The sequence below is a fragment of the Triturus cristatus genome, chromosome 3_1 (assembly GCF_964204655.1).
Source record: "Triturus cristatus chromosome 3_1, aTriCri1.1, whole genome shotgun sequence".
NCBI classification, from domain to species: Eukaryota; Metazoa; Chordata; class Amphibia; order Caudata; family Salamandridae; genus Triturus; species Triturus cristatus.
In genome coordinates, this window is record NC_140583.1 from 196,928,374 (window position 1) to 197,000,462 (window position 72,089).

The window sequence follows — 72,089 nt, forward strand, 5'->3', positions numbered from 1 at the left end:
AGCGTGAGGAATTGGAAGGCTAGAGGTGATCGATGTCGTTGGTAAAATACCTTTATTGGATTTGATGAGGAGAAAACGTGATTGGCAGGCGAGACTCATTGCAATATGCGAGTGGAGGTAACGTGCCAATCTCAAAATGGCGGCACGTTTTAGACGTGGTTGCAGGGTGGCTCACGGTGCGCTTATGCACCAAAATGTCCAAAGGAAAGCAAAAGGCAGACCTACGTCACAACAAGTCTCGAGGAGCTGCGCAAGATAGAGGCGGGTGGCTCAAGGAAACACCGTGTTCCCAAGCATGACCAAGTTGCAAGTAGAGGCACACGTCATAGGGGATGAGGAGAGCGCGCCAAACACAGGCAAGGCTGCACGCGCTGAGTAGATCGGCTTGGTAGATGGCTCGTGGCAATTCAAAAATGAACAGAAGCAGATTAACTGCCATCACGGGACCACATCTCGTGCACATTTTGACGAATTGCATTTACCTTGTTACATGTGGTACTACCACATCTAGTGCGCATTTTCATAAATTGCTTTTGCCTTGTTTCATGTGGTACTACCACATCTCGTGCACATTTTGACGAATTGCATTTACCTTGTTACATGTGGTACTACCACATCTAGTGCGCATTTTCATAAATTGCTTTTGCCTTGTTTCATGTGGTACTACCGCATTTCGTGCACATTTTTAGAGATTGCAGTTACCTTACTTAACATGTTCTACTGTTTTATGTGGTGCGTCCCCACATCTATTTTATGTGGTGTGTCCCCATATCTATTTAATGTGGTACATCCACATCTTATGCACATGTTCTACTGTTTTATGTGGTGTGTCCCCATATCTATTTAATGTGGTACATCCACATCTTATGCACTTGTTCTACTGTTTATGTGGTGCGTTCCCACATCTATTTTATGTGGTGTTTCCCCATATCTATTTTATGTGGTACATCCACATCTTGTGCACACGTTATACTGTTTTATGTGGTGTGTCCCCACATCTTTTTATTGTGGTCATTCCACATCTGTACTCGCAAATTGTTTTTGCGTCACGTTGTGCGTTTTGCTTTCCTTGTTTTCTTCTTCATGTTCTTGATTGTACTCTTGTACTTCCTTCTTGTCGGCCCGGCCAGCTTTCATGATCTTTGTACTTGAGTCACTTATTGTTTTGTTGTGGGTGTGTATCGGTTGTTTCCATGGGAGAAAGGGAGATGGGCGATTGAGTCGTCTTTCGTGCCTCCTGTGATCCTTATTGTTTCTTCCCACTTACTATTTTCTCTTGGCGTTTTCTGCGTTTTCTTTCAATTTTCATATCTTGCCATGTTTTCGCTTAAGTCTTTTACTGTGACTTTTTGTTATACCTTTTTAGAGTTTCTCCCTTTTCATTGTTAAGAAGGGAGATGTTGTAATATGCTGCTCAGCCAGGATGTGTGTGTATGTTGGAATGTTGGAGTTAGAATGTTGGAATGGTTTGAGTCAGTTGGTCTATGGGCGGAGCAGCGTACAGGCTGCTCCTGGTGGGGCTCGCTATTTACATACTTTAATACCTGTAACTTCAATCTTCAATAAATATACTTGAAATTACCAACAACGCATTGGACCCTCTATTTGTTCATTACACCCGTCTACTTATAGGCGGACTGTACAGTAGCCGGACACATTACTTGAACCGCGACGGACATTATAACGTTACTCAGGCTTTGGTTGTGAATGCAGCAGATGAAGCCACTTACCGCGTGCTCTGACACCGCCATTAGTCGGGGATCCTCGAAGTCTCACAATTCAAATTGTGCCACAGCAGTGGCATTCGACATCACCACATGGATTTTAGAAACCCCATTGAATATCCATGACAACAGTAGAATTGGAACATGTTACCTTATGTTTGAAACATTACCTAGGTCCAACATACTGTAGACACGTCTGTGTTGTACATGAGTGTTCATGAACACACGCATCTGGTGGTAAAAGCTACCCTCGAGGAGGTGGTGCCAATATGTCCAGTGCAGAATCCTCATGATGACGGTGCCCTCCAAATAGATGAGCATACATGATAGTCATTCTGAGGTCACTGATGCATATGCTGTGCAGATTGTGACAGATGTGTTGTAACAGTCGCCGTCTCCCCCTCATTTTTCCTGTTTTTCTGCGCCTTTTTCATTTTTCTAGGCCTCCTCGCCTTCGGAGCCTTTTTCCCGCCGCCGCTTTTTTGCCGCTTTTTTCCCCTACCCGCCCTCCTCCCGCCTCCCAGCTGACCCCGCCTCCCCGGCTACCCCTTAAATGGCGGCCGCTGCGAGGCAGTGGTAGCGACCCTTGACCCCAGGGTAGGTCGCTCCCCTGTCCTCACAGCGCCACCAGATCCCCTGTTCTGACTTCTCCTTTTGCCTGCATCGCTGCCTGTGCCCCGAGTGCCTGTGTTGCCGCTTGTCTGCGTTCGCGCTCCCCTTTTTTTCCTTCTGTATCCCCGAGTGCCTGTGCTGTGTGATCGCGCTCCCCTGGTTTCCTTCTGTATCCCTGAGTGCCTGTGTTGTGTGATCGCGCTCCCCTGGTTTCCTTCTGTATCCCCGAGTGCCTGCATCTCCTGAGTGCCGTCCCCCTTGCCCTCCCGCCGTCTCCCCCTCGTTTTTCCTGTTTTTCTGCGCCTTTTTCATTTTTCTAGGCCTCCTCGCCTTCGGAGCCTTTTTCCCGCCGCCGCTTTTTTGCCGCTTTTTCCCCTACCCGCCCTCCTCCTGCCTCCCAGCTGACCCCACCTCCCCGGCTACCCCTTAAATGGCGGCCGCTGCGAGGCAGTGGTAGCGACCCTTGACCCCAGGGTAGGTCGCTCCCCTGTCCTCACAGCGCCACCAGATCCCCTGTTCTGACTTCTCCTTTTGCCTGCATCGCTGCCTGTGCCCCGAGTGCCTGTGTTGCCGCTTGTCTGCGTTCGCGCTCCCCTTTTTTTCCTTCTGTATCCCCGAGTGCCTGTGCTGTGTGATCGCGCTCCCCTGGTTTCCTTCTGTATCCCCGAATGCCTGTGTTGTGTGATCGCGCTCCCCTGGTTTCCTTCTGTATCCCAGAGTGCCTGCATCTCCTGAGTGCCGTCCCCCTTGCCCTCCCGCCGTCTCCCCCTCGTTTTTCCTGTTTTTCTGCGCCTTTTTCATTTTTCTAGGCCTCCTCGCCTTCGCCGCTTTTTTGCCGCTTTTTTGCCGCTTTTTTCCCCTACCCGCCCTCCTCCCGCCTCCCAGCTGACCCCGCCTCCCCGGCTACCCCTTAAATGGCGGCCGCTGCGAGGCCGCGCAGTGGGCGCGCCGCTGGAGCGCCGAAGGCGTGCCTAAGGCAAGCCCGTCTGCGCCTGGCCCGTGCTCAGCGCCCGAACCCCTGGCCCCCGCGCCCCCCGCCTGACCTACGACTCCGCCACCCTCGTCAACCTCAACCCCGGCCGCACTCCGGGCTGCTACCGCGCCCACCCTAAACGGACACACGGACCCTTCACCTGCAACAACTGTCACTTCACCTGTCCACGGACCAACACCGCTCCCGTCAAGAACAACTCCCCCGGAAGCAATCTCCACTGCATCCTGGTCAACACCCGATCCACCCACAGGCACGCCATCGAACTGTGGAACCTCATCAACTCTACGAACCCGGACATCGCCTTCCTCACCGAGACCTGGATGAATCCCTCCTCGGCACCCGACATTGCCATAGCCATCCCCGACGGCTACAAAATCATCCGGAAAGACCGCACCAACCGCATCGGAGGAGGCATCGCCATCGCACACAAAAACTCCATCCGCATCTCAACCGACACCGACAACTCACTCCCCGACGCAGAACATCTCCACTTCACGATCCACAGCGACCCCAAGACCACCCTCAGCGGCACCCTCATGTACAGACCACCAGGACCCCGCACCAAGTTCAGCGAAGACATCGCAGACTTCGTCACCCCTCACGCACTCTCGTCCACCGACTACATCCTCCTAGGAGACCTCAACTTTCACCTGGAGAACCTCACCGACAACAACACCACCGCCTTACTGGACAACCTCACCAACCTGGGACTGAATCAGCTAGTCAACACACCCACCCACTACGCCGGACACACGCTCGACCCCATCTTCTCCTCCAGCAAACACATCACCTTCAGCCGCACCACCGAACTCACCTGGTCGGACCACAGCTGCGTTCACTTCATCTTCAAGAAGACCACTGTGCACCACCACACCCAGCAACCACCAAGAAGACACTGGACTCGTATCACCACGGATCAGCTCGCATCAACCCTCTCCCAGAACTGACCCACCAGCACCACCGACCCAAACGAAGCCGCCAACAACCTCACCAACTGGATCTCCAACTGGGCCGACCTCCTGGCCCCCCTGAAAACTCAAGCCAGCACCAACAACCACAATAAAAACTCCTGGTTCACCCCCGACCTCAAGGACTCCAAGAAAGAATGCCTCACCCGCGAGAAGACGTGGCGCCTCAACCAGACCGAAGAGAACATGTCAGCTCTCAAGGACGCCACCCGCCAACACCACCAACACCTCCGCGCCGCACGAAAAACAGCCTACCGGAACAGACTTGACAAAAACGCCCACAACAGCAAGGAACTATTTGGCATCGTCAAAGAGCTCTCCAACCCGGACGCAGAAAACAACTCCATCCCCCCATCACAGGACCTCTGCGACTCCCTCGCGACCTTCTTCCACCACAAGATCACCGACATATACAACAGCTTCCCGACCACCGACACGAACCCTCCCCCGGAACCCGCTACCGACATCTCCACCATCCTCACCTGGAGCCCAACCACCACCGAGGAGACCACCCGCGTCATGAACTCGATCCACTCCGGATCCCCATCGGACCCCTGCCCGCACCACATCTATAACAAAGCCGACGACATCATCGCACCGCACCTCCGAGATGTCATCAACGCCTCCCTCACCACCGCCACCTTCCCGGAGAGCTGCAAACACGCAGAGCTCAACGCCCTCTTAAAGAAACCCACAGCAGACCCCACCGAACTCAAAAACTTCCGGCCCATCTCTCTCCTGCCGTTCCCCGCCAAAGTGATTGAGAAAATTGGCAACACTCAACTCTCCAACGCCCTGGAAACCAACGACTCCCTCGACCCCACACAGTTCGGTTTCAGGACCAACCACAGCACCGAAACCGCCCTCATCGCAGCCACGGACGACATCAGAGCCCTGACCGACAAGGGTGAGACCGTGGCCCTCATACTCCTGGACCTCTCCGCAGCCTTCGACACGGTCTGCCACCGCACCCTGATACGACGCCACAGCAACGCCGGCATCAGAGGCAAGGCCCTCGAATGGATCATCTCCTTCCTCTCCGGAAGGACTCAGAGAGTCCGCCTGCCCCCCTTCAGATCCACAGCCACGGAGATCATCTGCGGCGTACCTCAAGGATCCTCCCTCAGCCCCACTCTCTTCAACATCTACATGACCCCCCTGGCGAACATCGCACGCAAACACGGACTGGACCTTATATCAAACGCCGACGACACCCAGCTCATCTTATCACTCACAAACAACCCCACCTCAGCTAGGACCAGACTTCATGAAGGAATGAAGGAAGTGGCGAACTGGATGACAGACAGCCGCCTGAAACTGAACGCCGACAAGACGGAGGTCCTCATCCTCGGCCCCACCCCCACCGCATGGGACGACTCCTGGTGGCCCCCCGCCCTAGGCAGCACTCCCCAACCCACCGACCACGCACGCAACCTCGGCTTCATCCTGGACTCATCCCTCACCATGACCAGACAGGTGAACTCGGTGACCTCAGCATGCTTCAACACCCTCCGCATGCTCCGCAAGATCTTCCGCTGGATCCCCACCGACACCAGAAAGACCGTCACCCACGCCCTCGTCACCAGTCGCTTGGACTACGGGAACACCTTGTACGCGGGCATCACCACCAAGCTGCTGAGGAAACTCCAATGGATCCAGAACGCTGCCGCAAGACTCATCCTGGACATCCCTCGCCACCACCACATCTCAGGACACCTGAAAAAACTCCATTGGCTCCCCGTCAACAAGAGGATCACCTTCCGACTCCTCACCCACGCACACAAAGCCCTTCACAACCTCGGACCCAAACTCATCAACAACCGCGTCTCCTTCTACACTCCTCCGCGCACTCTACGATCCGCCGGACAGGCCCTGGCAGCTGTACCCCACATCCGCAAAGCCACCGCCGGAGGAAGATCCTTCTCTTTCCTGGCAGCGAAGACCTGGAACTCTCTGCCCAGCCACCTTCGCGCCATACCTGAACACCTCTCCTTCAGAAGGCAGCTCAAGACCTGGCTCTTCGAGCACTGACCCCCCCCCCCCCTCCCCAGCGCCTTGAGACCCTTTATGGGTGAGTAGCGCGCTTTATAAATGCGAATGATTGATTGATTGATTGAACAGTCATGATGGCAGTGCATCCCATCCATCGCTATGTCAGACACATGTCATTGGACGGATGCCGGATGCTGTCTCTCGGCTGTGATGGGCACTAAGAACAGTTCTCAATGTGTGTTACCTGTCATCTGCACAATGGTAGATGACTTCCCCATGCCCCCCACAGTAGAGCTAGCAATGACAGTTCACAGTCGTACAGACAAGGTGTCCATCCTTCAAATTAGCACTACTGTTGTATCACATTACTAATGGCTGTTTTCTGAGATTATTTAGCGTGGATTGTGTGAACACCATCAATGGTTGTTTCCATTTCACACATAGAGACCCTGGCTTAGTGATGAGAAGATGTGCTCTAGTCTTCTGGCCTTTTCCAGACCTGATGAAATGGAAGAAACAGTCATCATTCAGAAGTTTTGTCTCAATATGGGATGTATCAAGGATCTCTGTGGCCTGATGGAGCCCCACTTGCGTCTTCATCGGACATATCCCACAGCTCTGACACCAACAGTAAAAGTGATGACCACACTGCACTTCCTGGCCACTGGTTCTTTTCAGTACACGGGGGCTATGTCAGGAGAGATGTCCCAACTAATGTTCAGCTTGGTGCTACATGATGTGGTAACAGCACTGCTGAGACACATGGATAGCTCCATTCAGTTCCCCAGGCATGTCGATTTGGCCACTGTCAAGGAAGACTTTTATGACCTAGGTCGCATCCCAAATGTTGTTGGAGCTATTGATTGAACAGATATTGGCCTTGTACCAACCACAAGGCTCTGAGCAGGTGTATAGGACCCAGGAGAACATCAATTGCATCAATGTTCAAGTAGATTTATACATCTCACACGTCTGTGCCAAATTCCAAGACTCAGCCCATGACTTCTACATCATACGGAACAGTTCTACCCCACTTGATGTCACATCAACAAGCAAAGAGGGCCTGGCTTGTTGGCGAGTGGGTTGTGCACAACCTTTGTGTGCGTAATGCCTGGTGCATCTTCTGCCAGTTTCTGATTTATGGCTGCACCTTTGCATGTCTCAAAATGAAGGTGACTCGGCTTATCCATGGTTGTCTGCCCCGCTGAGGAATCCAACAACGCCAGATGAAGTCTGATTCAATGAGGCACATGTTAGGACATGGCGTCCGGTAGAGTGGGCTTTCAGGCTCCTGAAGGTCAGGTTCTGATGTTTGTACAAGACCGGAGGAGCTCTTCTCTACTCACCAAGGAAGGTGTGTATCAGATAATTGTTGCCTGTTGTATGCTCCACAACCTTGCATTGTGCAGGAACATCTCTCTGATTGAAGAAAAAGGAGACCAGCAAGCCCCCCTGGGTTTTGTCCCTCAAATGAGCAGTGATGAAGATAGTGGCGAAGATGAAGGAGTTGACAAGCGTCACCAAGCTAAGCAATAACTTCTTTACTGAAGTGTACATATGCAAAGAAATGTTTTGAGTGTGAAACTTACAGTTACTGTGTTTGTGCAGCTGTGAGGAAGTAGTTTATGTTTGATTGTATGATGTGTACAGTTGTGGGTAACTCAGTGCTATTCTGTCAGTGGAGAAGGTATCAACAAATTCCCACTTGGGAGATCTTCATATTTGTACTCTAATTTAAAAACCGGACATGTGCTGCTGATTTTGTCTGTCATCAATGTCACATTTAGGGATGGACTGCCTGTTATCTGATGTTTTTGTCTGTTGTAGGTAGCTTTGCCCTTTCATCATCATTTGAATATTACAAGAGAGGGGCTTCATCTAGTGTGAGATTCTATTCTGCATTGCACATTGGACATGGTATGTACCTGGGAATGTTTGGCACATACTTTTGGTGTACGCCACTGGTAGCAAAACACCTTGCACAGCGATTGTATGATAAGTTTCTGCAGCACCATGGGGTGTCTGCCCTGTTGTGTGGTAATGCTTTGCGAATATGCGTGGTATCAAGTCCAACTACACAGTGTGGACATTTGACATGAACATGTTAATCTCTCTTCACATTGGCTTGGTCGGCTGTATGTCAGCTGGATGTAGGTTTTCCTGTGTGTCAACAGCATATGGCACTAAGCTTGGTGTACACCTCTGTCAAATGTTTGTGGCATTTTCTCAGATGGTGCTACCTTTAAAAGGACTGTGCCTGTAATTCTTTTGATCCCCTGTTGTGCCTCCTTGTGATTTCAGATGTGTGATTTGCATTTGGGACAGTCCATGTGGCTCACAATGATTACCTGGAACATTTGTTACCTGCCCACTGATTTAGACATTGTCTGATGACTCCTCACAACACATGCTAATTAAGGCATGGATGGACATGACATTTGTGGTTACCAACACTGTACATGTTGCTGATGATTAACCAGACTCTCGTACAACATTAAAACCTTCTAAGGTTTGACCACCTGAATAAACATGGGTTTCAATGCTACACTTCAAAGAGTGTCTGATATACTTTTTTATATACTTAAGTAGATAAAAGGAGCTTAAGACAAGTCATCCTTTTTGGGATGTCCCCTCTTACATTTGAGGGGGGATCCATTGCTACAAGCTCAGCGGTGTCTGAGGACTCTTCCTCTGGCAAGGCCTCCATTCCTCTGGCAGCTGCAGATGTTGATGGCCCATATGTTGTTTTGACACAGGCGTAAGTAGATGAAGGGTTGAGAACCATGTAGAGGGTGGTGTTCATGTCCCTCAGCACTCTAATGAGCTGGCCCATAGTGTCATTGAGTGTCTAAAAATGCTGATGTATGACAGCTGCAGTTGTTTCATTTCCCGGAGTTCTTTCAAAACCTGGCCCATCTGTCCTTGATTTTCCTGGTTTTCACCCAGTCCTCTGAAAATGTTGCCTGTGCTTGCGTGAGAGCAGTGGTATGACACTATCAGGGTATACTAGGAACACAGATTGGAATATGACACTCCCAAGGTATACAAGTCACATTGTTCTTGTACAATGATCACACATCAAACACCCAAAGGAGAATTCTCTATACACTACTGTTCATCAGTGAAACACAGAGCAAAGTCTCAAGTACTTGCACAAGATAGCTCAAAGGCCAAGGTTCCAGGAAGGGTCTCGAGCAATAACAATCAAGGTGAACTGGAGCGAAGTCACTAAGAAGTAACTTGAAGACAAGTCAGTAGTCTTGAGGACGCCAATACTCTGGCCTGCTTATTACTATAAAAGGATAGTGTGCACTAATCTGATAGCAAAAACTTATACAAGCATTTAATCTTGTCATAAGTTTGAAGAAGAGCTTGAGGTCTTGGCTCAGATAGTCGCCAAGGAACTGGAGTAGCTGAGCAGGAGACAGAGATGTAGGAAGCGTCAAGGGAGCTGGAGCTAAGGGAATCACTGGAGCAACTTGAAATACAGCCAGGAAGAGAGCTGCCTTTTTCTGCTCAATTCTTCAGGTGAGTGGGTAGGCTGCAAGCTTGTTCCGCTGGGAGCGTAGACCAAGCAAGGGGCTCAGGTTTGGGCGTGGTTTATATACAGTCTTGGAGTCACTTAACAGGAAATTAAAGTTTAATTTTGTATAAACGTGCACAAGGAAAGACACTCCAAAACCCCAGCAACAATGGGAGCAAGGCAAGCCATAGGTTCATGTGTTCCAGGAATGCTTGCAAGCTTGGGCGTAATGGAATCAGGGTGAGAGGATAAACACAGGCATGGAATCATAGCGTGCCATACAGCGCCACAGGGATAATAACACACAGAGTCAAGAACTGTAGACACTCATGTTTTGGGGAATGTAACTACACTGAATCAAGGTTAATGGAATCAGTGGTCCAGGGGAAACTCTGTAATGTTATCTTAGCATGCCATAAGGTGCCACAGGGGTAACACGACATGAGCCCTGTGTGCTAGGCTAACTAGTCAGTGGGCACAAGAGGGTGTTGTGACATTAAGATGGGCCAGGCTCAGCTTTCAATTTTTGCTGCAAATGTTAGGTGACTTTCCCCTCCGTGAATGCATAATTTTTTTATTTGCAGAAAAAATACTTTTCCTGTGAAGAAAGCTCAAAATATGGGGTGATATTCCAAAGACGCACCAAAGGCAAGCCTGTCCATGTCCGTCCACCCTTGAACCACGCTGAGCGCCAGAAACCATTGTGCCTGCACCACCCACAGCTACTCCTCCACAGAACTCCATGGCCTTAACCACGGGTGTAGAATTGACTATTGATTCCACAACTCACTCAATACCACAGTAGGACCTTTCTCATAATTATACTGCCACTACTCGCCTGATCCAGCTGTGGCATTCAGGTAGACGCTGCATATTACTCTGCATCGGGCTCACTTTAATTAAATCTCCTGACCATTTTTAGCCTCCGACTCAATTTTAAATTTTTATATATTTTAATTCCCAGCACAGCTTGCTATACTTACCCTTGCACCTTTTGGCTGTCTCCGCCTCGCGCTCACTCCCTGTTCCTCCGTGGATTTTCTGTTTGTGTGGAGGGAGCTGGCGAGAGTGGGTGAAGTGACTTCAGGGTTGGAGGTTACGGGAGGGTACACTCCCTCACCATTACATAAGCCAAAGGTGCACCAAAGGCAAGCTCATCTGCACCTGTCTGCGCCTGTCCACTTCCATCTGGGGCCAGGGGCCCTGGGCCATAATCCCTTCCCCTTTTACTGAAAGTAACATTTAATACTCCTCCTGTCTACAGAGTCCACGTAAAGACAAATGCCTTCACTCTATCTGCTTAACGAATTACAGCTTTATTTGCACTGATTGCTCATTTAGTCTTTGCTCCATCCCAAGGACTCGGCCAGTACCTCAGACCCTCCATACGTACAAAATGTTTTCACTGATTTGCAGATCTCTACCCAAACATGCCTCTGAACTTCACATATTTTTAGAAGGGGAACAACCCAATCCTTTATTTTTAACCCAAACTTGGCTACACAAGGAATCTGATATAGTGCAAACCCTCCCCCCAGTTACTATATCCAGAGGAAAGACTATGAAAAGAGGAAAGGTGCAGGCAATGCCATCATTCTCAAGGATGCCTTTAACTGTCGCATTGAGTTGGATCTTATACCAGACTGCAAAAACCTCTTTTTCGTAATATCATTCTCTGCTACCCATACCATCTCAGGAATCCTAATTTACTGTCCCCCGGGTGCCTGTGGTAAATTCCTTAAAGCTCTCACTGAAATTGCTGCAACCCTAGCAAGCTCCTACCCTAACTTCACCCTCCTAGGGGATTTCAATATGCAATTAGATGACCCTACAAAATCCGGGGCCTCCGAACTTATCCAAGATCCATTAGCTATTCAGCTAATTCAAAAAGTCAATGACCTACTCACAGTAAAGGCCACATTTTAGACCCTGTAGTCTCTAACAATGATAAGCTTCTAGTGGGTGACCCTATCCATGTGCCCTGGTCAGCTCACTTCCAGATCCCTATTCTTTGGAACAGATCGACACAATCCACCGCTGTTAAACCTATCTGTAACTGGGAACATCCATCGTCAAAATTACCTCTAGAACCCTGGATCTTTGCCCTTATAAATACCAGCCCTAGGTTAGACTCCAACCCTATCTCTGCCACAGAAAAATTCACTCAGTGGAAATAGTCTTCCTTGGATGCAGTTATCCTTATTAAACCTTGTTTCAAAAGGGCAAGAGAGAAAGTGTCACCTTAGTACTCACCTAAGCTTCGGGAACCTAAACAAACATGCAAAAGACTGGAAAGGAAATGGTGGAAAGACTACAATTAATTAAGTAAGCAGAAATACAGAGAGTCTATAAAAAAAGCACAAGCACTTTACTATGAAGAAAAAATTAATTCAGCAGCCAACGCCTCTCGGGAAATCTTTTGCTTCGCAGCAAATCTCCTGGAGTTTCCCCCCCCCAAGGGACATTACCTGATGCCACCCCAGACCACTGTAATGAACTTGCAGAATTTTTTCCCCCAAAAAAATTTTTTTATATAATATATTTCCCCGCTCTCCCTGCCCCAGTGACCTTCCTTCAAGAGATAACTCCCCTCCTAGCATCAAACACCTACTAGAGGAACTTTCAACCATACATTTTGTCACTCTATCAGAATTTTTCCACCAAGTAAAATCTGGCTCTCCCCTCAATCCTGCACCCCCTATTTTCTATGCAAGGCCAAGGAAGTAGTATTCCCAGTCATGATGCAAGTGATAAACCTGTCTATTTCCCGCTCCAAGTCCCACCGTCTTGGAAACATGCCATGGTGAGAGCACTGCTTAAAAAGCCAAGCTTAAATCCAGAGTCTCTGGGTAACCATCGTCCCATCTTGCTTCTTCCTGGGATAAGTAAGATATTAGAAAAATATGTCAATAGGATTCCTTCTGAGTTCTTAGAAGCCCATAACCTACTGCACATCTCCCAAACTGGATTATGGCCACAACATGGTATGGAACCTGCCCTTCTTCCTGTAGTCGAAGAATCTAAGAAAATTCTCCACCGTTGAGGAGCAGCTGCTATAATCCTCCTCAACCTGAGCTCCGCTTTCGACACTGTCAATTATGATATCCTTCTTAACAGACCTCAGATGGTGTCATCACCTGGCTTCAGACTTTCTTAGATGGCAATTGTTCCATGTTTTTTAAGGAGGTAAAACCTCCATGAGCCTGTCGCTCAGCTGCAGAGTGCTCCAAGACTCCTCACTGAGCCCTGCATTGTTTAATATATATATGAGACCTCTCAAAGAGATTGTCCTGCCATTTGAGTTCAACATTGTCACATGTGTTGACGATACGCAACTAGTGGTTGCCCTTAATCACTCCCAGAACCTTCCATCTGACCTGGAATCCTGTCTAGAGAAAGTGGCAAAATGGAAGGAATACACTTGTCTTAAGCTCAATTGAGATAAAACAGAGCTAATTGAAGTACTGGGTATTTTAGTCCTAGCGGTGCAGGGGCACACACCCTATGACTTCTGGGTTCTCCCTGTTCCAGACCTACAGAAACACAGAGTCTTCTGGGTGAAGTCAAAGATTAATTTATTGGCTGCAGGCCAATTACAGGTATCCTAGAAGTACAACAGCGTGTATGTTCTCAGGAGACTGCTAAAAATCATAGAAACGGACTTCTTCTTAAATACACTTTTTCCTGCTTCAGGCATACATTCCTAGGTTTATGATACGGCAATATACAAGTGTACATTTCAAACGAAAGAGCAGAGTCATGATGACCATCCCACATTCCAGTTAAGCCAGCCCACAATTATTTACACAGCAAGGTTCAGATCCCACATCAGATATCGATAGGCCCCAATAAAACACGGGCAGCTCCTGTTGATAGAAACAAGTCATAAAGCAGGAACAGTCAGGTGTGAAAGTGATTAGCCAGAGGCTTGTGTGGGATGAAAGGACTTTATGGCGTGTCAAGCCCTGATGCTAATCACAGGTGGCCGGAGGAAGGGGAGCTCGTGAGACCAGTTTGACCTGGGGCAGCAGAGCCAAGCTGCCCAGCTCACAGAAGAGTCATGGAAAGGCAAATGTGCTGTGAGGCCCGTATTTGCCTCATTATAGCCTATGTGAGGGCAATCACAAGATGGCCACCGCTTCCAAAATGGAACCCGCGTAGTGATGCAGAATAACGTGTACACAGTGCATTCATAGCTAGAACGGTATACAAAGCACTTGTACATACCGCATTAACCATTTGCGGTTCTCTAATACCAGGATAGACAGGGGTGGGGCCCTGTCCCCTACGCGGTCACAGAGATTAAAGTACGACAGACCCTCCTTTTGCCCTTACATAGGCAATCACTATACTCATCTTAATCCGAGTCTAGGTCAATGTTCACAAAGTCATGGAGATGTTGCTGTAGCATCATCCCATTACTTAGCTCGTCCCTCGATACAGGTTTTCTTACACATAAGGTAGCACAAAGGCCACATATCGCAGGAGCACACTGTATGCACAGACAGAACAGGAAAAGAATGGCTAAGATCATTCCAATGACCATCAGAACATCCAACCCCAGGCAGATATCAGTTCCCAGAACCACCCCACCAGTGACCAATCTCCTTTATCCACGTGTATGGACTCAGATATTTTATGGAGTCTGGAGATGGCTTGATAGACTGTTGGAGTGTTATCTGGTATGAAAATGCAACAACTGGATTGGATAACCTTACATACCCCACCGCGGTCTGCAAGAATAACGTCTAGAACCATGCGGTTCTGCAAAGTCATGAGGCGATCCGCTTGGAGCTCAGCTGTCAAATTACCGAGGGCACCAGCCGTTACATTGACAGTGGATTCAACCACACGAGTCAGTTGTCTCAGGTTCCTACTATTTACCATAGGTCCCCAAAACGGCAGGAAACCCTAGAAGAAGTCTCCCGCTTCCTGACCGGCAGTATCCTCCTTACTAATTACGTCCCTCACAACTCTAGTCTTGTGATAGTCAGAGGCAGCAGTAAATGTTGGCGGTAGCAAGTTTGCAATATAACATGTGCCCGAGAAATCAGGGGGCAACCATGTATATGCTCGGTCATTGCAGATGAAATATGTGCCCTTGGCAGCCAAAAACGCAGGAGAAAACTGTGATGGGAAAGTGTACGTTTCAGTACAGTCACTTCTCCCCAGTTGAGCTCTAGGATTCTGACCATTACCCTGTAAGCAGAACCGACCTATGTGGGGTACGACCCAAATTGGGGATGAGATTTTTCGCTGTCTTTCACCCAGACTAATACTATACCCCGTTGCGTTCCATCCTACATAAGGTCTCAATTCTTCCTTGGGTATGGACGAGTATGCATCGATATCTCTGCTCATATCGGCAACTCCTTTCATCAAAGCCTTATTATTGGTGATAGGTCTGATGGAACGCGGTTGTCGCGGGGAGTACGTTTCTAGAGCATAGAGAAACATGGTCTGGAATGCCCATGATGAACCATTGTAACTAAATGGCAGCACCAAATAGGGAATACCCTTATTAATGGTATGTGGCATTAACCCACACACCCAGCAATTGGTTGTATTCATTACTAGTTGGTGTTGGTGCAAGAGCTGAATAAACGAGTTATTTACAAACTCTGATCGTCTGGTTTGTTCATGTTCAGGCAGAGGGTGAAAAGAGTGTGAGGAGGCAGTAGAAAGAGGTATAGGCTGTACAGTGGGTGCAATGGGCTTTTGAGAGGAGAAAAATACAAATCCAACGATGAACATTATTATACTACATAGTATAAATAGGCACAAAAATACAAAACATTTACTCTTTATAGTTTTACACATCCTTGCTTTAAAGTTCATTTCCTCAACGGGTCTCTCCATCTTAAAAAACTCCATCCTCTAATCGGGCCGCTCGCGGCGGATGAGTTTCTTCTGCTAAGGAGTACGCCTGTCAGTCCAGGGAAACGCCCTAGACCAACCAGAACCGTTGACCTAACGTCTTCGGCCTGTACCCCAAAGTCTTGGCACCGCGACCCTGCGGCTGAACCCGGATGGTGGTTCGAAAAACAAAAATCAAGAAAGTCCTTCAGATGGGAGAGCTTATAATGTCAAAAAGAAAAGATAGTAAGGAAATCTTTATTTGTCCATAGGCCTTGGTCTCAAATTATAGCGGAGACGGCCAGGTGCTGTTTGATCCTGGAACAAAAGTTCAGGCTCTGTGGTGTCCAATCGACTTGATGGTGGCACAGCTTCTTGCAAAATATCGTCACTCTCTTGGTCTGAAACTGTGCCTTTTATGCGTGCATCACTGAATGGTACAAAACGAGGTACAGTGTCTGTTTCAGAGTCGGCGATACCCTCCTGGACCCACTGGTCATATGGCAGGGGCAAGGGGACTACCTTGCAGTGGGTGCCATGGACCCAATTCTTTCTCCCTTTCACCCGAACCGCTGATCTCGTTGACAGAAGTACAAGGTGGGGGCCGATCCAACGAGGCTGGTCGTTGCTCTTGCGCTGGAAATTTCTAATCAGCACCCATGTGCCAGGGTCGATAGGGTGTCCAGGAGTTTCAGAAGCTTGGGGAAGAGTATCATGCACCTGTTGATGTAAAACACGTAGTTTAACAGTCAAATCATACAAGTAATCGAGTAGTACTGGATGCTCGATCTCACTGAATTTCGTAGGCCTTGGTACACCCCATACGTTGGCCGGGCGGCCAAAAACCACTTCGTAAGGACTAAGTCCCACTCGTGAGTGTACGGTCATTCTGGTGGACAGGAGTGCTAAAGGCAGAGCGTCAGGCCATTTAAGACCGGTGCTCGCCTGGATTTTGGCCAGTTTGAGTTTTAGGGCGCCATTGTAGCGCTCTACTAATCCAGCTGATTGGGGGTGATTTGCAGCGTGACACTTCTGCTTAATACCTAGCCCCTCACACACATTCTTCATCACTTTACCCACAAACTCACTTCCATTATCACACCACATCATTCTTGGCATTCCAAACCTAGGGAAGAATTCTTTCACAAGGGCTTTGGCTGAGGATAGGGCAGTGTTATCCTTTAGAGGATAGGCCTCTACCCATTTTGAAAAAGCGCAGACAACCACCAATACATATTTCAGGTTGTTGCACCTTTCCATGTGGATAAAGTACAGCTGCAAAACTTCAAATGGATATGATGGGGGTGCAAAATGACCAGCTGGAGTTGGGGTTCCCCTACCAGGGTTATATTTCAAGCATACCATGCAATTCTTGACCACATTCTCTGCACACTTGGGAATCCCAGCATTCTGCCATACTGGAGCCAACAACTTACAAATTCCTTTCGTACTGATGTGTGCCATTCCATGTGCCATCGTAACTACTGGAAGCACATATGCATCAGGCAACAACCATCGCCTATGTTCTGTCAGATCAATCCAACAACCGTTCTCATCCAACTTACCCACACTTTCTCTCCACTTGCTTAATTCTTTCTCTGTGGCTTCAGCTTGAAGGGACTTCACACTCTCTATCGTGTTTTCACACATTCCAACATCATCAACCCATCTTGCGGGGCCTGCAACATACATTCTAGTCTTTACATTCTGTGCTGTTTCTTTCGCGATCTCATCAGCAAACGCATTCCCACGTCCGACATCATCGGTGACTTTCCTGTGCGCACTGCATTTCATGATCGCAACTTGCAACGGTAGGGTCAGTGACTCAAGGAGATCATTCACCAACTTGCCATTCTGAATTTTAGCTCCATGCGACGTCAGGAACCCACGTTCTTTCCACAATCGCCCAAAACTATGAGCCACGCCAAAGGCGTACTGGCTATCGGTGTATATATTCACTCTCATTCCTTCAGACAACACGCATGCTCTTGTGAGGGCGATTAATTCTGCTGCTTGGGCCGAATTATGTGGCACACGTGCAGTTTCCACAACCGTGTGTAAAGTCGTGATAGCATACGCAGCAGTCATGTCACCATTAGGGAGCTTGAAACACGAACCATCCACCCATAAAGTACCATCACACTCAGTCAGGGGAGTATCTTTTAGATCTACTCTCCCTTTCGTCTCTTCCTCTGTTCTGAACAGACAGTCATGTTGCTCAATCTCATCTAGGTCTGCTGGAATTGGCAATAACTTAGCTGGATTCAGCGTGTTGCATCTCTTTATGTGTATGTGATTTGCTAACAGTGTGAGCTCATAGCCTGATAATCGCGCAGTAGTCAAGTGTTGTGTCTTGGTTCTGTTTAATAATGTGTCTACAGCATGTGGAACCATAACGATCAATGTGTTGTCCATTACCAAACCAGCAGATTGTCGGATAGACATAGCTGCAGCAGCTGTCGCTCTCAGACAGCTTGGCAATGCCCTCGCTACAGGGTCCAAGGTTGATGAAAACTATGCGCATGGGCGCGGTCTGTCGCCAAAAGGCTGTGTTAACACTGATAACGCACAACCATCTTTCTCGTGAACATACAATGTAAAAGGCTTGCTGTAGTCAGGGGTACCCAACACAGGAGCTGAACATAATGCATTGCGCAATTCCACAAAACTTTTCTGGCACTCTTCAGACCATGGGATAGGATTCGGTGTGTCTTTGCATGTTAATGCTAACAAAGGTTTTGCCAACAAGGAAAAATTTGGGATCCAGTGCCTACAGTATGAGGTAATGCCCAAGAAAGCACGTACTTCTCTCTGTGTTCTTGGCACACTCAACTGTGCAATGGCTTGAATTCTTTCTGGGTCAGCTTCCTTCCCTCCTTCGACAAGAGATGACCTAAGTAGGTCACTTCTTGTCGACAATATTGCAGCTTTGAGAGTGACACTTTGTGATGGAAAGCAGATAAATGACGCAACAATGATAATGTGGCTTCTTTGCAGATCTTCTCAGTATCCGCGGCAATTAGTAAATCGTCAACGTACTGAATCAGGATAGCGCCACTAGGTAAAACAAGTGCATCAAGCTGCGCTTTCAAAGCTTGGCTGTATATTGATGGACTTTCACAGTAGCCCTGGGGAGCGCGTTTGAAGCGGAAGCTTCGGCCTCCCAGACTGAAGCCAAAAATGTCCCTGCTCTCCTCTGCAATTGGGATGCTAAAGAAAGCATTCTTTAAATCGATCACTGAAAACCATGCAGCAGAGGCTGGAATCATCGTTAACAAGGCAGTTATATCAGGGACAACTGGAAACTGTGGCACAACAATCTTATTAACCTCTCTAAGATCAATCACAAATCTGTAAACAGGTGGCTGTGAAGGGTCCGTTCGTTTTAAGACAGGCAAAATCGGACTATTGCAAACATTGCCTCTTGTCTCTTCAATTACACCCTTATTAATCTAGTCGCTGACAATGTCTAACAATGCTTTCTGGCCTTCATTAGAGATCTTGAACTGGGGAATACGTGGCAGTCTGACATTAGCTTTTAAAGTTACCACGTATGGCGGTATCTCCAAGAGGCCCACATCATTGGGACCAGTAGCCCAAAGGACATCCGGAAGGGATGACAATTCAGGCGGCATTGTATTTTTAGACAGGTACATCGGGAAATAACTTTCCTGCCTAATGTAAGTTGTACTCCTGACGGTGAACAATACAGTGTAGCATGCAATCTTTTTAACAAATCTAACCCTAGCAAATTTTCACCACAACCTGTTGTTAGGATCAGGGGTGCTTTCAGCTCGCAAGGTCCAATAGAAAGTGACATGGGACTAGAAATCGGGTTCCTAACTGGGGCGCCAGAAAAACCTACTGAAACATTTATATCACCAGACAAAGGTGCGCCAGGGAGTTTTGAATGCATGATTGAACTCTTTGCAGCACCAGTGTCTAACAGAAAGGGCTCCGTTACATTTGCTGCAGTCACCTCAACATACGGTCCGCTCTGATCCACTGGCACTGAAACAACTCCCTCTCTCTGTCTACGGTTGTCCTAGTAATCATTATTTTCTGCATCGCCGTCCTCTGCATAATAATCATTATTGTAGTACTGAGCTGTATTACTAATCGCGTTGGCTTGCTGATCAAAGCTATTGATGGTATTTTGAGGCGGAAGAGGACGCGCGTTCTGGGGAACATTCTCACGCCCTCTGCCTCTAGGAGCTTGCTGACCACCCCTCCCTCTTGCGCCATACATATTGCCGTTACGCTGCATCAATTTAGGGCAACTATATTTAAAATGACCTTCCTCTTTGCAGTATGAACATTGGTTGGGACCTACAGGGACACGTGGTTGATAATACCCATTCATTTGCTGATTGTTCTGAAATTGTGGGGGTTGGTGATAGACACCTTGGGGTTGCCTATAATTATTCTGACCTCCACGTGGCGGATAGGCCTGCTGTAAAAGGACCTTTGTTTTTAGTTCTTTCGTTTTCTTTTCTGTTCTATCTTTCTCGTCTTTATCTCTGTTTTCATAATACTGTGCAGTAGCCAGTATTTGCGCTGAAGAGGAAACAGCCGAAGAACTTTCTGAATCTTTTAACTTTTTACACAGGTCAGGAAGTAAATTCTGCACAAATTTATCCACAAATAACCGTTGGCCACCCTCAGTACTCATATCTTGCCCACTGTGGTCAATAAACGTTTCTTCAAACCTGGTAAAGAAGTCTGACACTGTCTCATCTTTCTTCTGCTTGCATGCAGCTAGCTTATCCCAATTTACGCGCATCGCGGGCATTATTGTCTTCATGTACGTGATGATTCTACCAGGGAGTTCTGCTATTAAAGGCTCTGGTTTTGCGCCACCAATCTGTCTAGTGTCAGCAGCGATGATGTAAGCCCATGTGTCCCCTAGTTCTGCAGCATGATCCATATTACGAATGGATCCCCACAAAGGCTGTGGAACCACATTCCCAAACAGCATATCTATATCAGCCAGATTCATTACACAGGATTCTGCAGTTTGTGACAACTCCTTATAATAACCGGTAGGGTTTTTACGGGGATCAGGCAATGTCTGCTTAAGTGCTAACACCTCAGATCTTTTCCATGGAACATGTACCCAAATACGCTGAAAATGTGCTAAGACAGGTGGATTAGCATTTGGTTCAGCAGGTCTCCAAACTGGGGGAACCTCACGCATCGGATATTGGTGTGCTTTTACCCTTTTTCCCACAGGGACATCAGGTTCAAACCATGACTGTTGACAATCATCATTCCTGAAGGATAATACAACCGCAACTGCTTTATCTACATCGCGATCCACAATGGTACCAGTTCCAAAATCAAATCTCACTCGACACAACTCCTGCGGGCTTGGGTCTTTACCACTATCATCCAATTCCTCACAGAGAATTTCACACATTTTCTCAAAGACATACCTCTGTTTTGGGGCATCCCATTGATGGAAAACGTTGACAACTGATTCCACATCATATAGTGAAGGGAAAACAATCCATCTACGCGCCATGCGATCTATTACCTTTTTCTCATCGGGGTTAGGCAATTGACTGCGCAATTGCTTACGCTGTAAGCCAGGAGTCGCACCGGATGACTCAAAGAGAGGCGACATTAACGTAGTAACCACATTAGCTAAACGCTGTCGCGCTGAAGGAGAAGTTGAGGCGAAAACAGGGGGATAAACAGAGGGGAGAAAAGAGGATGTAGAAACAGGTACTGGAGTGGTGCAAGGAAGAGTGTCAGGGGAGGCAGCTGCTGAATTAGACAAAGTCGCAGGAAGCGCGGGGGCAGTTGGAAACACAACTGGCGGCCCTTGAGAGGGCTGCGCTATAGGGATAGGAGCCGGCTGCGAAGCAGCTGGCGGTAGCGGGAAGGCTTGCAGTATATTAACTGGAGGTGGCATATTCACAAGCTGGGGAGGCGCCGTGGCATTTTGAGCATACGGGGGTGGCGAACTCAACAAATGCGACATCAGGGGATCTTTCTCCTTGTCTTCTAACTCATTCTGTTTAGAGTGCGGTAAAGCTGGGTAACATTTGTCGATCCCTAACTTACGCTGTCTGTGCAATTGCTCATTCATCTGTTCCTCCTCATTGTCCTTGAATTGTACAGCTGCTTGCATTACCGTCATACCTTTCTCTCTCTTATTCTTTTTCGCTAGCTTAATTTCCTTCTGTTTGGCTTCCTTCCGCTATAAGCGGAAAGAATCAAACATCGCCGGCCGGGCTTTCTTTTTAAACAATTTAATTTCCAAATCATCTAAAATATCGGTATCGAAACTACCATTTTGGGGCCATTTTAAAACACCGTCTTTTCTGGTGTAGTGGATCCATACTTCGTTATATGCAATGGGGCCTACGCCATGTTTTACATAGAGCTCATAAGTTGGAGTTCCAACCGGAGGAACCGGACATGATTCCTCCAGCTGGAAATCTCTTCCACAACCCAAACAAAACAATCTACCAAATATTCTAGAACCAGGCATCTTCGCTCACTAGTCTAGATCCAAACGTCAAAGGATTATCGATTACGATAGTCTCGTGAATACACGAGTCCTCTGGCTTTGGCGTTTGCAAACTCCAAATTTCCAAATCAAAACGATCCCGAGGGATACCAAACAAATGGGAGACGCTCCACTTATACTTAACTGAATATTGATGATCGATGGCGTCACCAGAAGACTCTCTCGATTGTTTCGCTCTATCAAAACTCGTCAAGGGTCCAAAACAGGTCGATTAATCAGGGCAGCAGTCCTTCGTAGCCGTCGGGACGCGGAGAACCTCGCAGAAAAGACTTTCGGACCACGTCGACATGCAGGGGTCGATGAAGTGGCGGCCTTCCTCCGGAATTTCCACACGAAGCTCCTCACGAACCTCTGGCTTGGACTGGTACCGCTGAAATCGTCCCGAGTTGGGCGCCAAACTGAAGTACTGGGTATTTTAGTCCTAGCGGTGCAGGGGCACACACCCTATGACTTCTGGGTTCTCCCTGTTCCAGACCTACAGAAACACAGAGTCTTCTGGGTGAAGTCAAAGATTCATTTATTGGCTGCAGACCAATTACAGGTATCCTAGAAGTACAACAGCGTGTATGTTCTCAGGAGACTGCTAAAAATCATAGAAACGGACTTCTTCTTAAATACACTTTTTCCTGCTTCAGGCATACATTCCTAGGTTTCTGATACGGCAATATACAAGTGTACATTTCAAACGAAAGAGCAGAGTCATGATGACCATCCCACATTCCAGTTAAGCCAGCCCACAATTATTTACACAGCAAGGTTCAGATCCCACATCAGATATCGATAGGCCCCAATAAAACACGGGCAGCTCCTGTTGATAGAAACAAGTCATAAAGCAGGAACAGTCAGGTGTGAAAGTGATTAGCCAGAGGCTTGTGTGGGATGAAAGGACTTTATGGCGTGTCAAGCCCTGATGCTAATCACAGGTGGCCGGAGGAAGGGGAGCTCGTGAGACCAGTTTGACCTGGGGCAGCAGAGCCAAGCTGCCCAGGTCACAGAAGAGTCATGGAAAGGCAAATGTGCTGTGAGGCCCGTATTTGCTTCATTATAGCCTATGTGAGGGCAATCACAAGATGGCCACCGCTTCCAAAATGGAACCCGCGTAGTGATGCAGAATAACATGTACACAGTGCATTCATAGCTAGAACGGTATACAAAGCACTTGTACATACCGCATTAACCATTTGCGGTTCGCTAATACCAGGATAGACAGGGGTGGGGCCCTGTCCCCTACGCGGTCACAGAGATTAAAGTACGACATAATGATAATGAGCAATCGCTTTATCTCTGATTTCGGACTGTCCTGGCCAAACTGTCTCGGACGTCCTCTGGCCCCTAATACTAAGATTAAAAGTTTAGGTGTTTGGCTGGATAAGTCCTTCAAATTTGGCCACCGAGCAATGAAACTGGCAGCATCCTGCTATGGCATCCTTAGACTGCGCCGGAAAGTTTTACCACTCCTACCCATGACGGCAAGGAGAGTCATGGTGCATCCCAAGGACTGCTCTTGTCCCGCCTGGACTACGGTAAATCTCTCTATCTCGGAGTCCCGAAGTCAACAATAAGAAAACTGCAAGTCATGCAGAACTGTGCAGCTCTGCTACTGCTTAATATTACAAAAACTCAGTCTGCCAAGTCGGCCTTGAGGACACTACACTGGCTGCTAATTAATTAAAGAATGAAGTTTCAATCCCTGGGTGTAGCCCACAAGACCCTTTGTGGGAAAAGGGCCCCCTATTAATCGCTCTCTCATCACCTTCTATCGCCCCAAGAAATGCCTACAATCTGCCAACTTATTCCTAGCGTCAGTCCCTAAAATAAAAAGGGCAAGGTGCAGAGGCCGCTCCTTCTCATATAACACTGCCAGATTTGGGAACATCATTCCTCCACACCTTTGCTCAGTGTCCCACTATCTTTCTTTCCTGAAGTCCCTTAAAACCTGGCTGTTTCAGAATGTGGCCCTATAACCACCTAGCCTGCTCTGCCTGTTGCTGCTAGTGCTGGGTTACCTCCAGGTAGCCACGTGCTTAACAAATGCTGAATAATAATATTAATCCACATCCCACCCACCCTCAAGCACCCAGCTCCACTTCTGACATCACACCTACTCACCCAACATTTACCACCAACCACCAACATACTACTCAATACCCGCTCCCTCCACAGACATGCCACAGAGTTATGTGAACTTATCCACACACACACATGACCTCACCTTCCTCAAAGAAACAAGGCTCAACCCATCATCTGCCCCAGACATCGCAAACACCATCCCAGCTGGCTACAAGATCCTGCACCAAGACAGAACTTCAAAACCCAGAGGAGGCATTCCAATAATCCACAAAGACAACATAAAGCGTGCCATCACCAAAGACCCAGTGGCCACCTTCATCGAGCACCTCCATTTCAAGGTCCAAATGGACATCAAATCAACAACCAAGGAATCCTCATCTACTGACCACTGGGCCCACAACAGTAATTCAGCAACCTCATCACTGACCTCAACTGCAAGAAGTTTCTTCTCCTCTGTGGCCTCAACTTCCATTTGTACGATTCCACCAAACCCAGCATCACCGACCTTCTGGATAGCCTCCTCAACATCAGCCTCACACAGATCATGACTGGCCACATGCACACAGCACTCCACAATTTAGGCACCATTTTCTCCACTTCCAACACAGACAAAATCAACCATAACCTCCCGCTCACCAGGACAGACCACTTTATCATCTATTTCAAAATCCTCAACCTTATGATAATGCTAACAATGCTAACAATGACACCCCCACTCTCGGAACCTCAACTGGAAAAACATCACCCAACAAGCATGAATCAATACCCTAAACCTACACCAACCCAGTCTCTCTGACGACACTGTCAGAAGCACCTAGTGTCTCAATGATTAGCTCTCCACCTGTGCCAACAGACTTGCTCCCCTCAAAAACAACAGATCCGAGAAAACATGAAAACAGGCAAACTGGTACACAGACACCCTCAAGAACTCCAAGATACACTGCAGACAGCTGGAAAGGAAGTGGTGATCATCTCAAAGACCCTCGGGCAGAAGCAACTACAAGGACGTGCTCAGATCCTACCACCAAGAGCTGATAGACACCAAGAAGAGGGCCTTGACCCAGAGATTTGAAGCCAGCAACGACAAACCTAAAGACTCTTCACGATCGTCAAAGAATTTACCGACTCCAAAGACACATACAACTCCATCACCCCATAGCGGGACATCTGCAATCAACTGTCAGACTTCTTCCATGACAAAATCTCAAACATAAAAGAACATCGACCCTTCACCTCTACCCATGACCCTCCAGCTTGCACCTCAAGCCCACCCATCAGCACCAAATCTCTACAACTGGACCCCACTGACCACTGAAGAAACCACAATGTTCATGGGATCCACCCACTCACGTGCTCCCACGTATCGGTGCCCACAGCGCCTCGTCAACCTCAGCAGCATTCCAATAAGCCCAGTATTACAGTTCATCATCAATACATTCATTGCTACAGCCACTTCCACGGATACCTGGAAACACAAAGAGGTCACCCCTCCCCTCAAGAAGCCCTCCGCAGACCCGCCAGTCCTCAGCAACTATTGACCTATCTCTCTGCTTCCCTGCACCAGATAAATCCTGAAAAAAGCCAACAACAGCCAGCTTTACTGCTTCATCAAACAGTATAAACTCCTTGACAACTCACACGCATGATTTTGCAGCAACCACAGCACCAAAACAGCCCTCATTGCTGTAATGGACAATATTCAGAAATTCATGGACCAAGGATACTCAACTTCCCTAATGTTGCTCGACATCTCTACCGCATTCGACACAGTCTCCCACTACACAGTCATCAACAGACTCCACTACGCAGAAATTCAAAAAGAACCAGCCCTCCAATGTTTGCACTCCTTTCTATCTGTAGGAACGCAATATATCAGGCTGCCGCCTTTCGCCTCTGAATCCAAAGACATCACCTGCAGAGACTGACAAGGGTCATCCGTCAGCCCCACCCTCTTCCACATCTACCTTGCGCCCCTTGCAAAGATCACCCGCTCCCACAGACTTAGCATTATCTTGTACGCCAATGATGCACAACTTGTCCTCTTACTCTCAGAAAACCCCATCAACACCAAAAACAACTTCAAACGCTGCATGGCGGAAATCACCTGTATGCGCACCAACTGCCTGAAACTCAATGCCAAGAAAACTGAAGTATTGATTTTGGATCCAACAGCTCCCTCTAAGACACCACCTGGTGGCCCACCAGACTGGGTACCACCCGAACTTCCCTGACCGGGCTTGTACCCTGGGCATTATCCTGGAAACCAAACTTTCCATGAGACCCCAAATCAATGCGACCACATTCGCCTGCTTCAGCATGATCTGCATGCTCAGGACAATCTTCAAATTGCTCCCCCTGCACACTAGACAACCATCACCCAGGCATTGATCATGAGCAGGGTAGACTACGGCATGCCCTCTACTAAGGATTACCCGCTCACCTCATGCACAAGCTCCAAGTCATCCAAAACACCACTACAAGACTCATTCTCAATCTATCCCAACACACCAACATCTCCCATCACCTCAGGGAACTGCACTGTCCCCCATCAAGAAAATCTGCTACTTCAAGATGCTTATTCTCGCCTACAAAGCACTACTCAGAATGTACCCTTCTACCTCAACCCCCATCTGCACTTCCAGCAGCCAACTCACAACTTCCGATTGGCTTCATTGTCACTTGTACACAGTCCTAGAATCCACAGACGCAGGGCAGGAGGCCGCTCATGCATCTATCTACCTAGCAGCAAAGTCCTGTAACACCCTCCCCAAGGACATCCGAACAGCCAACACACTCACAACATTCTGCAAGAAACTGAAGACATGGCTCTTTGTCTGATGTTCCTGACCTTCTGCACCTACTCAGCGTCTAGAAACCCTCACAGGTTATTAGTTTTCACTCTACAAGTCCTTTTACATTGCATTACATAAGCTCCCTGGGCTGGAATATTTCTGTTAACACTTCTTGGGCGGAAAGGGGTTGGACCAGAGTTTGGAGATTTCCACAAACGTCCATGATTGTAGTTGGTCCCAAATTCCAGCACAAACTATTTCTCGGACTGCCCTCTATCCACCACTTCAGTTGGATTTCTTAGTTTGGGGTACTGTATTTGTAAAACTGTTTATGCCCACCAGGAATCCCTATGTGAATAGGACCTGTAGCATCTACGGCTTTCTGATTCTCGTAACTCTTCTCCAGCTCCCTCTTTCATGACCATCACAACAGCCCTGGCAGCCTATTCCCTTGACAGCAGGTGCCATGCAGAAGAGGAGATGATCTTATACCATCAACCTTCACTCTGGTAATCATTCCTATGAAATAACAACCACCAAAAACAAAAAACAACAGCAAAATAAGGCATAAATAACTTAAAACCAGAAATTTCTTTATCACATCTCTGCTACATTTTGAGAAGCCAGTTTGCATTTGTTGATCAAAGAATGTGTTATGACTCTCTTTGTTAAAAGTGCATTTGATTCAGAAGGTAATTACTGCCAGGTGAATGGTTCACTAAATTCTTATACGTATTTTTCACTGTCATATGAACATTTCTGAAGTGTCTGTAGTGATGTTTGCTATTGATATGGCCCTTACACAGTGGGACACTGAAGGAACTTTCATAGAGTGGGGACCATGAGCTTATATTGAGTGTAGTCGGGTATTTCTTTGAAGACATTCACTTGTTGGTATGACATTCACCACAATGGGGATCATGTTTTTATGAAGATCTTCAGGCTACAGAGTAAACAACCGCTTCTTAAAATGAATTCCTCTATGACGATAACATTTTGCTTAATAATGGGAAGCATGCCCTACAATATATGGGTCAAATCTTCAGGGTACATAACTGTTTCAAGGAAGTTGTTCACATATAGTGATGGAAATAGTTGTTGCTGCAGCCTCTAGAACACTAGTTAACGTCATCTACCTACAGGGACTTTAACCTCCTTGTTGACTGTGGTACAAACCCAGAAAGGATGCATTTATCAACCTACCAGCAGAAATCAACATCACATATATCACAGCACAGCCACTGCATAGTAAAGTAATGTCTATAAACTAGGATCACTTTCTTTATGACACTCACAGCCCATTCACATTCTGCTCCATGAAAGCCAAACAAATTGAACCATGATAGTGTGTATAATAATCAATTGTATGAGTACCGTTAGAAAATAAAATGGAAATACATACAGCTCCCAGATGATCTCTGCTCCTTGACCCACTCTGCTCAACAAGCTGGTGGTCATCGCAGATGCCCAGACACTCTCTACTGAGAGGATCATCAATGCAACTGTTAACAGCAAGGCATTCTTGAAGACCCTGAAGAACTGTATTAGTCCAGAGCGGCAACCAGACTTGTCCACTGAACAGAGAAGTAGGTAATTATCAACATTTTCTTCAAGGACAAGCTACATATGGTAGCTCACCCCATGCAACCTCATAGTCAGTCTGTGGTACTCCAAAAGCTTCATCCTTTCAATCCCTCACCAATTTAAACATAGATCTCATGAGATTTTTAATAGCCAACAATTCACCAATGCAAGTATGATGCCAACATCTAGCCGAAGGTCAGATATGACTCTACATTTATGTGAATGAAGTCATAACTCACCACCATCTTTGCTCCTTGCAAGCTTAAATAATCAAGTGAAGTACATTCCTATCACGGAAGCCAGCTATGAACTTCAAACTCAATCATGGTTTATGAATTGAAATGTGAAAGTTTCAAGCATAACCGATTGAGAGCACCAAGTCAGTGACAACATTGGCTTCAAGGCACATATTGTGCAAAAGAAGAAGCCACCTGGCATTAGCATTGCAAACAATGTCAGCATACTATATTTGATTTAAAAGGTCTATAAATATAAAGGCCTACTGACATCAGCAGTGTCGGAAGATTAAAGATCAGTAAATGCAGAAAGGAGAACATTAGATAAATTCAATGGCATGTAAGATTTCCTGCTAAACTGTCTCACAAAATATTTCTAGTTATTTGTAAAAAAAAAAGAACCTACTTATAAAGACGTGGAAGTCAGTCATTTAATGGACACCATTTTTATTAATGGAGTGTAGAGCAGAAGAGATCAAACCGGCAAGAGGTGAAAGAAACACCAAAATAAAGAAAAGATAAATCAACACTCGATTAGACTTACAATAAAAATAATGCATGTCCCCAAATAGTAAAACCTAAACCACTTTCATAAATAAAAAATACTTAAGAAATCGATTCCTCTCAACTACTAAAGAGACCACACAGCACAATGAGCTTTCTGAGCCAAATATAAACCCACATCAACACTAGCTTCTTAGAAAAAAAATGTATAGAAGCATACTTTCTCTAAATGTGTTTACACATAAAAACAAAATTGTACCCCAAACTTTCTTCCAAAGAAAAAAAATCTAGACAACACAAATGCATAAAGAAATCGGAAGTGGAAGGACTTCTAATAATCTTCGTGTCTTTATTAAGGGTTATGTGAAGCTGTAGGAACGCTATAGGAATGCGGTCCTCATGCTCTAAAAACCTGCAGCACTATCACTCCATTTACAGGTGGGATGACCACCAAGCTCCCACAGGCAGAGCTTCCGGTGTTGACCCTTCACCCAGTGGTTCATCTGCCACACAACTGCTAAGTTATAGTGGCAACTGCCCCTCCCTATTGAGAGGCGACTGTCAATGATTGTTCATGCCTATGTCCACAATGCACAGTATGAAAGACCTGAGCAGGCACAATGTAAAATGATCACCAATTGCAAGAAATCTTCCTGTGTGTTGGAGATATTTTTTTTTGGCTTGTTTCTTCTTGCACCTGGGGGGGGGGACATTGTGCGACTTTACTATCTGGATCTGCCATGTCTCTCATAGCAGTGCTGGATAAAGAAACTAGGGGCCTCATTTATGAGGAATTGGCATAGGGCAGGGCTGCAAGTCTTCTTGCTGCGTTGCCTTACGACAATGTAAAAGGGCAGGAGTGCACTGTATTTATGAAATATGGTTAATTTCTGTCCTTTTCCCCTGCACTGGCATAAAATTTGCTGCCTAGCGCCATCTTAGGCACCCTTGCACCATGTGCCTCTGTTGCGGGCAGAATTCTTTTTGTGCAGGAAGGGGCACCATCCTGCACAAAAACAATCTAGAAAGGGGTTTCCCTCTTGCTATGTGTTCTGCAGAATACAGCACACATGGAAAGAGGACAAAATGAGGAGAAGTTCAAATATTTCTTCTAGTTACGCCTGCTCAGGGGAGGCATAATATATATGAAATGCAGCGCATGCATGAAATTTGGTACATTCCTGTCCTTTCCCCCTGAGCTGGCTCAAGATTTGCTGGATAGTGCCAACACAGGCATCCTTGCGTCATGGTGGAAGGGTGTCTGCATTGCATACAGAATTGTTTTTGGGTAGGAAGGGGCACCTTCCTGCACAAAAACAGCCATTTTCCTCTTTATATATTTATTTATTTTGAAGGTTTTGTATAGCGCGAACAAGATCCTTGCGGGTATTAGAGGACTTTACAGGGTAGATGTAAGCAACCAAAAACAAGTGTGGAAAAATATAGGTGATAATATAACAAAGCAGCATCTGATACAAACATCTGATACACAATAGCAGCAAAATTACAAGAGATAAACATAGTTCATATGAATTTGGCCATGAGGATAAATGTCACTTCTTTTTTGAAGGAGGCAGTAGAGGGGTTCTGTCTAGTATCTGGGGGCAGAGCATTCCAAATCCTCGGAGCCAACCCTGAGAAGGACCGGTTGTATGTCTTTTTCTTGGCAAAACCTTGTGGCTTCAGTACAAGGTTGCTTGAACTCCTGGAGGATCTATTACCGCAAGAGAGCACCAGTTTCTGAGCTAGGTAACTCGGGGTGTTGTGGTGTGTGGCCTTGTGCGTCATACATGCAATTTTTGGATGAATTCTGGCCTCGAAAGGTAGCCAGTTGAGGGCTCTAAGGTCAGGGGAGATGTGACAATTCCTTTTGGAGCCTGTTATGAATCTCGCAGCTGCATTTGATTGAGGCTCGTAGAGGGGCCGTCGTCGATCTGGGGAGGCCATAGAGAGAGACACTTCCATATTCCACTCTTGGGATTAGAAGTACTTGGACTGCCCGTTTGAAGTCATTTGCAGGGAGGAATGGTTTACATTTTCTCAAGGTGTTCATTTGAAAACGTGCTCCTTTTGTAGAGGCGCTGATGTGTTTCTGCATGTTTAGATTTCTGTCCAACGTTAGTCCCAGCGATTTTGCTGAGTCGATAATAAGAGGTTGACCATTGTGTGCTGTTAGGTGGTTCATCCATTCAAGAATGTTGGTAGATTGCTTAGGTGGAGCGATAAGGAGAATTCCGTTTTGAGGGTGTTTAGTTTCAAATGATTTTTCGCCAGCCAGGTCTGTGTTTTTTTAAGTGTTGCCTTAAGAGATTTGATGTCATCTAGTGAGTGGATCTTTATATAAAGTTGTTTGTCATCTACGTACATGTGGTAATGTACATTAGATGAGCTGAGAAGTTCGGTGAGTGGTTCCATTGAATAGGTTGAAGAGCGTCGGCGAGAGGGACAAACCCTGTGGGACTCCTAAGGTGACTGGTACGGGCTTGGATAAGGACTGAAAAGCTTTGAATCTTTGTGATCAGTTTTGAAGGAAGGAGGTAAACCAGTTTAGAACAGGTCCCGATAATCCCATTCTGTGTTTCAGGAGATCTAGCAGGCTGTCATGTTTGACGGTTTCAAGGGCCGAAGATAGGTCAAGCAAGATAAGTAGGCATGCTTCGTTTTGGTCAAGATTTTTAAATACATCATCAATTATGTGGGGCATGGCTGATTCAGTGCTGTGACCTGCACGGAAGTCAGATTGGTGTTGGTTCAGCAGGTTGAATTGATTAATGTGGTTGCCAAGCTGCATGTGCACACATTTTCCTAGGAGTTTGGCCAAAGTGGGAATATTAGATATTGGACGATAGGTATTGAGGTACGAGGGGTCAGCCGATGGCTTCTTTAAAATGTGGGTTACCTGCCCTGCTTTAAGGATTTCAGGGATGGTTCCTTGAAGGAGAGAAGAGTTAATAATATTGATCCACATAGGTAGTAATAGTGGAATGAAGTCTTTTATGTAATTTGCGGGAAGCAAGTCTATAAAGTAGTTGGAGGGATTCAGGGCTACAAGCATTTTTAGTATAGATTTGTCACTGTAAGTGTTAAAGGAGGACCTGGATGCGTTGTTTTTGAGGTCGAACTTTGTGCCTCCTATGAGTAGGGCTCCTGGCAGGGGTGAGGAAGAGACCATGTGAGTGTCTGAGAGAGATATAAGGTCGTTGAGCAAGTCTATCTTTATATTTTCTGTCTTCAAAGTGAAGAAGGAGAGAGATATAAGGTTGTTGAGCAAGTCTGTCTTTATATTTTCTGTCTTCAAAGTGAAGAAGGAAGAAAATTCTTCACAGCTGGGTGATGAGTCTGGTTTAGCTTTAGGGGGAGGGTGACCCCCCCTTAGCTTGAGTTTTGATTAGTTCAAATAATGTTTTGGGACGGTTCTTGGCTTGGACTAATTGATCACTGAAGAAGACTGCTTTTAATCATCGGATCTTTGTGTAGTATGAGTTTCTGGTGGTTTTTTGTAGCTTGAGGTGGTCAGAGCAAGGTGCTGTTCTCCATCGTCGTTCAATTAATCTTAGCAATCATCTGTCTTCATTTAGCCTACCATCGTACCAAGGTTTTGAGTCCTTTGTGGAGATTTTTTTCAATTGTATGGGAGCGAGTTTGTCTAGTACCATGATCATGACATGGAAGTAATGGTTAGTTAGGACTTGTACATCGGTTATGCCTTAAGGGGGAAGAAGGATGTTAGGACTGGCCTGTTGTGAGTGAGTAAGGACCGACCTTTTTTAGATTCCTCTTCCAGATTTTAGTTCTCGTTGGTTGGACAGAGAGAAGTTTAACACTTTCCAGAAATAAAGTTGCCGCAAACAATAGAAGCCTGGTTCTGTTTTTTCCTTTTTTTCCCTACCTTCCCTGCTTAGTTTTTCCCTTGAAGTCCAGTTTATTTATGCAACGTGGTCTAACCGCGTAATTTCAGGAACTTCCAGAAACAAGCATAATGTGAAATTCCCAAAATTAAGCAAATTATGCTGGTGTTATTGAAATTTTGCCAGGGCCTAAATGAAACCTAAGGACTGTACAACGGCCACTGTGACCTGACAGCCATATAATAGACATGCCAGCAGAGATTTCCCATGGCAGAGCAGGCTAAGGCTCCACTGTCAGAACCACAGCACTTCTCATACTCAATAAATAGATCAGGTAAACTGCAAATTTGGTGTTGTTAGAGACTTGCCGATTTAACACTCAACCGTAGAACAAAAAACTCTAAAAAATTGAATTGGTCACATTTTAATGTAGAAATTGCAATTTAACATATTTAGCAATAAAGTGGAGAACCAAAAATAAAGTGTTAAAGTTACGAAAAAAGTGCACACATAAACGTCAACATGATGTGTGAGGTTTAAGCATGTAGGGATATGGGTAGACATGGTGACATTAGTAGTCTCTCAATAAATTATATAATTTCATTGAAGATGATTCTGTTGCATGTTCTGAATATTGTTTAATGTGTAGGAGTGCCAATCCTGCTTCCAGAAAATGTACTTATTCCACAAATTGCAATTCCACGATAAACAATCTCAAAACTTTGGGCAATTCTGCCTAATTAATACAGAAGGTCTTTTGTTCTTGTGACATTTTCTACAGAAATTTTGCATGAATCTACTATACACAGGTCCAATCTGCCTGTTTCCATTGGTTGTAGATCTACCTGCCCCAAATCTAAATAAAAGTTAAAATGCAGGCAAAATGCCCCGCAGCACAAGATCGACTTGTTTAGTGCAGTGACGAGAGAACAATTCAGTAATGTCAAAGGTGTGAACAATGCGAATGTCTTAATTGTTATTGCATTCAGTTAATTACACTGTCCTGCACCTGGTAGTGCATCAATTAAAACCCCCATATGGGGACTTGTACATGGAACCTGCCTCCTACAGCGTTATGCCAACCCTGAGGGCAGGCGTGGCACCCAGGGGAAGCTGCGTTCAAGAGCACTGTTAGGGGCCGTGGCAATGCATCTACATTAATGCAAAAAGCATTAAAGTAAGTATATCGCTTGGCCCCTCACAGGGCTCGTAAATACAACTGTGTAGAATTTCTTTTCTTTCTGCCTGGAGATCAGTGAAGGAAACCAGATTTCGCTCGGCAGGTGCAGAAGATTGGCTTATGTTTTAAAATTCTCAAGAATATGTCATCCAGCCTTAGAGAATTTCCAGCTCCAGGTACTAAAGATACGCCCTTTTTCCTTTCAAACTCCCCAATTGATGGTTCTCCTCCTCGCCGGGATTTCTTGCATATTGGAAGTGCCAGGTGGGGCTGCCTGTCTTTGGGATGTCTCTCCGCTGGCATGCAGGGTCTCAGCATTGCGGGAGTGTTGTTATGGTGCACTGTTCACCTACCTCTTATCTAGATGAGCATTCAGGCTGCTTTTATTCAGAATGTATATTGGATTTGCAGAAGTAGGTGTTTAGTCTCTGAAAGCCATGGAAGGTTGTGTATTACAATTAAAGTTCTGGCTTGACTTGACTACACCAATGCCCTTTATCTGGGATCTCCATGTTCTACCATTAAAAAATTGCAGACTGCATAAAATTGCGCAGCACGCCTGCTTATGGATGTCTCTAGTTGTGAATCATCAAAGCCTTCTATTGCCACTCTTCACTGGCTCCCAATTGCGGAGAGAGTGCAGTTTAAAGCTCTGTGTTTTGTATAGGCCATGACAGGTAAGGGGCCGCCCATTATTCAGTCTATCATCTCTCCCTATGGTCCCAATAGGTCCTTGCACTCAGGTAATAAGTACATGGTGGCAGTTCCAAGGATAAAAAGGTCCCGAAATGGAGGTCATCTGTTCTTCTATAATGTCTTGAAATTGTGGAACCAACTCCCCACTCACATTTGCTTGGAGGCCAATTACTTGATCTTTTGAAAACTTATAAAAACCTTTTTGTTCCCTTGAAGACCGTTTTGGAGATCTATGAGTGGACCGCTTCAAGCGCTGGGCTGCCTTCGCGTAGCCATGCGCTCTAGAAATGCCAATTTATTCATTCATTCATTTGAAGATGTTTTGATTGAACTGTCATGTTAGGTGACACCAATGAGATAGGTGCGTCTTCCTTCTTCGGTGAACTGTATGCATTCTTTATGTCTTCACTACTGCCATCCCTGTTTTCTCAGTCCTATGTGCAGTTTGACAGATTTTCTGGTTCATTGAATACCTCCTGAGATGGCAAACCTGTGGTATCCTCAACACCACTCAGATACTTCTGACCTAGCAGTGACCCTCAAAGGATTACCTTACTTTCTCCTACTGTGCTGCACGTCCTGTTTTTTGTTCTACCTTTCTAATTCCCTATGTGTGCCAGCACACTCTCTTCTTCACTTCCTCTCTGACTTCCTTAAAATACCTCCGCGCGCTCCAGCTTCATCATTCGCTCTGCAATACTTGCTTTCTAGTTAAATCAGTATTTTTTGCATTCTGTAACCCACTTGATTGGTTACAGTCACACTTGCTCTTTCTCTAGAACCCATTTTCTAATACTGACTTTTTCATCTCTTTCTCTGATCTTTATCTTAATAACACTATTGGTTTTAATTGTCCCCAGCGCTCTCTCTGTTGCTCCCAGCTTCTATTGTTATTATGCTGACTTCTGACATGCTCACTATGTCAGTCCTGCTTTTACTCTCACTTTTCACCTTTCTCCCCATTTCACCCACATTCCTGCTCTCGCTCATCACCGCAAAAGAAGATTTGTGGAAAATTAATGTGAGGAAATTCTTGGCAATATTTCCCTTGCAGAAGCCAAAGGTAGCGCCGCCCAATCACCGGTACTGCACTGCCCTATGAATCCCCACTGTGCATTAAGACGTGGACAAGCCTGCAAGAGCACTGGCTGCTGCATATCTCTGCTAAAAGCAGGTGTCAATTAAGAAGTCCCAATTCAAACACATTTTCCACAGCATTGTGGCCTGGTGTCAAGAGCTTATACAAAACAAGTTTATGCTGTTCCTCTCATGTGAAAAACCTAGGAGTACAGAGTCAAAGAAGACAGGGAGTCCCACTAGCCCGAGAAATGGGGTCTGTGTGGGAAATCCATATTCCGGATAGTAATGCCCTCACACACCCTTGCAGGTGTCATGCTTCATCATATGGGCTGCTCCTCGTCGGGTCGGCGGTGCAATACCCGACGGGCTCCCTGTAATAGGGGCTCTTTATCGGAGATCTTCTTATCCGGATGCCGTATGGTGAAGTGCAGGTGTGGGGGCTAGAAGGTGTAGAATAGTGTAGTGAATTAAAATAGGGAAAGGAGTACCTGACATAAACAAGTTTTATTCTGGGGGTCTCCTACCCTAATTAAAAATAAAGAACGGAAGACAAGGCACTAGCCCGAGAATAATGTCTCGTAGAGTGTAGATCCTTGTTTTACTCAGTGTGGGTCAACATGTTTCTCGCTATAGGAAGTGTATCCTTGCGATTCTTCAGTACCTAGACAAGACTGTTGTTCTACACCTAAAACATATGTGGTGAATTTATCTACTCACGAAAAAAGGGTGTCAGATGGTTAAAGTACCTGGATCTACCTATTGAGGGAGACAAAAAAAACATATAGGTATCGATCAAGTTGGAGTGGTACAAAGATCAACCGCACAATCTAACAGTGACTCTGACTTCTACTCAGAAACCTTATGAAGTGAACATCATTACGTGAGAAGTTAAAATGATAAAATAACGAGTGGTGGTATTCCATAGTGAGCTATTGTGCCTATAAGTCCCTATAGAATACAGTGAAGCAGCAGAAACTAAGTTAGGTACTCACCCTACTCAGTAGAACCCCAGGCTTCAACAGTACCCGGTGGTAAATGCATAGTGCCTGATGCCTAAAAAGTTTTTAGGGCTAGAAAGGATACAAAATGTATACAGCATGTATATTGACATAGAAAGATAAAGAGTCTCTTTGGGACATCAGTGCTGAGTTGGAAAATGTCAAATCTGATTGTCTATATATAGATGAAAGCGAGCTAATTATGTGGCTGCATGCTGTGCAGAAAATGGTAGGGCTAAACAAGTGGTTTGATGAATTATGGCAGCCGCTGTTGTTATCTATGGAGAGTTGACTCGTGAGGCATTGTAAAACAACTCTAAAGGGCGTATGGGTGCCTGAAACGAGCTCGATGTAGAGAGCTCAAGTAGTATAGGTTTCTCCGTCTAAAAAGAGGCAATGTTAAATTGAAGTAAGTCACCCAGCTGTAGTAAACATTACGCGGGGGCCCCAGGAGTGGCACACCGTGCGGTGTGAGTAGCGCTATCGTGTAACGGAAGTATATAGGCAGAGGCGCGACTTGGCACATGAAAGAGAGTCTCTGTCAAAGTGGTACTTACAGTTGGTGCGCGATATGCCCAGTAGTAGACCTGCCCTGTTCACCGGGTCCCGGGAGGTAACGGTAAACTTTCTTACCCGGGTTTAAAGCTGTTGTGACGATCACGTGTGAGGAGCAGTGGGCGGAATTACGATGTACATCAAGTACAAGAGGTGTGCTAGTATCGCGGCCATCTTGGAATGGAGTATGTTTAACTGAAAATGCAACCAGAAGTAAGGGTTGTCATGGCACCAAGGGAATGGTTAAGAAACCAGGACTATCGATTTAAAGGTCATTACATGATTAGAGTAAAGGAATATGTGAGAAATCAAGGGGGATGTGGCTCGGGTACGAATCCCGAAAAAATACTGTAACAACTAAGGTGCAGATAAAAGCGTGTGTATTGTTTCTAGTTTACATCTTAGAAGTAAACTCATTATGAGGAACGATAAGTATAAAAACCAAGTATAATGGCATAATGACCCTATCGGGCGCACATGGTTATGTGGAGTCGTGTAGAAAAGTACACAGGGGATCGAGTTGAGAGGTTTGGTGAGTGTGTTGCAAACACAACGTGTGGGAGATAAAATAGAAGAGGCTACTCACATGCATTGGTCAAATGAGGTTCAAGTAAAGAATGTTAGTGAGGATGAGGGGGCCACAGTCATAACACATATGGGTTTAAAGGATGTATGTGGGTGTGGGCACTGCCGGGCAAAGATGTATTCAAGTATAAAATTCATAAACCCTCATGAGAGCACCTAGGTCTGGATGGTGCTCCAGGGAATGTTATCATTAAGACCTCTGTCATCTGTGGATAAGCGATGTATCCATCTTTGTTCTTTGTGAACAGGCTGTTTCTCGTGGAATTCTGTGTAGTTTCCAGGATCACCCATTTCAGGGAATCTGGAGAATGTTCTTTTTCCAAAAAATGAGCACACATTTTGGTGTTGTTCCTGTGGCAGCGAAAGTTGCTGCGGTGCTCTGAGATGCGTAATCTGATGGGTCGAGTAGTCATGCCCACGTAGTGAAGCTCACATGGCAAGTGAGTAAGTAAATGCAGTTAGCCGTATTGCAGTTGGTGTGGCTTCTCATTTCCCAGACAAATGTACCATTTAATGTGATTGTCTTATGTGCGGAAGTGAAAGCACAAGCCGTACATGAGCCACAGGGATAATGACCGGTGACTTTTGGTAGCTGCCAGAGTGTAGTCTGTCTGATGGTAGGTTGGGGTCTGGGCCTCGTCCTAATAAGCATATCTCTAAGATTTCTTGAACGTTTGAATGCAAAACGTGGTTGTGTTAGATCTAAAGACCCTGTATTTAGGATGCCCCAGTTTTTTTTCAGGACTTTGGTAAGTTTATTAGAAATGGGTGTGAAGGTAGTGACGCAAGTGAGCGTCTCTGTCTCAGACACCTTCTCGACTTTGGGTTCCAAAAGTGCATCTCTGTTATTGTTGCGTGCTCGTTTTTTTGCAAATGTAATACTCTTAGGTGGATAGTTTCTAGCTACCAAGTTTGTAGCCAGGATCTCGGATTCAACTTTGAAATCATTCACTCTGCTACAATTCCTTCTTATCCTCAGGAATTGTCCAAAAGGTAAGTTTTCTTTGAGTGATTTGAGATGATGGCTATTGAAATGTAGGAGGCTGTTGCGATTGGTGCTTTTCCTATACATGGAGGTAACCAAGTGACCTGTCTCGATTTTGATGGTGAGGTCTAGAAAGGAGATCTGTGTAGGGGAGACAGTGATGGTGAAATTTAAGAATGGATTAAGATTATTTATCCATTGCAAAAAATCGTTGTGGGATTCTGAATTCCCTTTCCAAAAGATAAGGATATCGTCGATGAAACGTTTCCAAATCATGATATTCTCATGGTAGGGGTTGGAGTCATTGTCAATGTGTTGTCTCTCAAAAGCTGCCATATACAGGCATGCCACACTGGGGGCGAAGGTACTCCCCATTGACGTACCTTGGGTCTGGTGGTAAAGTGACCCCTTAAATTCAAAAAAGTTTTCAGTCAACGCCAGTGTAGCGCATTCCATGACAAAGCTAGGTGGTGTAGCTGATTCCCAGTTAGTTGAGTTTAGATCTTCCTTGATCACCTGAAGAGTAGCCCTCTGAGGGATGTTGGTGTAGAGGGCTTCTACATCGAGGGTGATCAGAAAGTCAATCTCATCTGTCCTTTCAAATTGATCAAGTAGGCGTAGTACATCTGTGGTATCTTGCAGATAGGAAGGTATGAGTTTCACCAATGGTTGTAGGAAGTGATCACAAAACTGTGATAGGGGTTCCAAGATCGGGCCTATACCAGAGACGATAGGTCTCCCTGGTACAGGTGTGATACCCTTATGGATTTTGGGGAGAATGTAAAAGTAAGGGGTCTTAGGATCTTTTTTATTTAAGAATAGAGCCTCCTTTTTACTTAACCAACCCTGGCTTTCGGCTGAGTCAACAATGCCCGTGGTGATATTCTTAAGGCGTTGTGTAGGGTTCATGGCAATAGGAGTGTAGTAGTGTCTATCACTCAATTGTCTGAGACATTCTGTGTCATAGTCCGAGGCAGCCATTATCACGGTCGCTCCCCCCTTATCTGCTTGTTTGATTACAATAGTGGGGTCATTTGCTAAGGATTCTATGGCAAGCATCTCTTTCTTAGATGTATTGTTGAATGGTCTAGGGGTAGTGAGAGCTTTAACCTCTCGGAGTACGGCTTGTTCGTATGTGACAGATGGTGTCAAGAGGTCTTTGGCGGTGCTCAAATAAACTTAGGGGAACTGGGAAGTGGAATGAGTGGAGACTGGGAAGTGTTTAGATCTGCAGAGTAATTACAGAGATGCACCATAGCATCCTAAAAATACTGGAACCAGAAATGCATTAAAAATGCGAATAGCGACAAAAGCAAGCACGTTTCCTCTATTTTCTGGGAGCTGAACGAACTTGTACCTGCTTCTCCAGTTTGTAGTTGATTTGTACAGCTTCCCATGCCAAGATGTCTTCTCCTGATAAACGTTTATGTTACAGGAAAAGCTTTGTAACGCGAGTCCTTAACCAACCCTCTTATGACCGGTGAGCAATCACTCTGTGCGGGCGCCCATCTTAGAGGGAACAAAGCGCCTGACTGACTCATTAGTCACATGCATGGGCGTCTGCAGGGGGGGGCAAGGAGGGGCGCTTGCCCTCCCCTGGAGTACCCCTCCTTGCCCCCCTGCTGACACCCATGCTTTTATGGACGCCTTTTGTCCGTAATTTTAGACCCTGTAGGAAGCAGAGCTGTTGCCTGCCAGAGGCCTCAACTCCCTGATGGGGCGCCTTGCACGCCTCCTCGCAGCCCCTCCCGCCCATTGTCATTCTGTCTGTGGCTGATTATCACACACAGAATGACAATGGCCAGTTTGAGCTGCGAAAGCATACATCCCACCCTGAACCAATGAGGCAGCTCAGCAGGTTGGGTATGCGCTGCCGAGACCAGCGGACACAGAGCAGTGTTGTTTGTGCCATGATCGGGTTTTTCTCCCTAAGGCCATGAAACGGAACAGGCTCTGCCTCGAGTGCCACTTGACATCACCACTGCTAGAGGTGGTGCGGAAATACACCCACCCCCTTCAAACTCGTGCTCAATGGCATTCTGGTTCCTGCAGTCCTTTCCTTAATCAGCCATAGGTGAAAGTGCAGGCTGCATCCTAAGGGGAAGTGGCAAACTAGGTCTGGACACCAAGACCTCCTTCTAACACTGTGTAGCCTGAGAGCAAGGGGTCTTCTGAATGAATGAATTGACAGTCACGTGTCAACAGCCGCGGCCCGTGGAGGGAGTTACGTTGGGCGGTAGGGTGGGGTGGGGGAGGGGCAGCGTGGGGGGTTCTAAAAACCGGAATATGGATAATTGCAGGTAAGTAAACAGTTAAATAAATAAAACGAATTTTGTTGCGCGTCCTGCATTGCATTTTGCGATGCAGGGCGCGCAACGAAATTCGTTTTATTTATTTAATTGTTTACTTGCCTGCAATTATCCATATTCCAATTTTTAGAACCCTCCACCCTGCCCCTCTCCCGCCCCGCCCTACCGCTCCACGGAACTCCCTCCACGGGCCGCGGCTGCGTGTCAATAACATATCTATCTGCCAGTATGCACCCAATCATGTCTGGCAGGACGTCCCGACCCTGTGTTTTACTGCCTTCTATCCCTCTGTACCCCACTCCCCGTGCTCACTGCCTAAAATCACTCTGTACCCTACACCTCTCGCTCACTGCCTTATATCCCTCTGTACCCCACACCTCGCGCTCACTGCCACAACATATCCCTCTGTACCCCACACCTCTCGCTCACTGCCTTATATCCCTCTGTACCCCACACCTTGCGCTCACTGCCACAACACATCCCTCTGTACCCCACACCTCTCGCTCACTGCCTTATATCCCTCTGTACCCCACACCTCGCACTCACTGCCACAACATATCCCTCTGTACCCCACACCTCACGCTCACTGCGTTATATCCCTCTGTACCCCACACCTTGCGCTCACTGCCTTATATCCCTCTGTACCCCACACCTCGCGCTCACTGCCACAACATATCCCTCTGTACCCCACACCTCTCGCTCACTGCCTTATATCCCTCTGTACCCCACACCTCGCGCTCACTGCCACAACATATCCCTCTGTACCCCACACCTCGCGCTCACTGCCACATATCCCTCTGTATCACACTCTTCACACTCACTGCCTGATCGCTCACTTTACCCTGCCATTCATCTTCTACGTGTTCTCTCCCCTTTCACTCGTTCTACCTCTGTTCTCCCCCTTACTTCTTTTAGTACCTTACTCCTTTCTCAATACCTCTACTTCTTTTCCTCTTCAGTAACATCTCTCTGACACATCTCTGCACTTCCTTTATATCAACGCACCCTCTACCTCACCTTTCTACCCCAGTCTTTATTATTCCCTCTTCCTCAGCTATCACTATCTGGCCCTCTCACGTTCTACGACTGCGTTATTCTCCCCTCTCCAGCTTTGATTTACCTGTCTCTGCTCCTGAATCTTTTTCTTCTACACCTCACTTCTTTGTTTACCCTTCACCCCATTGCTACCCTTCTGTTTGCCTCACTACGGTCTTTACCCGACTCACCTTTCAGTGCCTCTTCCCATTTCGCCTCCCTCCCTCACAGAGCTCTCCTAGCATGCATCTGTTTCTCCCCTCACCACCATGCCTGCCTCTACTCCTCCTTACCTTTCTAACCAGCCTAACTTTCTACCTTCCTGTTATTCCTGGTAGTGAACCATTCATTTCACGCCTCCAGTTGTATTACCTACGCATTCAAATTGAGTAGATCATTGCTGTGCTCCCAACCTGACATCGAGACCCAGTTCCCTTGCCTCTCAACATACTCAGATATAACAACAAGCATTGGCATAGCCAATACGTTCCGCCTTTGAGACCTGCTGCATAACTAAATACTTATAAGGTCCCAAAGGCGAGACCTATTGGCCATGCCATGATTGTTTTACTCAGCTTGGCCTGAACATTACCCGATCCTGATTGTCTGCCATTTTAGCCCCGCCCCCTATTGATTAACATTAGCCACGCCCCTTCATTTGCCAGGTTAGCCCCCCCCCCTGGAAACATTTCTGCGACGCCCATGGTCACATGTTCTTGCGATTACAGTCATGCTCCGTCAGGGCCGTGCTGCTGCGTGAGAAGGCAGGCAACGAACGGCCAGGTGTGCCTTGGTGGTTCCTATCTGCCATTACATCTATTGGTTTTAAAGTTTATTGTCTCCGGCGCCCATCAGCGGTTTCCGTGCAAGCTGCCTCACTCCTTAATTGAAGGCAAACATGAAAAAAAACTCAGGGGAAGAATTTTGTAATACTTACTTGTGCAAAATCATTGTTATTCGATTCCTAACTGGGGGTAGCCGGAGTTCAATGCATTGCTATGTAGTTATGCAATTAAGGGGATTGTGCACCTTGTGTAGAAGTATAAGGTTCCCAGAAATTGCCCAATGCTGTCACCGTGTTAATTGTCGCACTAAATATTACCTACAGTGGGGTGGGACCATAGATGCGACATAACACTGCAGCAAGGTGTGTAGTCACTTGTGACCGCAATGATAGCAGAGGGATACATTGTCATAACTCCATCACATCATTTTCTTAGCTTTGAGCCATTTGTTTGTTACAGTGTCATCCACATTTTTAAATAAATAACGGGACAGCCTACAAACAGCGGGGTGATAGAGGAAAAGACAAGAAGACTGGAACATCATAGAATATTGTGACATAAACATGTTTAAATATAATTTACAAACATCTTATCCTACTGGAGTAAGAAGTAGTAAATTCACACCCAATGCGATAACAATTTAGGATATGATTTTTTTTTAATAATCACAATGCCATAAAACGATGCATTATTTAGATTGATGACCATTATAACTGCTTGTGGGCTAACCCTCTATGGATTGTGAGAGGAATCTCACCTAAGATGGCCGCCACGTCAACATGATGATGGGTCGTGTGTTTTTTTACCTCCGTGGCACATACAAGTTCATTTATATCTACGGTGAAATGCCAATAGCCACACTGAGGCCTCACTGGTAACCAGGGTATGCCCAGCTCCCTGGTGGCCTTGTGTCTCTCATACCCTGACCTCCAAGAGCAAAGTACAGTAGATATAATCAGCGACGTGGAGAGAAGGCACTCAGCGGGAAGAGAAGGTTCTGATAAGGCTCTTTAGCGTGCAAATGAAATGTCAAACTAAAGAGTTGAGCAGCAAGGCAGTGAGGTGAGAAGACAGCGTTATCTGTGCGTGGTAATATGGCCGCGCAGATGATGTCTTACAGAAGAATCTCGCTCTGACGATCCTTCTACAAAACACTCAGCCCTGCCCCTGGCAGACATTTGCAGAAAGGCCAGTGTCAGAGTTAGGAATGCAGTGAGCACTGACAGATAAACAACATCTTAATAGAGAGTGTCTATTATTTCTGTCCTTGTACCAATGACAATATTCCCTACGCCTTCGAAGGATTTACGGCATAAATAAAAAAGTGCTACACAAATAATTGCCCATTCCAGTGTTTTTTTTCTGTAGGATTGACATCGTGTTTGGCTCCAGCACTGGGTGGCCAGTAGACCATACTTTTTTGAAATTCCAAATTCACGAAATCCACCTGAGTTAAACTTTACCCAGGTGATATGGAATTCTTCTATTTCACTCCTGTTTCTCGTTTACTCAGGTGATTTAATATATGGGCGGATACCCTCTGACCTGTTGTGATTATTAGAGGCTTTGGGTCAGGTCAGACGACTATCCATGGACATACTTTAGATCTGATCTTTGCCTCCAAGAAACTGATTTTCTCAGTGAGAACACAGCCTTTAAGTTGGACAGATCATGCATTTGTTTCCTTCCGAATTGAGAACCTAGACTTCGCGCCGTTATGTCCTAAGATACAGAACTAAGGCCCAGATAGCTGTTGGTCTATACGATCACATCCGGTGTGCTTTAAAGCTTTCTTAACTCCTTTGACTTATGATGCAATCACGAGGTTGACAATAACTTGGGGGCATATTAACAAGCCAGGCGATACAATTATCGCCGCTTTAGCGGCAGAAAACTGCCGCTAAAACAGCGATAATGGGCTTGATAATATGCTCTATGGAATTCCAATTGAAGCTCATGTTAGACGTCATTCACATTTAACATGGGCTTCAATTGGAATTCTATAGAGCATATTATCAAGCCCATTATCGCCGTTTTAGCGGCAGTTTTCTGCCGCTAAAGCGGCGATAATTTTATCGCCTGGCTTGATAATATGCCCCCAAGTAGGGTAAAATTAGAGTGCCTGACAATCAGGGTATTGTTATCAGTAGGGGTCAGCCCTTGATGAGGTGTTGGCACTTAAAAATAAAGTGACTTACCAAAGGCTTCAGCACCTTGGTACTCTGACACTCTGAGACAATCCAAACAGTTATGTAAAAAATGAGAACGAGCCTGGCACAGAAAGTTTTCTTTAGAGGATAAGGAATTACTAAAGACAGCATTAACCCCTTCACTGCTAGGCCTTTTCCCCCGTGCTAAGCCCTTTTTCGGCTATTTAAGGAAGTTCGCGCTTAGGCCCCTGTAACGTTTTGACCAACATAAGATATCCACGCCAAATTTGCGTCCTTTTCTTCCAACATCATGAGGATTCTAAAAGTACACAGGGTCTGTGGATTCCCCTGGAGGGGACTCAGAAATTAGCCAAAATACCGCAACATTTAGTTTTTTTTGGAAAAAGGGGAAAAACGGGCTAAAGATGAAGCATCTGTTTTTTTCCCTGCAAATGGTATCAAAAACGGGGTTGTGGTGCTGAAATCACAATCTTCCCAGGTTTCAGGGACAAGCAGACTTTTGTCAGAAAACCAAAAGTTTTACACAGTTTTGGCATTTGTCTGGGACATAGTCTATTTTTGCTATTTTTTGTGCTTTCAACCTTCTTCCTGTTAATGGTAGAAATGGGAATGAAAGCAATAATGGATCCGAGAAAGCTATACATTTTTGAAAAGTAGACAAACTTCTGAATTCAGCAAGGGGTCATTTGTGTAGATCCTTCAAGGTTTCTTTATAGAAACTAACAGTTGAATATAGGAAAAATTGAAAATTAGTAGAAAAAAGCAGCCATTTGTGCCAACGTTTTCACCTGTAACTTCTTCAAATTATGAGAGCTGTTTGAAATCAATATACCATTACATCCGCTGGACTTTTCTGGTTGTGGGGATATATAGGACTTGTAGGTTCACCAAGACCCCGATGAATCCAGAAGCAATAACTGAGCAGTATCTTGCAATGGTATTTTATTATGTATCGGGTATAGAGCAATTCATATGGGAAAATATATACATGGAAAAATCGGTATGAAAGACACCTATGTATTCATGAAATAGGAACAAAATATAGAGCTTAGAAACAGTAGATATTTGCACATTTCTGAAATTGTGAGTACCCATACTAGCATGAGAATTATAGGTCATTTTTCAAAATGACTTATTTTTTACACATTGTCTTTCATTTGGAAGGCAGAAATTCATCGAAAGTCAAAAGGTAATAACAGTTGCTCTATAATTCTGTGTTACCCCAAGTCTCCCGATAAAAATGGTACCTCACATGTGTGGGTAGGCCTAGTGCCCGAGACAGGAAACGGCTCAAAACGCAGCGTGGACACACTTTTCTTTTTACAGTGAAAACTGACCCTTTTTTTGCCAAGTGCCTAGCTGTAGAGTTTAAACCCTAGCTCTGCCAGCACCTATGGAAAAACTAGCAAACCTATATGTTTTTGAAAACTAGACACCCTGGGAATCCAGGATGGGGTGACTTGACTGGCTCTCACCAGGTTCTGTTACCCAGAATCCCTTGCAAACCTAAAGATTTGACCCGAAAAACAAATTTTCCTTACATTTCAGTGGTAGAAAGTTCTGGAATCCACATGGATCCACAAATTTCCACCCACCCCTTGTTCCCCAAACTCTTACGTGAAAAATGGTACCTCACTTGTGTGGGTAGCCCTAGTTCCCACGACAGGAAACGGCCCAAAACGCAATGTGGAGACACCACTGTTTCCGGAGTGAAAACTGACCCTTTTTTTGCAAAGTGCCTAGCTGTAGATTTTGAACCCTAGCTCTGCAGACACCTAGCGAAACCTAGCAAACCTATACATTTTTTAAAACTAGACACGCAGGGGAATCCAGGATGGGGTGACTTGACTGGCTCTCACCAGGCTCTGTTACCCAGAATCCCTTGCAAACCTAAACATTTGTTTAAAAAAACACGTTTTCCTCACATTTCTGTGGTGGAAAGTTCTGGAATTTGCATGGATCCACAAATTTCCACCTGCCACGCATTCCCCAAAGTCTTCTGAGAAAAATGGTACCTCACTTGTGTGGGTAGGCCTAGTGCTCGCGACAGGAGATGGCCCAAAACGCAACGTGGACACACCACATTTTTAGAGTGAAAACTGACCCTTTTTTTGCAAAGTGCCTAGCTGTAGATTTTGAACCCTAGCTCTGCGGGCACCTAGCGAAACTTAGCAAACCTATACATTTTTTAAAACTAGACATGCAGGGGAATCCAGGATGGGGTGACTTGACTAGCTCTCACCAGGTTCTGTTACCCAGAATCCCTTGCAAACCTAAAAATGTGTAAACAAACCCACATATTCCGCACATTTCTGTGGTGGAAAGTTCTGGAATCTTCAAGGATCCACACATTTCCATCCACCCCTTGTTCCTCAAAGTCTTCCGAGAAAAATGGTACCTCACTTGTGTGGGTAGCCCTAGTTCCCGCGACAAGAAACGGCCCAAAACGCAATGTGGACACACCACTGTTTCCGGAGTGAAAACTGACCCTTTTTTTGCAAAGTGCCTAGCTGTAGATTTTGAACCCTAGCTCTGCGAGCGCCTAGCGAAACCTAGCAAACCTATACATTTTTTAAAACTAGACACGCAGGGGAATCCAGGATGGGGTGACTTGACTGGCTCTTACCAGGTTCTGTTACCCAGAATCCCTTGCAAACCTAAAAATGTGTGAAAAAACCCACATATTCCGCACATTTCTGTGGTGGAAAGTTCTGGAATCTTCAAGGATTCACACATTTCCACCCACCCCAAGTTCCTCAAAGTCTTCCGAGAAAAATGGTACCTCACTTGTGTAGGTAGGCCTAGTGCCCGCGACAGGAAATGGCCCAAAACGCAACATGGACACACCACATTTTCAGAGTGAAAACTGACCATTTTTTGCAAAGTGCCTAGCTGTAGATTTCGAACCCTAGCTCTGCCGGCACCTAGGGAAACATAGCAAACCTATACATTTGTGAAAACTAGACACACAGGGGAATCCAGGATGGGGCGACTTGACTGGCTTTCACCAGGTTCTGTTACCCAGAATCCCTTGCAAACCTAAAAATGTGTAAAAAAACCCACATATTCCGCACATTTCTGTGGTGGAAAGTTCTGGAATCTTCAAGGATCCAGACATTTCCACCCACCCCAAGTTCCTCAAAGTGTTCCGAGAAAAATTGTACCTTACTTGTGTGGGTAGGCCTAGTGCCCGCGACAGGAAACGGCCCAAAACGCAACGTGGACACACCATATTTTCAGAGTGAAAACTGACCCTTTTTTCCAAAGTGCCTAGTTGTAGATTTTGAACCCTAGCTTTGCCGGCACCGAGGGAAACCGAGCAAACCTATACATTTTTTAAAACTAGACACCGGGGGGGGGGAGTCAGAAAGCCCACTAGACGCCAGGGATTCTATTGGGCAAATTTTAATTAGGTGGAGGCTGCCCAAAGCAGACATGCCAATGCCCCCACCCTAATTAAAATTTGCCCAAACAAATCCCTGGCATTTAGTGGGCTTTTTGCCCCCCCGGGGGGCAGATTGGGGGCTACTGCCCCATCTGACCATGGGGGTGCAGGAAGGCTGTAATTTTTGCTGGGGAGGGGATGGGGCATGAGCATGCCCGTTTTGGGCAGCTCCCACCCTAATTCAAATTTGCCCCAAAAAAATCCCTGGCATCTAGTGGGCTTTTTTGCCCTTCACAGGGGGCTGATTAGGGGCTAATGCCCCCATCTACCCCCAGGGGGACAGAAAGCCCACTAGACACCAGGGATTCTTTGGGGCAAATATTAATTAGGGTGGCTGCTGCCCAAAACGGGCATGCCAATGCCCCCACCCTAATTAAAATGTGCCCAAACAAATCCCTGGCATTTAGTGGGCTTTTTGCCCCCCCCCGGGGTGGCAGATTGGGGGCACTGCCCCATCTGACCATGGGGCTGCAGGAAGGCTGTAATTTTTGTGGGGAAGGGGGTGGAGGCATGGGCATGCCAGTTTTGGGCAGCCCCCACCCTAATTCAAATTTGCCCCCAAAACATACCTGTCGTCTAGTGGGCTTTTTGCCCCCCCCGGTGGGGCAGATTGGGGGCTAATGCAGAAAGACTGAATTTGGTCCCAAAAACTGGTGCTGGTGGGCGGATCCCTGCTCGGGGATCGCCCTCTTTGGGTGATCCCCAAGCAGGTATCCACTAGGAAGGGTACCATTGGAAAGGGGAGATTCTCCCCTTTCCAACGATACCTCTCCCAAGTGTTTCGGTGCTTGGGGGGCTGAGATAGCACTGAAACACTGAAACAAAGTTTCAGTTTAGTTTTTGTTTCAATGACGATTGCACGCCATGCGCGCGATCGTCATTGCAACAAAATCTAAACATAGGCCTTGGGAAGTTGGGGGAGCTCTCCTGCCTGCAGCAGAGGGATTCTCTGAGCATGTGCTCATGACGGAACTATTCCGTCAAGAGCACTGAAAGGATTAACAGAATATAAAAATCTCATTCACATGGCCAAAGCGGAGTCCTACGCTTAGGAAATTCTTGATGCTCCTAATGGACAAGAAAGATTTTTTGAAGATGGTGCCTCATTTTTCCAATCCAGATTATACCACCCAAGCGAAGACTCCTTTTTAAGGCCTATATGATGAATTTAAACCCTTATTTCAGGTGATTACCTGGTGATGATACAGAGGTTAACACTGGAAACTTTGTGAATACGCTACAATTTACATAAAACCCTGATGAAGTTCCTAGTGTTGCAGGAACGAAACGCTTTGGCTGATTTTAATTCATGTGCAACAATTTTGAAAAATAAAAGAAGATTATGGACTGAAATTTCCCATATTAAATATATTTCTGGTGCACCTTCCATTTTGAAGTATAGCCTATATGATAACCTGGTGGATTTTATGTTAGTAAAGTCCATTCAATCATTTTGGTCACTAAGCCAACTTCTCTTATGGCTTATTCTCAATTGAATGATTTATCTGCTCCCTGTGCTTCGGCAAATTCATCCTTGGCCTCCTTAGATGATCTGGGCCTCAGGCTGAGAAATATCTTATATCTTCCACCGCTACAAGTGCTTTGGGTTCATATTTTACCTCCTAGGACATGGTAGGAGTTAGCAAATTTTTTGACACCCCCTCTCCTGTTAATCTGGAATCAATCTTTGGAGGAAGGTATTGGTCCGAAGGGCAAAATGGGCCACCTCACCTTGTTGGCAGTGGTGGTTCTGTCTGCCTACTGAGATGCTTCTATGAGCAAATTAAATTTGGGAGTCTCACTGATGGGCCCCACAGAGGAGGAAAGAGGTTCCCCATGGAACAGTAGAGTGACTCAGGAGAGTTTTTACAGAGGGATCCAAAAGAGTTCCAAAGGGCATAGAACTGGCAAGTACCGCAGCAGTAGAGGACAATTGTTCATGCTCATTCACCTGAGGTGAGAAGCCCATCAAGGTATTGATAGGTCTAGCTTGGCTTTAGGCTGAAGGGAGGTCATTTTCTACATGGCCTTCTCTGCAGGGTCACTCTCAAACATTTTCCTATAAACCCTCTTATTTTTCTGATTTGATTGTTATTGGCTTTAGGCACATTTAAGCTACTTTTAGGTCCCTATAAAAGTGGTACTAAAGGAACCCAGGGCATGTAAATTAAATGCTACTAGTGTGAGTGTTGCCCTTATTGTGCCACCCACTGTAGTGGCCTTTCTAAACTTGTCTCAGAATTGCCACTGCAGCCAGTGTACAGTTTTAATTTAAACTACCAATTCGACCTGGTAAATAAAGCCTGCATTTGAAAGCTAGGCCATGTGGTTTTATGTTTTGCATGGCCTGGTAGTGAAAACCTCCCAAATTCCTTTTTCACTACTGTGCGGCCTACCTCTCCCATAGGATAACATTGGGTTACTGTATTACATTTATTAAGTGGTAACTTTTGGGAACATATGTATGCAGTTTTAAATTGTCATTTTGACCTGCAAAACCTTTTCTAGGCCAAAACCTTCCTTTTAATACATATAAGTCACCCCTATGAAATGTGATGGGGATAAAATGGAGCTACTTTTCTGCTCAGGAGGAAAATCTTAGCCATCTATACCATCGAATGGCGGTCTTCTGTCTGACGGTGCAGCACTAGCAATTGCACCATTGATCCGTAACCTGGGTGTTCATCCATATAGCTATCGCTCCCTCTCCTCTCATGTTAACAAGTTATCATTTACATGCTTTGCTTTCATGAGAAGTCGTTGTAAAATCCTACCTTATCCGCCAACGTCGGCTTCTCCGTTAATAGTACAGAGTGCCATTTTGAGCAGGCTTGATTATTGCTATGCCTTATTTTTGGGTGCACCTGCCTATTGACTTGAGTGTTTTTTTGCGAATCCAGGAGGCTGTGGCCAGATTAGTTTTGCTCGACTGAGATTTTCCTCTACTTCTAGTGCCTTTGCTCATTTATATTGCCTCCCTGTGCCTGCGAGAATTCTTTTAAATCAATATGCATCACATCTAGGGCAGGCATACGCTAGGCCCTCTTTTTTTTAAATGAAGATTCCATGTACCTACCAGAGTATTGTGATCTTCAACAGAAAATCTTCTTTGCAGTCCAAGGTTTAAGAAAGTTAGAGCGGAGTGAAAGTGGGGGTCATGTCTTTTCAGGCAGAGCAGCACAATACTAGAACAACGTAACCTTTTTTGCTCTGAGCGTGCCAAGACTTAATAACTTTCTAGAAAGCCTTAAAGACCCGGCTCTTTCCTGCCTAATGATTCACAGTTCCTCAGCTCTATCTGAGGGGTTTTGTTGGCTAGCGCCAGGATAACTTTGAGATCACAGTAGCACTTTATAATACTATTCCATTTCATTTAGTTGTGAATTGTGAAATTTAGATAGTTTCGAATGTTACGTCTAATATCTGTGTAACACATTCATTTTGAGGATCAATTGAAGGGAATAGTTCTTTTCCTGACTATATGTCCATTAAAAAGGCGCTTAGAGCTAGGTTGATAACTGAGTTTTTAACCCCTTCCCCACTCATGACGGAACCACTCCGTCATGAGCCACGGTCGCCGTGTGCTCATGACGGAGTGGTTCCGTCATGCTGCGGCCGTTGGCGGCCGCGCCGCCCACGCGGCGCTAATTCCCCCCTGTGCGGGCGATTAGCGCAGTGGGCGGAGTCATGACGGAACCACTCCGTCATGAGCACAGCTCAACCGCGGCTCATGACGGAGCGGTTCCGTCATGAGCACCGCGCCACCGCGCTGCCCCCAAACCCCCCCCCCCAGCGCTGCGGCGGAATTCCCGCCGCAGCGAAAGGGTTAAGTAGCACCAATACTATTGCCATTATTTTGAATGTGGGCCAACTAATGAAGTAATGTGATGGTTGCTGTTTGATTGCCACTGGGTTTGTGGAATATAGTGTTTTATTTGCACATATGGTTTTGCATTTACTAGGTACCCTCTATTTGATAGCCAATTCTGGGTTGTGATGATGGCTGTGTGCTAGACTCCAGTTTGTGACATTGAAGGACTCTTTGTCCAGAAGGTCTGTGCGGTCTCTATTTAAATTGATGAAAGCATATTCATCATTCGCTAAAAGTCCAGAGAGGTGTGAAGCAATATTCAGGAAAAGTTGTGTTAGACTTGGGGGTCTCTAGTTGGCACAGGTATGCACTTGTGACAAATAGGGACCCTCGCCTCTAGTCAGGGTAAAGGGGTACCCTCCTAAATTAACCCCTGCTCACCCGCTTGGTAGCTTGGCACGAGCAGACAGGCTTATCTCAGAGGCAGTGTGTGAAGCATTTGTGAACACATACAGTAACCAAGTGACAACACTGCAGATGGACACCACACAAGCTTTATATAAAAAATAAGTATTCTTTATATAGATTTACCACAAGACCATAAACAACAAAAATCCACAATACTGATACTTAAAAATTGAAGTAGTTAGTTTAAATCTCTGTAGTTCTTAAATGCAACACTTTAAGTCAATGTACCTTTAGATGCGACACGCAGGGCAACGAAAATGTTGCAACGATGTTGATGCGATGAAAGTTTGGTACAAAGAAATAAAGATGTAAAGATCTTCCTGATGTGGCTCACTTCTCCGATATTGTGAGAGATCTCGGCTCGATGCGTCAGCTGCAGCAGTGACACCCTTGTCCAGTGATGCGACGACAGCGGCTTTGGTGGTGACACTCTTCTCCAGCGATGCGAGACGCTTCCGCTCGATGCGACAGTTATAGCGGCGACACCCTTGTTCAGAGATGCGACGGCAGCAGCTCCATCAGCGGCATGCTTCTCCTTGGATGCAAGGCGCTTTTCTTGATGCAGTGCAATGTGACAGCTACAGCGGCGTCATCCAAGATGCAACGGCAGCAGCTGCGACGGCGACACGCTTCTTCCTCGATGCGAGACTCTTCTCTTGATGCAGTGCAATGAGTCAGCTACGATGGCTGCGATGGCGACACGCTTCTCCTTGGGTTCTGTGGGGCGCTTCTTGTGATGCGGTGCAAAGCGACAGCTACAGCGGCGACACCCTTGGTCAGTGATGCGACTGCAGCGGCTGCGACGGCGCCACGCTTCTTCTCCGTGAGTCGTACTTCCAGCTCCTTGCGACATGCAGTCCCTCAGAAGGCCCAAACAGCAGCAGGCACTTCCAAAGAACTCTGGGGAGCTGGTGGTTGAAGTCTGTTGTCTCCGGGACTTCAGCAGGAGGCAAGATCTTTTCCAAGCCCTTGGAGATCCTTCACAAGTTGAGCAAAAGTACACACAAAATTCCTTTCTCCAGCAGCAGGCAACCCCTGCAGGCCAATCCCCCAGTTTCAGGGATAGTCTCTCCTCAGTTTTTTCTTGGTTTCTCTCCTCAGCAAAGGTTTCTTTTTGTTTCCCAATGTGATCTAAAATCTTGGGATCAGGGTCTAAATACTTATACTAAGTTTTCCTTTGTTCTCTGAAGGCAGAGAGGCCTTTGCCTTGTTCAAACCAGTTCTGGTCAGTCCTGGAGCACTTTGTTTACATGACTCCTTCTTCCCTTTCAGAGTGCAGGGCAGAGGTATCAGATGCACCACAGGAGGTGGAGCCAGCATTGTGGAGGGAAGGCACAGCCCTATCAGGTCCCAGGTGCAACTCCTCCCTCCCATCTAGATGCAGATCACTCTATTCACCACTGGGCTGCCTCACCCTGTCTCCTGGAATTCCCCAGTCCAACTCCAGACAAGGAATACACAGCCTAGCAGAGGCAGGTTTGAATGGTTAGACAAGAAAATACCTACTTTCTAAAAGTGGTATTTTCAGACACAGAATGTTAAAACCAACTTCACTAAAAGATGTGTTTTATCATTCTGAGTTCAGGCATACTAAATTTGAATTTCTACCATGTTCTCTGAGTCAGTTAGGATTATAAGATGTAATAATCAAACTGCCCATTCTGGCCTATGGAAAACAGGTAGCCTTGCAATAGTGAAAAACGAAAATGGCTGTAATTCACTATTAGAACATGCCACACACTCCAGGGCATGTCCTACCTTATACTTAAAATGCACCTGCTCTTGGGCCTACCATAGGCGTGTCTGATATGAAGAAAAGGGAAGGTTTAGGGACTGGCACCTTGGGACACGCAGCTCCACACTCACTACTTCTCCACTGAGACAGGACGTGAGTCCCTATACCCCTCCCACTACACTGGGACCTAGCTTGGCTACACTGAACCTCTTCCCCCACTCTGGGTTGGAACATACCTGAACTACTCCTCTTAGGATCACTCCCCAATGCCACTCCAGACCCTCTGGAATCCACCAAAAGGTCTGCCTCCAATATGAGCTCCCTGCGGTCAGAGAACTCACTCTCCAACAGGTGTTGGCATAGCTCTGGAAAGCAGGGACTTACAATATGCTCTCCCGCAATTGGATCACACAGCCCCCTACAAGGGTTAACCAAACTATCCTTCACCTCACCATCCAGTGCCTTGCACACATACTCCACACCCCTCTCCTGAGATTGGCAAGACAGTATCTGACTGTCTCTGTCACTCAACCCACACTCGTCTGGGCGGTCTTCACACTCACACACAAGTACTTCAACCATGTGGGAACCCCTCTCCCTGCAACTCTCATCCAGAGTCAGTAGAGTGTCCGTCTAGCCACTAGGACTATGAACCCCTGTGCCAGTTCCCCAATCCATTCCAGGGACACTGCGCACCACTGGAGCTACCTCACATCCTTGAACCTCCTGGTGTAAATAAACCCCCTCCTTCAAGTCAGGCGCCACATCCCTGGGTGTGTGTACTACTCTCTTAGCACTATATAACTCTATATTGCTACCACCATCTAAGTTGGATTCCACCTCCAACTCAGCAAAGCTCACTCTCTGAGCTACACATATTTCTTGTTGCTGGGCTGAGACACTCATGGCCTCAAGCCTCTCAAGCTCTAAATCAAGCTCCCTCATTCTTAACTCATACTCAAACTGTATTCTCTTTTCCTCTAGGTCTAATTTCCTAATTTGCAATTCAAATTCCAACTGCCCACTTAACTTGAGCTTGGTCAGCTCCATCTCATGCACCCAACATCTTTCCCTGTCCTCCAACTCCTCTGGAGACTGGCTTTTGACAGAAACACTGCTACCTACTGGGGAAGTTGCTCTCCTCCCCCCTGAACCATATGGTCCCTCCAGCTGCTTATCTGCATTCTCAACCCCTTCCTCATTCTCAGGGGTATCCAGGCCCTCAGCGACTTTTGGAAATCCTCTTTTCTAGATATACCGGTCATAGAAACTTTGAACCTCCTGCAGAAGTGCTTGAGCTGGTTAACGGTGTAGCATTCCAATTTCTGCTCTTCCCAATCATTATCAACTGATGCTAGGAATACTGCTTTGTCCATGGTTGTTAAACTTGGCAGTTCTTTGCAAAAATAGAAAGTCCCAGAAAAACAATCTACAAAAAGTATGTGGTCGCGTTTCAGTCTGCACTCATTAGTAATGTTTACCAATCACTGTACATGAGTCACAAATGCAAGTCCAGAGTCCTCACCGCTGACCACCAATGTTAGACTTGGGGGTCCCTAGTTGGCACAGGTATGCACTGTGTGTGAAGCATTTGTGAACACATACAGTAAAAAAGTGACCATACTACAGATAGACACCACACAAGTTTTATATAAAAACAAAGTATTCTTTATATAGATTTACCACAAGACCATAAACGACAAAAATCCACAATACTGATAATTAAAAATGATAGTAGTTAGCTTAAATCTCTTTAGTTCTTAAACGCGACACTTTAAGTCAATGTACCTTTAGATGCGACATGCAGGGCAACAAAAGTGTTGCAACGATGTTGATGCGATGAAAGTTTGGTGCAAAGAACTAAAGACGTAAAGATCTTCCTGATGCGGCTCGCTTCTCCGATGTTGCGAGAGATCTCGGCTCGATGCGTCAGCTGCAGCGGCGACACCCTTGTCCAGTGATGCGACGATAGCGGCTTTGGCGGCGACACTCTTCTCGAGCGAAGCGAGATGCTTCGCTCAATGTGACAGTTACAGCGGCGACACCCTTGTTCAGAGATGCGACGGCAGCAGGTCCGACGGCGGCACGCTTCTCCGTGGATGCAAGGTACTCTTCTTGATACGGTGCAACGCGACAGCTACAGCGGCATCATCCAAGATGCGACGGTAGTGGCTGCAATGGCGACACGCTTCTTCCATGAAGCGAGACTCTTCTCTTGATGCAGTGCAATGCATCAGCTACGATGGCTGCGATGACAACACGCTTCTTCGGTGTTGCGGGGCGCTTCTCGTGATGGGGTGCAATGCGACAGCTAAAGCGGCGACACCCTTGGTCAGTGACGCGACGGCAGCAGCTGCGACGGCGACACGCTTTTTCTCCCTGAGTCGCGCTTCCAGCTCCTTGTGACACGCAGTCCCTCAGAAGGCTCAAACAGCAGTAGGCACTTCCAAAGAACTCTGGGGAGCTGGTGGTTGAAGTCTGTTGTCCCTGAGACTTCAGCAGGAGGCAAGCTCTTTTCCAAGCCCTTGGAGATTCTTCACAAGTTGAGCAAAAGTACACATACAGTTCCTTTCTCCTCTCTTTGGCAGTAGGCAACCCCTGCAGGCCAATCCCCCAGTTTCAGGGATAGTGTCTCCTCAGTTTCTTCTTTGTTCCTCTCCTCAACAAAGGTTTCTTCTTGTTTCCCAAAGTGATCTAAAATCTTGGGATCAGGGTCCCAATACTTATACTAAGTTTTCCTTTGTTCTCTGAAGGCAGAGAGGCCTTTGCCTTGTTCAAACCAGTTTTGGTCAGTCCTGGAGCACTTTGTTTACATGACTCCTTCTTTCCTTTCAAAGTGCAGGGCAGAGAAATCAGACACACCACAGGAGGTGGAGTCAGCATTGTGGAGGGAAGGCACAACCCTATTCAGGTCCTAGGTGCAACTCCTCCCTCCCATCTAGATGCAGACCTCTCTATTCATCACTGGGCTGCCTCACCCTGTCTCCTGTAATTCCCCAGCCCTGTCACTCAAACTCCAGACAAGGAATACACAGCCTAGCAGAGGAAGGTTTGAATGGTTAGACAAGAAAATACCTACTTTCTAAAAGTGGTATTTTCAGATACAGAATGTTAAAACCAAATTCACTATAAGATGTGTTTTATCATTCTGAGTTCAGGCATACTAAATTTGAATTTCTACCATGTTCTCTGAGTCAGTTAGGATTATAAGATGTAATAATCAAACTGCCCATTCTGGCCTATGGAGAACAGGTAGACTTGCAATAGTGAAAAACGAAAATGGCTGTAATTCACTATTAGAACATGCCACACACACCAGGGCATGTCCTACCTTATACTTAAAATGCACCTGCCCTCGGGCCTACCATAGGGGTGTCTGATATGAAGAAAAGGGAAGGTTTAGGGCCTGGCAAGTGGGTGCACTTGCCCAGTCAGCATGACAGTACCAGACTGCATGCCGGCTCTGCAATGGCAGACCTTAGACACACTTTTACAGGCTGCTTCTGTGGGTGGCACAACCAGTGATGCAGGCCCACCAGCAGTATTTGGATTACCAGCCCTGGGCACCCCTGGTGCATGGTACTAGGGTCTGACAGGTAAACCAAACTAGCCAATCGTAGAATCAGTAATTCATACATCAATTTACAATAGAGAGCATATGCACTTTAGCACTGGTCAGCAGTGATAAAGAGCCAAGAGTTATAAAACAGCCAACACCAGGTCAGAAAAAATATAGGAGGAAGGCAAAAAGTTCAGGGATGACCCTGCAAAAAGGGTCAAGTCCAACACAACCCCCTTCCAGTCAAAACTCAGGGTAGACCAATCACTACCTTGATGGGCTTCCCTGCTTTGGACGATAGAACATGGACCTGGCCCGCAACTGCAGGGGCTGACTCCAGTTCTACGCCAATCTGAACCTATTGGAATCTCTCTGTCCATACTCTCAGGGCCCACCAAGCTAATCCATGGGGAACCCTTCTCCTTACCTGTGGACACCATCTGTGCAGCACTTAACCTTAACTTTCTCACAGGTGTGTCCCAAAAAACAGACAGCAAGCCATATTGGCCACTGACAGTAGTCAGTGATACGACCCAGGCATTATGCCTCTCAGGGCTCTCAATCCTCTGGGGCATCAGAGAGCAGGAGGCAGTAGCCCCAGGTGCTTGGCGCCCTTTGTCCACTCTCCCTCCTGCCAGGTCAGGTATGACATCCTGGCACTGACCCACCAGCCCTGGGCCTGTACACGACGGCTGGTGAGGAGACTGGGGTGGCCGTTACCACACTCGGTCCTTCTCCTCCTTGTTGGGGCTCTGTACCCTCCCACCTGGAGTGGTACACCTATAAGACCAACCAGTCAGGACACTGTTTACAGTTGTCCCTCCCTCCAGGTCAGACAAAACCTGAACCTGGCTCTCCAACCTAGGGTCTAAAACCTCAGGCTGCACCAGGGTCAGAGAGGAGGACTTCCACCCCCTTCCAGAGTGCTGTACTCTCCCATCTGGAGTGGTATACCTATAAGCTACATCGGTCAGGACACTGATTACAGTTGCCCCTTCCTCCAGGTCAGTCAACACCTGAACTGTCTTCCCAACCCCGGGATCAACCCATGCGGTTGAACACTCGCCTGGCGCACAAGGACATCCTGGGGAGCACGCATGCCTCCACCCCGAGGGTAGCACATAACTCATGTGTAGTGTGATAGTCTGCCTGGCGCAGATCTCCCGACCCCTGTCCATCTGACAGTGTGCGAAGATCCAACAGGACAGAAGTGCTGTCACCATTGTCATTCACTGGTGACACAGCCCTTTTGGCTGGCCCCTGACCCACTGGTTCTTCCACTGGGGACTTTTTCCCCCTCTCACCCCTCAATCTCGACTTCTGCAAACTCCTTTTAGGAATGGTACTCCCAGACACCAGAACTGATGGAGGGCTGTCTACAGACACTCCCAGTTCACCAGACAATAGGGGATCCCCCTCAACGGGTGGCCCCTCAGGACAGACGAAGCTCCCCACCTGGTGTTCCCTTAAAGAACCATCTAGGCTCTGAGACTGAGTTTCGGGAACCTTGGGACACGCAGGTCCACACTCACTACTTCTCCACTGAGACAGGACGTGAGTCCCTACACCCCTCCCACTACACTGGGACCTAGCTTGGCTACACTGAACCTCTTCCCCCACTCTGGGTTGGAACATACCTGAACTACTCCTCTTAGGATCACTCCCCAATGCCTCTCCAGACCCTCTGGAATCCACCAAAAGGTCTGCCTCCAATGTGAGCTCCCTGCGGTCAGAGAACTCACTCTCCAACAGGTGTTGGCATAGCTCTGGAAAACAGGGACTTACAATATGCTCTCCCGCAATTGGATCACACAGCCCCCTACAAGGGTTAACCAAACTATCCTTCACCTCACCATCCAGTGCCTTGCACACATACTCACTCCACACCCCTCTCCTCTGATTGGCAAGACAGTATCTGACTGTCTCTGTCACTCAACCCACACTCATCTGGGCGGTCCTCACACTCACACACAAGTACTTCAACCATGTGGGAACTCTTCTCCCTGCAACTCTCATCCAGAGTCAGTAGAGTGTCCCTCCAGCCACTAGGACTATGAACCCCTGTGCCAGTTCCCCAATCCATCCCAGGGACACTGCGCACCACTGGAGCTACCTCACATCCTTGAACCTCCTGGTGTAAATTAACCCCCTCCTTCAAGTCAGGTGCCACATCCCTGGGTGTGTGTACTACTCTCTTAGCACTAGATAACTCTATATTGCTGCCACCATCTGAGTTGGATTCCACCTCCAACTCAGCAAAGCTCACTCTCTGAGCTACACATATTTCTTGTTGCTGGGCTGAGACACTCATGGCCTCAAGCCTCTCGAGCTCTAAATCAAGTTCCCTCATTCTTAACTCATACTCAAACTGTATTCTCTTTTCCTCTAATTTCCTAATTTGCAATTCAAATTCCAACTGCCCACTTAACTTGAGCTTTGTCAGCTCCATCTCATGCTCTCAACATCTTTCCCTGTCCTCCAACTCCTCTGGAGACTGGCTTTTGACAGAAACACTGCTACCTACTGGGGAAGTTGCTCTCCTCCCCCCTGAACCATATGGTCCCTCCAGCTGCTTATCTGCATTCTCAACCCCTTCCTCATTCTCAGGGGTATCCAGGCCCTCAGCGACTTTTGGAAATCCTCTTTTCTAGATATACCGGTCATAGAAACTTTGAACCTCCTGCAGAAGTGCTTGAGCTGGTTAACGGTGTAGCATTCCAATTTCTGCTCTTCCCAATCATTATCAACTGATGCTAGGAATGCTGCTTTGTCCATGGTTGTTAAACTTGGCAGTTCTTTCCAAAAATAGAAAGTCTCAGAAAAACAATCTACAAAAAGTATGTGGTCGCGTTTTAGTCTGCACTCATTAGTAATGTTCACCAATCACTGTACATGAGTCACAAATGCAAGTCCAGAATCCTCACCACTGACCACCAATGTTGGACTTGGGGGTCCCTAGTTGGCACAGGTATGCACTGTGTGTGAAGCATTTGTGAACACATACAGTAACCAAGTGACCATACTACAGATAGACACCACACAAGTTTTATATAAAAACGAAGTATTCTTTATATAGATTTACCACAAGACCATAAACGACAAAAATCCACAATACTGATAATTAAAAATGATAGTAGTTAGCTTAAATCTCTTTAGTTGTTAAACGCGACACTTTAAGTCAATGTACCTTTAGATGCGACATGCAGGGCAACAAAAGTGTTGCAACGATGTTGATGCGATGAAAGTTTGGTGCAAAGAACTAAAGACGTAAAGATCTTCCGGATGCGGCTCGCTTCTCCGATGTTGCGAGAGATCTCGGCTCGATGCGTCAGCTGCAGCGGCGACACCCTTGTCCAGTGATGCGACGATAGCGGCTTTGGCGGCGACACTCTTCTCGAGCGAAGCGAGACGCTTCTGCTCAATGTGACAGTTACAGCGGCGACACCCTTGTTCAGAGATGCGACGGCAGCAGCTCCGACGGCGGCACGCTTCTCCGTGGATGCAAGGTGCTCTTCTTGATGCGGTGCAACGCGACAGCTACACTGGCATCATCCAAGATGCGACGGCAGTGGCTGCAATGGCGACACGCTTCTTCCTTGAAGCGAGACTCTTCTCTTGATGCAGTGCAATGCATCAGCTACGATGGCTGCGATGACAACACGCTTCTTCGGTGTTGCAGGGCGCTTCTCGTGATGGGGTGCAATGCGACAGCTACAGCGGCGACACCCTAGGTCAGTGACGCGACGGCAGCAGCTGCGACGGCGACACGCTTTTTCTCCCTGAGTCGCGCTTCCAGCTCCTTGTGACACGCAGTCCCTCAGAAGGCTCAAACAGCAGTAGGCACTTCCAAATAACTCTGGGGAGCTGGTGGTTGAAGTCTGTTGTCCCTGAGACTTCAGCAGGAGGCAAGCTCTTTTCCAAGCCCTTGGAGATGCTTCACAAGTTGAGCAAAAGTACACATACAGTTCCTTTCTCCTCTCTTTGGCAGTAGGCAACCCCTGCAGGCCAATCCCCCAGTTTCAGGGATAGTGTCTCCTCAGTTTCTTCTTGGTTACTCTCCTCAACAAAGGTTTCTTCTTGTTTCCCAAAGTGATCTAAAATCTTGGGATCAGGGTCCCAATACTTATACTAAGTTTTCCTTTGTTCTCTGAAGGCAGAGAGGCCTTTGCCTTGTTCAAACCAGTTTTGGTCAGTCCTGGAGCACTTTGTTTACATGACTCCTTCTTTCCTTTCAGAGTGCAGGGCAGAGAAATCAGACGCACCACAGGAGGTGGAGTCAGCATTGTGGAGGGAAGGCACAACCCTATTCAGGTCCCAGGTGCAACTCCTCCCTCCCATCTAGATGCAGACCTCTCTATTCATCACTGGGCTGCCTCACCCTGTCTCCTGTAATTCCCCAGCCCTGTCACTCAAACTCCAGACAAGGAATACACAGCCTAGCAGAGGCAGGTTTGAACGGTTAGACAAGAAAATACCTACTTTCTAAAAGTGGTATTTTCAGACACAGAATGTTAAAACCAACTTCACTAAAAGATGTATTTTATCATTCTGAGTTCAGGCATACTAAATTAGAATTTCCTCCATGTTCATTGAGTCAGATAGGATTATAAGATGTAATAATCAAACTGCCCATTCTGGCCTATGGAGAACAGGTAGTCTTTCAATAGTGAAAAACGAACATGGCTGTAATTCACTATTAGAACATACCACACACACCAGGGCATGTCCTACCTTATACTGACTACGCACCCTGCCCTTGGGCCTACAATAGGGGTGTCTGATATGAAGAAAATGGAAGGTTTAGGGACTGGCAAGTGGGTGCACTTGCCCAGTCAGCATGACAGTACCAGACTGCACGCAGGCTCTGCAATGGCAGACCTTAGACACACTTTTACAGGCTGCTTCTGTGGGTGGCACAACCAGTGCTGCAGGCCCACATGCTATTAGAGTCAACATATGTACTCCTAGGTTCAGGGCTGCATATAGTTGACTAAATGCAGCCTGTCTATGTGGAAAACACAAAGGTGGTGGGTATAATGCTTTCAAAAAGCCTTAGTCACTGACACTCGCTCGAGGCTGCGTTCCAGTCCATCATTTTCCAAACTATTTGCCACTCCAGAAAAGAGACCAGCCTTGGTCCTTCTCCAATAAGAACTGCCCAGCCTTAACTTCCAATAGGTTTCAGCCTAACTCTGCCTCTTGAGGGAGGCGTGGCTTGAGTTCTGTGGGAGGATGAGCAGCCTGTGTACATGGTTGACTGATGCTAAGCATATTGGTCTGACCACAAACTAAGGGTTGATGGAGGACTGTAAGTGTCTATATGCGATATGTGTGGGTTGTGTATACCTCAGTGGAGGTCTAAATCAAAACATAAAAATTGAATTGAATATAATTGTGTGGGTTGTGTAACACAATGTTTTAGCTACTGACCTTCAGGTCTGTGAGAACCAGGCAAGCTGTTGTGAAGGGTTGGAGCAGTTTGACCTTCTGAGTCCATCTACCTTTTCTGACTCTTCTTCTCTTTGTCACACTTGGTGCAGGAAAATTCGCTCTGGATTCGGTACATCACTGTTATGTTTTGTATTTTTCAGTGCAGAACTGCTGCTACTAACATTCAGATCTGTAAGAACTGGCAAGCTGGCTGATGTAGAAAGCGAATGCGTGAGGGTGGGATTTCCACCAGTATCTACTGGTAGATTATTTAGGAGAACCGCAGATGAGTTTGGCACAGAATGTGTCAGACCCTTGGCCAGCATGTAAATGTCAAAAACATTCACTGTTCACTAACCACAGTATGCAGATGACGAAGAAGGACAAAGGTAGCTACAGTGATGTGAATGAAGAAAAGTAACTGAGCTGGATTTTCAGAGTAGGATGATCCACCATTTAGACCCAATGTGCTCACACACTGTCTAAATAACACAGGTCACACAGTCATGTTCAGTAACGCCAACTTTCCAGAAGACCAACCCAATAATAATCCAGTTCACATTGTACTGCTAGTCTCTACTCAGTCCTTCAAGTAGGAGCAGTTCCTTTAACTGCTTAAGTGACCCTTGGGACCAAGTTGCATGCCTGCGAGAACTGCAGACCATTCGGTGGTCTGCTACCACAACACCTCCCCCTCTACTGCTGTCCTGCAGGCTAAGTAAAGCTTGCCCAAGATCAGGCAGAGCCATCCAGCTCCACTTCACTAATTGCCTCACATAGTGCTCTTTCCTGTTGACAGCAGGTCCCTGGTGGCATCAGCCGAGCATGCAAGCTGCCACATTCCCCTCACACATTTGGTAAGGGGAGATGAGACCAAGGGGTTTCCAACTCAATGCTGGTTAGGTGCTCACGACTGTGGCCACGCCAACTTCGGGTCACTCCACCATGCTCAGCATCACTTTAGAGTCCCAAATATGGACAGGATCAGAGCAGGATTTCAAAAGATACTACTTTTGTTACTGAGGACTGATTATAGAGTTTTTGTTGAATCTCTTATTATAAATGACATGTTAATCCATCATTAGGACTGAGGACTCAAGTAATTTGCATGAAGTTCATACAGCTGAACGGAGACCAAAGTGGAACTATTGAATGAAAGCGGGTGGTTGAAGAAATTCTAATTAATGGGACATAAAGGTAAATTTGCTTCCAATGTCTAATTTGGCAAGTGCGGTAGTTGACCATCACTGTCCATGACATGATGCTAAGGCCAGTGAGTTTGTCTTTGGGTGAGGGTAGGTGCAAGGCAATGTGTGTCCTACACTCTCAATGAAATTATTTTCTAGTATGTAAATGGCGTTTGTCTCTCTTGGGCTTTGGAAATTATGTGAAATAACTGCGTTATCTGACTCCAAGATAGAATTTGGGCCCCAATTTTCCCCAATCATGGTTTATCCTGTAGTGAAAAAAAGAGCATTTGATTTGAGAATGGATTTTTTGTTAAAACTCTGGGGAAAATTTACAAGCCCCTTACGTCAGATTTGCGCCGCCGTTACGTCACTTTTGTGACGCAGCGGCGGCACAAAGCCAGCGCCATGCTGCGGGCTATTTACAACGTGACGCATCTAGGGAGATGCGTCATGTTGTAAAGCCCTGCACCACATGTGGGCGTTCCTGCACAGGGGGGGGGGCGTTCCGGTGCAGGAACGCCTCCGAAAAGTGGCTGAGTGAAATCTACAAGATTTCACTCAGTCACTTTTACGGCCATGCTGCGTCAAAACCCTGCGCCTGCTTGAAGCAGGCGTAAGGATTGACACAGCATGTTAGGGATAGGAGCACCCCGAGCCTTGCTGGAGCTGCATCGCGCTTGCGACGCAACTCCAGCAATGGGCCACCTTTCTGCGGGGGGGGTGGCGACACGCATCTGCCCATCCGTGCGCCACTGAGCGCCGCATTGCAAATGCAGCGCATTAGTGGTGGCACACGGGTGGGCAGATGCGTCGCAACTCTTCTGGCCCATCCCTGCTGATTAGCAGAGATGCGCCAGAAGTAGTAAATCTGCCCTTACGTTTCCCTCAACATTCACCGAGTGTTCAGTATGTTCGGAAATAAGTATATTTTGCTTTAACACCTGTCAATTGGTGCAAAGATTTATGAAGGTTGTGTGCTAATTGGATGAGGAAACAAATGTAAAACCTTTTTTAGGTTGAGCATTCGAGACCTATTGTAACTTCTCTTGTGAGGTTAAAGCCATCCCCCTGCTGGCCATTTGTTTATTTCAGTATCCTATAAAAATCGTCTCTTACTAGTGGTCAATCCTTCTCTTTGTCCATCCTGTTTGTCTTACTGTTCCTCCCACACAGCGGAGACAAAGGGCCATATGTAGGTAGAACCGAATTTGCGATTCTGAAATTGCATTTTTTAGCGAATCGCAATTTCGGAATCGCAAATTCCGATGTAGGCATAATTTCGCTATAATTTAGCGATTCCCTAAAAATCGCATAATTTTTTTGCGATTACCCAAATTGCGATTCCTTAATTGCGAAATCGCTAATAAGGAATCGCAAAAATGGGAATCTGCAATTCAGGTGCAGAATGATGACATCACACCCAGGAAGTGTGACTGCCCATGCTGCACCTGATTGCCTGCAGCTGTGAGTGAGCCAGTAGCAGTGTCAGAGCCTGTGTGGAGAGGAGAACAGTTTTGCACAGCTTTTGGAAACCAGCCAAATGGAGTCCCAGGGCCCTGAGAAGCAGCATGATGAACCAGCAAGGAAGAGGAAACATAAATTCAGTGACAGGGAGCTGGAGGTCCTCACACAGGAGGTTGTCACCAGCCATGATCTCCTTTTTGGGAAGAGTTCCCTACGAGTTCCAGAGGCCAGAAAGCACAAGATATGGAGTGACATCCAAGAAAAAGTCAATGCCATTGGTGTCACACACCGCAGTGTCGAGGACCTACGAAAAAGGTGGCATGACATGCGGCAGAGGTCAAAGGAGAGGGTGGCCACAAGACTTGCAGACGCCAAAAAAAACGGTGGGGGGCCTTCCACTGCAACAGAACCAACGCCCCTGGAGGAGCTGGTGGAGGGCACACTGCAGCCTGAGAGTGGGAGTGGAGTGGCTGACCTGGACAGCTCAGAACACACAGACACCAGACAAGGTAAGATGCATGGCAAAACACCCTGATACATCCCCAACCCACCCCCAACCCCCATAAGGCAACCTGACTGCAACTCCAGTACATGTCACACAGCACACCCAGAAATGCATTATGGGAGACGTAGTCACATGCACTGATAACTGTGCCAGTGAGACACAACCAGGTGGAATAGGGAGGACTCCATCATGCAGATAGTGACAAACACAGATAGTACCCATGTGAATTTATTGTGTAAAACTAATGCATTATAAATGCCACACAGGACACAGAACTAATGTGTGCCATTCAATCCACAGCACCACCACCAACACAGGATAGTGAGGCTGAATGTGAGGCAACAGCTGAGATGGAAGACGAGGCAGGCCAGGAGGAGCAGTGCGAAGCCAGGACTGCAGGCTCAGCACCATGCAGGCGCCGCAATGTTGTACCACCACTACCACTGTTGGAGGCACAGGCACCAGACACAGCAGAGGAGCAACAGCCAGTGCACAGGCAGCGTGCAGAACAGCACCAAACACAGTCCCCTGAACACTCCAGAGTAGGGAGAGGGATGAGACGCAGGGCACGCCCGTCCACCAGCACTGCTCCTGGTGAAGAGGACACGGTGTTCTCGGGCCTGGAGGGCAGCATGCTCAAGCAACAGCGCCTGCAAGTAAAGGGGATACGGTCAATCCAACGGCAAATGGCTGCACATAACCACAACATGACCGAGTTGCGCGCAGGTGTAATGGCCATGACTGGTGCATTGGAGGGCCTGTGCAGGGAGATCGTGAGGGACAGGGCAGCCCGGCGCCGGGAGAGACATCGCCTACAAACACGGCTGGACCTATACACCAGGGCAGTGAACCGCCAGTCAACCACCACATCCCTGCTGGCCAGAAGATGTGTCAGCATGCAGCACGAGATGGCCCACTGCTGCCAGGACGTTGGCAGGGTCCTGGTGCAAGTTACACATGCGGTGGACCAAATGCGCGCATCTGCCACAGGTGGCAGAGGCACACTTGGTGCCATGGACACTGATGAACAATCAAGCAGGAGCAGCATCACTCCCCCTATTCCACAGGACAGACGCCGGAGTGCACGCCAGGGCAGAGTGGATGATGACTCCAGGGAGGGCAGTGCGCAGGCACAGCGAGGCTCAACAGGCCGTGCACGGAGGAGGTGAAGGGACACAAGGGACTAATGGCCATGTGTGAGGCAACACAGTCAATGATGACTCAGTGGCTGATGTTAGATAGTGCACTGTGACACAAACAAATGCATGCAGGGACTATAAAGTCACAATGGATGATACCTTTATTCCTGAAGATAAGGAAATAAACATCCCTGTAAGAAACAAATCAGTCGCATTGTGTCCTCTGTACTCACTTAGAAGTAGTTTTGTGTGATCTCGTCTCATCTCATGCGTCCCGCAGCAGCACCATCACCACCTGCGGGACCGCGATGTGGTGCTGGTCCATCCTCATCTGATGATTCAGAGTCTGACAGGTCCACCGGAGTTCCTTTTTTGGTAGCGATGTTGTGTAGCATAGCACAGGCAACCACTATTTTGCAACATGTCTCCGGGCTGTACTGTAGCGCTCCTCCACTCTTATGGAGGCATCGAAAACGGCTCCTTAGGATTCCAAAGGTCCTCTCAATGGCACAGCTTCTGGTTCTGTGTGCGCTGTTGTACCTCCTTTCACCTGCAGTAGCTGGATTCAGGTACGGTGTGAGGATGTAGTCTCGTACAGCATACGCACTGTCACCTGCGGGGCATGAGCAGATTCAGGGTCAATAGTGTCCAGCCACTGCATCAGTCTACTGCCACTGTGTGTGTTTGGCATGCATTTACCTAGCAGGTAGCCCTCTCCAAAGTCACCATTTGTGAGTCTGCGATGTAATGCACAGTGGCGAAACATAAATGAGTCGTGTGTGCTTCCAGGGTATTTGGCCACAATATCAGTGATTATATGTTGGGCATTGCACACTACCTGGACGTTCAGGGAATGATATGACTTCCTGTTGCGAAATACATACTCATTATGTGATGGGGGAGAGATTGCGGCATGGGTCCCATCTACGCAGCCAATGACATGGGAGAATTGTGCAATTTGGTAGAAATCCTGCTTGGTCTGATCTAGTGCCTGTGGTGTGCTTGGAAATTGTATGTGGTGATGCAGCCTCTGTACCATTGCATCCAAGAAAGCGTGGAGGAAGCGCGACAGTGCACTTTGCGAGACACCACCTGCTGTGGCAATGACCCCCTGAAAACTCCCTGATGCTTGGAGGTGCTGTGAGCACAGCACCTGCACATGGGTGGGAATGGAGTGTGCCCTGCGTGTGGGGTCTTGAAGTATGGGTTTCAGCTCCTCTATTAAATCCAGGATGCTGTTTGGGTGCAGCCTGTAGTTCACATGGATCTCCTCCTCGGTCAGTTGGAAGAGGGTGATGCGTGTTCTGTAGATCCTTTCCTGGCGTCTCCTTCTCTGCATGGCATCCCTGATTCGCAGCCTCCTGGCTATCACGTACAGCCCAGCCATGGTGTGAAGTTCCTGTGGCATTGTGGGCCTGTTTAAATAGGTTGCACTTGGTTACCACCTGCTCAGAGTTGGTGGTAATTGAGAAGTGCTAAACAGCGAATTTTGACGATTCGCTATTTGCGATTTTTCTGATAATCTGATTTAGCGAATACGCAATTTGCGATGTCAGTAATTGCGATTTTCGCTAATACTGTGACGCAGATTGCGATTATGCTAAATTATTCGCAAACTGAGCTTTACGCAAAATTGCTAATCGCTAACTTAGCGATTCGCTACTTTTTGCGGCGGACACCTCTCCTACATAGGTGCAGTCAGTTTGGCGATCGCAAACACCAAGATTTTTGCGATTTGCAGTGTTTGCGATCGCAAAAGTGTTTCCTACATATGGCCCTAAGTACTGTATTATTACGCTTTAGTTATTTATTTGTCGTTTAGGGACTTCTTTTTTCTCCTTTCCTGCTCATGTTAGTGTTTACCTGTGTTCAGCTAAGTGCCTGTAACTGCTCGCATTTTAATGGAGCTTTCCTCCCTCTCATGTGGCTGCATGCCCGTGTCACTACCCCTTGTTTCACAGTGCTGCCTTCCCGTCCCTCACTCCTCCTGCCACGCTAATTGCTTCTTTTTATGGTCCATTGATGCTAAAGTGCATTGGAATGCATGCCTCCTCGCCCTTGTCCTGTGTCTAGTTTATGGCAACACTTTAAGTCTTCTGGGGCTGCTGCGAAGTAGTGGGCTGGGCTGGGATGCTCCGACATGGGATTCGAACAACGCAAGCACTTGAGCCTAATTTTTTACCAAATCACACCAGCTAAGCAGAGAGAACCCAAATGTATTAAATATTATGAATTCTCTGTGGTGTCGCTGCGTGAACTGCTGATGCAACGTCTATGTTGGTGTTTTCTAACTAGTGTGGAGACAGAGTAAGCCATAGCTGCCTCCGTGCCTGGGTGCTGCCTGCTCAGAACCTCCTGCTCATTAGCGCGCTCATATATGGCTAGTGAAGTGCAGTACTCTCGCACTGCTAGCGTGGTCATGCGCCTTGAAGCTTAGCTCCTTGCACCGCGGGAACAGCAGCCATTATGGCTAAATATGCCCAGTGTCTGGCCGCTTCCTGGCTGCACTGATAATTCTGTTGGCTTTTGCTGGTGTCCTGCCTTTCAACAGAATTATGTAGTGCTGCTCCGGTTCATTTTGCAAGAGGAATTTTGGGATTGTGCGGATTCATTAATGGCCTTTTACGAGATGTTCTGTTAGTTTATCACACAACACTACAGGTTATCATTTATCAAATTCCCTCACACATGATTGTTGACTGCCAGCTCCGAAAGTGAGATGCTGCCGCCAACCACAGCTTGCAGCTGAGTTGGATAAAGCGTTGTTTGTGCTGGAGGCGGTTGATGCAGTTTGATTACATGTGAACAGAGTGCTTCAAGGCCTGCTTCAACCCTCCGCCACTTTGATATCTCAGATGTTGTTTTGATTTAATTTGATTGATTGATTGATTGATTGATTGGATTTGATTTGATTTGACTTGATTTGATTGATTTGATTTGATTTATGGACTTTTAAAGCGCGCGTATGCCCGAGGGCGTCTAGGCGCTGGAATTGACAGGAGTGCTGAACTTTGGTAGGCCCTGGTAGTCCTAACATTTTAGTTGACGAATAACCAATTTTTCAGTAGTCATCTAAATGCCATGAGCGACGTGCTATTCTTTATCGAGATCGGTAAACGATTCCAGGTCTTCACTGTCCCTAATAAGAAACTTCAGCCCCCCCAGCGAGCCTGCTTGTGCCTGGGAATTGACAATAGTTGTGAGTGAGCTGACCTCAAGTTTCTAGCTGGCAGACATCTTCTAAGGTGTGTCCTCAAATACAGTGGTCCTTTACCCATTAATGCCTTATATGCTAGGCATTGTGACTTGAATACAATTCTTTTTTCCACTAGCAGCCCATGGAAATCCCTCAATCGATGGGAAACAGGTTCATATATAGGGATGTCCAAAATTAATCTTGCTGCAGCATTCTGCATTCACAAGAGCTTCTATAAGAACTGGAACTTTAGCCCCACATATAGGGCATTGCCGTAGTCCAGTCTGGAAAGGGCCAATGCTGTAACCAGCGCCTTTAATGCATCCAAGGGGATAAAAAGGGATAAAAGGGCGTATTTTCCTAATCATTTTTAAAATACCCCAAAAAGTAGATGCAAGCTTATTGATTTGACACTCAAATGTCAGTCTTTCATCAAATGCAACCCCTAGGTTCCTAACCTTTGGGACCTGGGTAGGACACTCGCCCAGATCAGCTGGCCACCATCTTGGAGACCAAAAGGAGGTATT